Here is a 72,089-nt window from a genome sequence, read left to right as displayed (position 1 = left end):
CTTCTGCGGGATGTGGTATTGTCTTAGGCTTACTGGATAAACCCCAAGTTTCAGTTCAATTTTTATAGGTGGAATATTGCGGGCCAGTCCTGGTGGGTTGTTCTCTGCCCAAACTCCTGGTATGTTAAATAATGTCTCATCACTCCTAGGGTTTTGGCTAGTCAACACTGTATAAAGTCGCCACTCTTCTTCCTTTGGTACGGATAAAGTCATAATACCTGAAGGTCCATTAAACTTTAAGGATGTTGTTCCATTTGGTAGGAACGTAATCTGCGCTTGTAATTTTGATAGCATATCACGTCCCAGCAATTGGACTGGACATTCAGGCATATAAAGGAATTGGTGTTTTACTACGTGGCCTCCCAATGTACAGAGTCGACTTTTAAGAACCGGTTTTTCAGCACTTCTTCCAGTTGCTCCTATCACAGTAATAGTCCTTCCAGATGGAGGAGCAACTAGATTAGTCACCACTGAATGTTCAGCACCAGTGTCGATCATGAACGCACTCCTTTTTCCCCCTATTGATACATCGACCATAGGCTCCGCTCGACCAAGGGGGATGGAGCCCGGTCGGTATCAATAGTCCTCCATGACCGTGTCAGCCAATCCTACGAAGTCCCTACCTTCTCTATCGCGGGACCTTTGCGCTGCTGGAATATACCTGTCCTCCCTAACACTTCCTCTGTTCCCATTACTCCCTCTATAACCATTACTCCCTCCGGGGCCTCCTCTACCTCTCGCTCTGCCTCTAAAGTTTCCGTAGCCTGCCCTGGGTTGGTCTCTCTCGTACTGCTCTCTTTGCGGACATTCGTTCCTCCAATGCCCTTCTTCCTTGCAATACGCGCATTGATCCCTACTCAAAGGCTCCCTACTCCATCTATTATTGCCTCTATCTGGGCCCCGTTTATCTACGCCTGCGATCGCTACCGCTAGCATATCAGCCTTTTTACGCATCTTGCGCTCTTCCTCTTTCTTACTTTCTGTATCCCTGTTCATATAGACCTTATTTGCTACCTCCATTAGTTGGGTGATGGACATACCTGCAAACCCTTCTAACTTTTGTAGCTTGCGCTTAATATCTCCGTATGCTTGGCTGACAAAGGCGGAGTTAACCATTCGGGAATTGTCTGCGTCTTCCGGATTAAAGGGGGTATACAAGCGGTATGCCTCCAATAATCGGTCATAAAAGACACTGGGCGCTTCATCACTTTTCTGAATCACCTCAACTGTCTTCGACATGTTAATAGCTTTCTTCCCTCCGGCTTTCATGCCAGCAATTATAGCGTCTCTATAGGCTCTAAGTTGAACCATATCTGCGCCATTTACATTCCAGTCGGGATCGGTATTAGGGTAATGTGTTGCGGCCCATGCTGCTGGATTGGCTTGATTCAAAGCACGGGCTCTATCCTCTAGCGCTTTAATGGCCGCTTGATTAATCCTTGTCCTTTCCTCATTATTAAACAAAGTCATTAATAACTGCTGGCAATCAGCCCATGTCGGATTATGCGTCTGTACTATTGAGGTGAACAGATCAGTCATAGCTTGTGGTTTCTCAGTATACGAGGAATTATGGGTCTTCCAGTTTAAAAGATCGGTTGTGGTAAATGGGACATATACGAAGACTGGGTCAGCGTGTGCCATTTGACCTGCGGCATCGATATAAGCTGACCCGGGATTCAGACGAAGAGGCATCTGATAGTGCTTTAATTGTTGGGCACCAGTCAACTGTCGGGTTTGGATGGGGCTACGTAGAGAGGCGTCAGTCATGGGTTCCGGTCGGGGAGAGATAGGGTATGGGGATGTGGGAGGTTGGCTTTGGGAAAAGGTTGTAAATAAAACACTTCGAGCCGAGCTAGATGAAGCTTGACCGGAAGTCTGAAGTGGCGCCAAATCAGGATATTCGTTTCTAATGGGGGTGGGTTCTGGTTCCGGAAGGGGAGATTTAGTACGAGGGGGGGTGGATCCTGTACTGGAGGAGGAAGCGGAAGTGGATGGGGGTAATGAGGGGAGGGGTGCAGGGCTTCCTGCGTTTGCGTCACTTCTTCTTAACGGAAAGTAAGGGGGCGGCAAAGGGATCTCGGACTCAGGGGGCGTGTCCAAAATGGGCCTAACACCAGTTCTAGTGGACGAACAAGTCCTAGCTACCATGAGGCGACACTGCTCCTCGTGGCATGTCTGGAGCCATTTTGGCGAGTCATTTACGGCCTGTCTCCAACAGTCAATATAAGGAAACTGGCCGTAAAGTTCAGGCCTACCTGATACAGCCACGTGTAAGCGCTGTACCAGAGTTAGATCCAAACTGCCACGTGGCGGCCATGCCGCAACCAAAGTAGGCCACTCCCTAGTGCACAAAGTAACTAAACGCACAGGAGACATCTTAACCCCAAAATCACAAGTTTTGAATCCCTTTTTAAAATTCTTCACCATACAACCTAAGGGATCCGGAATCGTTGACTGCGACGCACCCATACTTAACAATGGAACGTCGTCGACAACGAATACTATACACACGTACTATTCACCAATCACACCCGTTTCCTCTGGCAACAGCACCACGTGGTACGGTTACCAAGTGAAACGTACACAATAACAATAAACACTCAGGGAATTCCCGTACACACACAGCTGTTACACCAGTCACTATATAATCAATATTATGCCCTTTGGCGTAACTATACAGTCACCCATGCTATAATTCTCTATATACGAATTACCCGTCTATAACACACCCCAGTAACATCGTCTTTTACAAATAGCGGTTACAGTACGGTTAGCATAGGTCAAAGCACAAGTTAAGGTCACAATACAATTATTAGTGGTTATGGTGTTAAACATGCAATGGACGACAATGATTAGTACTTATATACAGTGTCAGTAAATATACAGGGTTATGGTACCGTGCACTATAATACAGCAACACACTATTAACACTCTCGCTAGACGGCTGAGCTCGCGCTATCTAACAAGATATACACTTTACTAAAACAATCGTTAACACATTTACAATTCCCAACTAAACTATTGGCCAGTACCTTGAATGGACTACCTAAAACTATATACACCCGTTTTGGTTAGCCACACTGCCCAATCACCACATATATAGCGAGCTAGAGAACCGAATTTACACAGGCGCCTCTTAGTCGCACTATCAAAAGTCTAGTGGGTTCCAAATTTACACGCCTTCCCACTTAGCCCAGATAGGATGAGAACTAGCGAACCGAATTTACACAGGCGCCGCTTAGTCTCCCGGTCTCTCCGACCTAGCGAACAAAATGTACACCCTAGAACGCTAGTCTAGACAAGACACCGGTGTCCGGCTAGGGCTATTTACACCAGGACCCCGCCTGACTAACCAAATCAAACGGTCTGACTAAAGAGCGTTCGATCGAGCGGTGCGCCTTCGCTCCTTCCCTCCGACAGAGGGGGCAGATACACAGATTCAAAACCCCTTTGGGCCTACCGCACAATCGGTATACCCCTAGTGGGTCCTGCCGTCTAAAACAGCAGTTGTCTTACCTCCTCGTTCCTGAACCTGAGTTCACACTCATCGACGGGGACACCCCAGCACTTCTCACGTAGAGGCCGATGATCTCCTGGACAACGGCCCAGTGGCGCCGAGACGAAGGGAGGTCCACGCAGAAGTTCAGGGGTGCAGCCGTAGAGAACGTGGGCAAAGATAGACCGTCTCACGCCTCTGCCTCTCAGCTACCGTTGAACGATGAGCTTCCCGGCCAATGCACCAAATGATACCGGAGAAACTGACGGAAGCCAAGCACAGAGAGATGGACACAGGTTTCTTCAGGAAGGAAGAGATTCTTTATTGGATCACCGATCGGGACTCAGAGGGACTAATGTCACCAAAATACAGCAAGTTCTGAGCCCCGGACAATAGTGCAGGCTCCTTATATAGGCATATAACTCCTCCCATATTAAGCTCCACCCGCACATTCTCTTAACCAATCAACACAATAAGAATTAACTTCCTGTTTGACCGCATGGCTTGTCCAGCACAATGGAGGAGGGGGAATACTATATCCTGTATTCTTGCACATGCTCCGTACACTACTGATCGTATCTTGCCTCGTGCAACCAACTGATCGATACGTCAGCATATGCACGTACACATGCCACGTGGTAATCTCGGCCTACTAAATTTATTTTTACCGAGATTCCACCACATGAACAGTATCTGTTGCTATGCCTTTTCCTAGTTACGTTTGTGAAATTGGTTTTAACCCCTTAAGGACCAAACATCTGGAATAAAAGGGAATCATGACATGTCATACATGTCATGTGTCCTTAAGGGGTTAACTGTTGCCAGCAGTCCACCCTCCTACCTTTAGAAGTCATACTTTGGAATTCTAACTTCCTCATTTCCATCCTAATTTTTGCTGTGAGTATTACATGGTCACATTCGGTCACATGGCGCATTTAGTCAATTAGACTATATGGGCCAAAAATATTAAATCCACTTTCAATGTCTAACAATTAACACTTTGGTAACAAAACATAACTAACCATGAAATCTGCAAAATCTACCAAATTAAAGGGGCTGATTAAGCTCTAAAACCACTACTACACTGACCCTTAGATCTGTGTAAAGGCATTTTCGAACTGTCTGACAAAAATCAGCAGTCTTCCAAGCACCCGTGCTCTGCCCCTACCTTGCTGTATTGCTAACCTGGAGTTTACACTTTCAGTATTAGCAGGGTCAGTTTCCTCCATTTTTGGAAGGCAATGATATCTCTGTCGTATGCAGTACAGGTGGGAAATGGTTCTTGGCAAACCCCAGGCCTGACGTCAAACAGTTCTAAAACAGTTTGACAACTTACATTGGGGGGAGCTTTGACTTACTGTAGTGTTTATTTTGCTTGGAGTATTCCTTTAAAGACACACTATAGTGTTTGGAATACAAACCTGTATTCATAAAGCTATAGGACTGGAGTCCATATTTAGAGGGCCCCAAACTGCAATACATTTTTTAAAAAAGGATTATTTATCTTTTCTCCAGCGAGAGTGCCATGGTGCGAAGGTGGTCAAAAGGTAAATTCTCAATCATCGTGCAACTCCCACGATGCTTTGCCATTTAACATTTGCCCATCCTTGCAGTGTATTTGTGAGCAGTGTCTGTGTGTTTGCATGTAAGTGTGTTTATGTGTGTTTATATGAAGTACATGTGTGAATGTGGTGTGTACTTGTGTATAGTGTTGGCGCTTCAGTGCAGTTTGTGTTTGTGGACAGTTTTGGCGTTTGAATGCGAGGGTATATGTAGTGCTGGTGTTTAAATATAGGGGTGTGCTTGTGTGTATTGTTGCTGTTTGACTGCAGTGGTGTATTTTTGTGTTGTATTGGTGTTTGAATGCTCAGATGTATGCACATATACACATGCACTGCCACACACACATTTACTGACACACAGATACAAACACATATTGAGGAACACAGATACAGATGCACACTTACACACACACAAAGAAGTAAGTTTTTCAATATTTTTAGCCACCCTCCTGTTTCCATACGTTTGTGGGACTGCTGGCTAAGGCCTGTGCTCCATGTGATCCAGTGAGATTGCTGGCTGAGGCTAGTGCAGGGTTTTCTTCCTTCCCCCTCTTTGATACCTATCCCACACAGCTCTCGCTGTAAGCTGGGAATTCACTGAATTCTGAATTCACTTTCTCCCAGCACTGCCAATCTGACAGATTCCTGGTCACACTCTTATAAGGCTGCTGTGCATGATAGTGCCCCCTTATCAGAAATGTCTATTGTGTGGCCCCAAGTGTGAAGGCCACTGGACGGGCTCCCTTCAGATTGCAGGCCTAGGTGCTTCCATGCCGGCTGCACCAGTCGTAGTTCCACTTCTCGAAAGGACTAAATGCAATGCTTTCCTTTAAACTGCATTGGTCACATGAATGAGTTTCACACGGTTGTTGCAGAGGAAGCACCTCTAGTAGAGGCCCCAGGGAGAGTGCACAGCTTAGCGGACAGGGGCACATGTATGAGTGTGGGATGGATGATGCATGATTGGCTATATTCTACATGTATGAGTGTGGGATGGATGGTGCATGATTGGCTATGTGCTACGTGTGGGAGTGTGAGATGTGAGAAAGTGGGTGGTGACAAAGCAGACTGACCTCAGTGCAACTTAGGAGCCGGGCCAGCAACAAGTTTCCCGCCCACCCTCCCTTTGCTGCTTTGGGCCCTGGAGTTTGTCACAGCGAGGCGGGGCATGTCCTTGCCAAATAAGGGATGGTAGATTAGATGAAAAGGGGGATAATGGCTGGGTCTCATCCTCCCCCTGTCTCTTATGGTGAACCTGGAGGAGGTACCAGGTTGGACGTGTCCCCACTGGGTTGTAAGTCGACTGGTGGGGAGCATTATGGTTGGGCCCCACCGAGCAGAAAACCAGCCCTGAAAAGGAAGAGGTTTTATTATGCCGAGGGGGGAGGGTGAGAGCCTTGGGGAAGTTAGATTGGCAAGGTCGGTTTCTTGATTACTGTATGACTGTATAAAAAATGTTTATGGGGGGCGGGGCCTAGCCACTGAACAGAGAGGATGCAGAAAAGCATGGCTCCTGCTTTACGAGAAAATAATCGCTGCATACAAGCCACAAATGGCCCGCAAACGACACAAAAAAGTTCCCAATCGAGAGGCAAACCTGCAGGGCACATAATGATATTAAACATGATGCCATCCCTGCAACAATCAGTGGAACAACAACTGCGGCCTACAAATCTGCACGGCACTGGGGAGATGGCCGCTCCCCGGTTGACCTCAGAGGCAGACAGCTGGCGATCGGACCCCAGTTCCCCCCCCCTATGGACCGGCGGGGGTCATCCCGGTCCCTGACAGACCCCAACAGTCCCGGGGGAAGCACATAAAAGCGGCGATGAACAAACCTGAAATGGCGGCAAACGCCCCGGAGCCACTAGACAAGATACACTGGCCCGACATCCTCACACGGTTGGAGGCCACATTTACAGCCTTCTGGATGAAACTGGCAGAACGGCAGGCTGAGGCACTCGTTCTGGAAGAGCGCCCACCGACGGCACCCTCCTCACGCCCTCGGCCACAAGGCACACCTCGCAGACAGAAGAGAGCGCGAAAATGGCGCAGCCGAAAGCAAAACCTACAGCAAGAGCGCAGACCCACGCGGCTCCAGCCACAGTCCGCCACCTTCTCAAGCAGGGACAAGTCATCCACACTCGAACACGCCATCAAGCTTCAGCCCAACAAGAGAACCAAAGGCCCGATCAGAAGCTCCAGAGGAAGCGGTCCAGGGTTACACACCTTCTCGCAAGCCGAGGGCTGGAGGAATCCCTCGCCCTGCTGCGCCACAGTGGATCCAAGTGGGACACTCATTACAGACGGGACTCTGATAGCCAACACAGGCATTGGGTGAATAGCAGCCGGTCGAGGGGAGGGGGGGATATGCAGAAGCATTAGCTTAGCTAACTCTAATTGCTTACATCTCAATGTCCCCCATCTCCCGAATCCGACCATAGAGGTCCCACACACCCAGCAGAACCTGTCCCAAGTTAACCCCAGCATTTAAGTTAAACATGTATCCCCACACCACCAGTCACTATCTTACTCACGTCAGGGCATCCTATAAAACGCCAGGGGTCAGTCTACTAATTGTTATTACCAACGATGTTCCTTTTGATTTATACCAGAAAATAGTTACTAATTGCCTGTATATGCAACCAAAATCATTTATGTTCACTTGTTGGACACTGTTTTGATTAGTCTAGCATATTATAGGTAAAGCTGCGGTTAAAACCATGTATACAGAATATGACATCACTTCTGCCCTGGCCTTCACTAAACAGTGCGCGAGGGAACAGTGAGTAACTAGAAGATTACCAACCTTAATCCACACAGATCAGGTGGGATTCGTATCAGGCAGACAAGGGACAGATAATACAAGAAAAGTTTTAGATATCTACTCTATTCTAAAGTCATCAAAATTGGAAAGCATCATGTTAGCTCTAGACGCGGAGAAAGCTTTCGACCGCTTGAACTGGCTTTTTCTTCAAGAAACTCTGTCTGCTTACGGATTTCCACCAGCATTTCTTTTAGTGATTAAAGCCCTTTATAATAACCCTACAGCAAGGGTTCTGAATTTAGGTTTCGGCTCAGACTCTTTTAAGATTACGAACGGTAAACGACAAGGGTGTCCATTATCCCCATGTTATATGTTTTGGCCCTGGAGCCTTTAGCTTTAGCTATCCGACAAAGTAAAGACATACATGGAGTATGAGTGGGATTAGAAGAATATAAACTCAACATTTTTGCTGATGATATCCTGTTAACACTTACTCAACCACATATTACTCTACCCAGTCTGCATAAGGAAATACACAAATATAGCCAACTCTCCTTTTATAAACTTAATATTATCAAAACTCAAGCTATGTGCTTTAATATGTCTAAATTGTCAGAAGGAAAACTCAAACTAGATCATCATTTCGACTGGAGAGAAGATCATTTGGTGTATCTTGGTATTAGATTTACAAAAAACGAAAAAGAACTATTTTCAGCGAATTATATAAGACTACTCAAAGAGATTTAAAAACAACTGAAAACATGGGGAAATATCATATTATCATGGGTAGGGAAAATAGCGACAGTAAAGATGCAAATTCTGCCAAAAATACTCTATTTGTTTAGGTCTTTGCAGATTAAGATCCCACAAACATATATTTCTGCATTACAAGCGATTTTAATACGCTTTAGTTGGGGTGGGAAACACCCCCGAATTTCAAAAAGTTTAATTATGAAACAGATTAAAGATGGAGGAATGGGATTCCCGAACTTGAAAGCATATTATTACTCAGCAATCTTAAGTAATATAGTTAGCATAAATGCACAAATATATATTCCTCAATGGGTTGCTATAGAGAGTCACTGTTGTGGCACCTCTAGCCTATCCTCTATATTCTGGCTGCCCCATCAAAAACGGGTAATATCCCCAGATACTTTATTAATTACGAAACATGCGTTAAAAATTTGGGATAACAACCGGGAAAGATTATGCTCGGCCTACCCATGGGCACTGATAACCCCAATAAAAACCCTACATGTTTGTAATGACACTTTTCCTTACCAAGTTTGGAAACAAAAAGGAATAACTCATGCTTTTCAAGCTTAAAAGCTTTTTCAGATCTTCAAAAAGAATTCAATCTTCCTTCACAGTCTATATTTACATATCTACAGATCAAAGCACTTCTTTTAAATAATAGAATATCTATAAGACACGAAGACTTACGTACATCAGTTACGAAATTCGAACAACTATGTGCAGCTTTATGCCCACAAAAAAAAACAATATCTATTTGTTATGATTATATCATCAAGATAGAAGAACCGAAAGCATGGAAATTTATGTCAGATTGGCAAAGGGACATTCCGGAATCTATAACTCAAGAAGCATGGGAGAACATCTTCACAATACATAAAAGTTTATCATCATGTGCCCAACACTTTGAAACTTCACGAAAAATACTGTACAGGTGGTATATGGTACCGAGCCGTCTCCGAGCAATGTATCCAGATGCGGAGGACATATGCTGGAGATGCAATCAACATAAAGGCACTATGCTGCATATATGGTGGACATGCGATAAAGTAAACAAGTTATGGAAAGACACGGAGAGAATGATTGAAGAAGCAACAGAATGTAAATTAGAACATAATCCAAAGACAATACTTCTTAAAGTATTTCCAGACAATATTGCTAAATCTATAAAGAAACTGATGTTCTTAATTTTATCTACAGTATCAATATTACTAGCAAAGAACTGGAAATCCCCAGATCTACCTTCCTTACAAGAAATCAGGACCTTGATGTCTACAACAGTAGATTATGAACTTATTATGTGGAAACAAACAAGAATAGGGAGATTAAGTCCGAAAGTAGCTGATAGATGGTGCAATTACATATCAACTTTTATTTCATAGCTCTAAATCACAGACGTCGATAAACTGTGCTAATCCAGAACTTACATTCTGGGCTGGCCCTTTCCCCTTCCCTCCCCTCCCCCCCACCCCCCCCCTTGTGTTTTTTTTGTTTGTGTTTTTTTTGTTTGTTTGTTTTGTTTTTTTCTCCTGTGTTTTTGTTTTATCACTATCCACTAAGAGTGATACATTAATTACTAGTAGGCTCTATAATAAGAAGAACTCAAACTGTATCCCAACTTCCAATAGAGATTTCAGCTATAGAAATCACTTTTAACTAATAATGGTTTAATCTTGAGCGATATTTGTAATTAATAAAAAAAAACAAAAAAAACAAAAAACGTTAAAACATTATGTATTAAAAATTCAATGTGGATTGTAACCCCTATTTTTTTTATTTCCCTTTTTTTGGTTTTGTACCCTATGCTTTAAAATTAAAATGAAAACTCAATAAAGATTAATTTACAAAAAAAAAAAAAAGAAGATTACAGGAGCCACTGGACCCCAGGGAGAAGAAACCCACTAGACCCCAGGGATAGGACCCACACCAGCTCTCCCAAATGTAGGCTGGATGGGCGGAAAAAAATACTACCAGGAGAAATAAAATTAATATATAAGTGTGTGTGCAAGAATGTGTAAATGTGTGTGTGTGAGAGAGAGAGAGAGAGAAAGAGTGTGTGTGTGTATGTATGTTTCATATTAGTGAGAGTGTGTGTCTGTCATTGAGAGTGTGTCTGCCAATGTGTATCTGTGTGTGCATCTATGTGTGTTTCAGTGTGTATGTACGGGGCAGTGTATGTGCACCCAGCAATCAAACACCAATTGTATATAAAAAAAAAACGCCACTGCATTTAAATAGCAACAGCACATACAAACATGCAGCAGCATTCAATTGCCAACACTACACACAAATACATACATACATTTAAACACACAAAACATGCTTAAATTCATCATAAGTTGTTATTTTCTATTGCATTAAGAGGTGTTTATTTATAAAAATATCAATACACTTTATTAACCTATACTATAGTCTTTACATGTGTTGAATTAGCCTTACAACTAAAGAGACAGGGTGGATGGGGGAGTGGTATATGGAGGGGCACAACATTTTTGCTGGTGGTCTGGACGCAGTTAGTGGCCCTTTACTCACACAGCCTAGTAATTATTACATTGTTTGTGCACGTCATAATATATGTAATAGTAGCAGAAATCTGAAAACAGCAGAAATTCCAATATATCCTTGCTGAAGTGTCTTCTGTAAAAAGAGGTGGCATATTACCTGTCTCAGTGACAGCAAGCTTCTCATCAGAAAGTTATTTTACATTCATATTCATAGGCAAAAGCAGGGCTAGAAGTGCCGTGGCTGATTAGCTATTTAGTTATTAATTGCAAAATTATGTTCAGCTCAGAAATACCCTTGAGTTCAAGAGCTGATTTTGTTTTTATTATTTTTTTAAATATCATAAAAATGCAGTGCATTCCTGGTTTAGGTGAATTCAATCAAAATTATTTGACATAGCTACTTGGTGAAGGTTTGGAATGAAGGACTCTGATGTGTGACTTGTCAAAGTAAACAAACACACTGTTTTAAATTGCCTTTGAAATGAATGTTGTGGTTCCATAGCTGTGATCTGCCCAGTAATGTGTTACTTCCTGTAAGAAGAAAGTGGATCCACTGATAATGATCAGCTATAAACGCCAAAGGATCCAATTAACATATCAAAGTTTTCTGATACAGACATGACTGGGAGTGGATGTTTTAGTTATTTTATCAATGCTTTGAAAAAACATTGTTGTGATTTATTTACACTTAAGACTTGTCTCTGGTCTAAGGGTTTGTTAGGGCACCAAAGAAGGTGATGAAACTCAAGGAAAACTGGTCTATCAAAATACCATGACTAGTTGTACTTCGACTAGAGTACTGGGCAGGGGGTAGTGCAACCCAGTCTCATACACAGATGTTGTTATTATTACAAGGGGGGAGAGAGAGAAGAATCGGGTTACAAAGCTGTTTTGGAACTGGGAAAACAAACTTGAAGAGGAAAAAAAGAATCTAGACTGTCACAGAAGAACTGGGTTTGCAAGAAAAAGAAAGTTTTCAAATCACAAAGACTGTACAAGACTATTTTCTACAACTGAGACAAAAAGCAGAAGATACAACGTGAATTCTAGAAGCAAGCACGTGGCAGAGATTGGCAAGTTTCAGATCCGAGCCCAGAACTGCGCAGCTGTGTGGATGAAGCAACGAATAAACAGAAATAACTGATCTAATAAAGCGTGACAGATCCTTGTGGCAGTAAATTAGGAAAGCATTCCTTCAGACCAGTGGCGTACATACCAGGGTCGCAGGGGTCGTGGCTGCGACCGGGACCGGCCCACCAGGGGGCCCGGCCGCCCCTGCAACCCGGTATGTACGCACTGGGCCAGCCTCTTCTCCTGGGGGGCCCAGGAGCCGGCCACCTCCGGGCCCCCCGAGGCTGGCCCTGCTTACACCCGGCGGGCAGTCACAGTCAGGCTGGCGGGCGCGCGAGGGAGCACTCTCCCCTGAGTGCTTCCTCTTCAGCTCCCTCGCGCACCGCACTGATACCGGAGCCAGAAGATGACGTCATCTTCCGGTGCCGGTATCAATACGCGGCGCGCGAGGGAGCTGAAGAGGAAGCACTCAGGGGAGAGTGCTCCCTCGCGCGCCCGCCAGCCTGACTGTGATTACCCGCCTAGGAGCCCAGCAGCACCACTGGACCCCAGGGAATCCCCTCAGCACTCCAAAAGGTAGGGAGGCTGGGGGGATTAAATAAAAAAAAAACATGTGTTAGTGTGAGTGTTAGTGTGTGTGAGTGTTAGTGTGTGTGTGTGAGTGTTAGTGTGAGTGATGGTGTGTGAGAGTTAGTGTGTGTGAGTGTTAATGTGTGTGAGTGTTAGTGTGTGTGAGTGTTAATGTGTGTGAGTGTTAGTGTGTGTGTGTGTGAGTGTGAGTGTGTGTGAGTGTTAGTGTGTGTGAGTGTTAGTGTGAGTGTTAGTGTGTGAGAGTGAGTGTTAGTGTGTGTGAGTGTTAATGTGTGTGAGTGTTAGTGTGTGTGTTAGTGTGTGTGTGTTAGTGTGAGTGTTGGTGTTTGTGTTAGAGTGTGTGTGTCTGCTAGTGAGTGTCAGTGAGTGTGTTACTGTGTGTGTCTGTTACTGAGTGTCAGTGAGTGTGTTACTGTGTGTGTCTGTTACTGAGTGTGTTTGTGTGTGTTAGTGAGTCTGTTTGATGTCTGTTAGTGAGTGTGTGTTTGTCAGTGAGAGTGTATGTTTTGTAAGTGAATGTGTATGTATGTCTGCCGCTGAGTGTGTCTCTGTCAGTAAATGTGTGTGTCTGTTAGCTAGTGTGTATGCATTTGTTCGTGAGAGTGTGTGTGTCTTCAGCACTTACCTTTCTCCAGCGTCGGACTCCCATGGCGCTGGGGATCTCTCCGCCTCTCAGCTCCGAATGCGCATGCACGGCAAGAGCCGCGCACGCATTCAAACCGCCCATAGGAAAGCATTACTCAATGCTTTCCTATGGACGTTCAGTGTCTTAAAATGGCGGAAGCGCCTCTAGCGGCTGTCAGTGAGACAGCCACTAGAGGCTGGATTAACCCTCAGTGAAACATAACAGTTTCTCTGAAACTGCTATGCTTTCAGCTGCAGGGTTAAAACTAGAGGGACCTGACACCCAGACCACTTCATTGAGCTGATGTGATCTGGGTGTCTGTAGTGGTCCTTTAAGTGTGTGTGCATCTGCATGCAGTGGCGTACATACCGCGGTCGCAGCCCTGCAACCCCTGCGACCAGGTGCCCGCCGCCATGTGTTGCTGCCCCGGCCCGCGCAGAGTAAGCGCGAGGGGGGGGGGGCCCACGGATCAATTTTCGCACCGGGGCCCCATGGGTCATGTGTACGCCACTGCTTCAGACAACTGGACATCGGCTGTTGGAAATAGACTTTTCATCTGATCTGCAAACTGTGATGGAAGATTCTACAGAGTTCATTTGATACAGAAGATTAACAGACTTACAAAGAAATAAAAGATTGACACTAACATACATATATATTCCTAAATATTAACGGAAAAGAAAACAGACAAGGAAAAGTTATATAACAGTTATGAGTATTAATACCAAAAGAGAGTACTTATAAATGTATATGAAAGGATAGTATTATGAAGAGAACTATTACATTATTACCTATACATAGGATGAGAAGGATCAGAAGTAGATAAGATATGAAGTTGATTAAATAAGGATCATGTATACTTAATCCTACAGATTAAGATTGAGTTCAATAGTATTTCATAGATTAACTATAATGAGTAATTTGTTTATAATCGAGGTGAAGTAAAACAAACTATGGTAACATAAGGAAGAAAACTAAGGAAGGATAATTTATATTGATTAATATTAAGTAATGGAATACATTAAGAATGCCTTGGATATAAGAGTTCAGAGATCCAAGTGGAATTGAATTGAAGTTTTGTTATGAGTATAGTACACGATTATATTTGACCTAAGTCTATAAAGGTATGGACTAGGGAGAATAGGTTTCTGGATATGGTGATAGCCAATGAATGAATAAGTTATTTGATGATTAGTTTGTAAGACACAGACTAGGAATAAGAGTTTCTGGGCAGTATGACCCCAAGTTTATTTTATTTTATTTTAATTTAGTCAGTTGAAGTGTACTAAGGAATACGGATTGGTCAGAAGAAATGTTTGGGTAACATTAGGACAATCCTACTTTTAATTTAAGATGTGTTACATTAATAAGTCATCACAATTAAGGTCTAATGAAAAGAGTGATGATAATTAATTTAAATTATTCTTTCCAAGTTCTTTTAAAGTAAACTATGTTTCTGTTGAATGAAAAGTTTGTTACTGCAAGGTGGAATTTAGTGAAAATTATAATTATGTAAACAAAAACAAATCTACGATAGAAAGATTTATGGGTGGAGAATTTCTAGAACAATAAGTATTGTCAACACCATGAACATTATTTGAAGAATTTATTATAAAACGTCATGGTTGATAACAACACAACCTTTGAAGGTTTGCAAACTATTTTGAGTTTTATAAGTAGTGTTGATATATTTCAGGTAGTTAGAGCCTACTGAATATACAAATTAAATACTATGGTTGTAAAGTACTGATACAATCATCACTAGATGGTATTAATGGTATAGGAATGTAATTCATGAATACAAATGACCTAAAGATTTTAGGTTGCTAGAAACCATATGATTCATGAAAAAAATAATTGGACAGGATATAGTAATACATGTATTAGTATTTAAGTAATATCAGGTATTGAGAATGAAAATACTATGCTATATGTGTCTGTAGGAATATGATAGTGATACACAGTTATAATTTAGAAAGTTATCATATTGATTTTGTTATCTACAAAGACATGACTGTACCAGAGCAGGTAGATCTTTCTGATTGCTTTACATTGTTTATCGGATCAACATTTGTAAATATTTTATTTTATTCATTTATTATTTTTATATATATGTATATATTATGTGCAAGTAGTTATGATGTAACATGGATATGGATATCAATACATAGCTGAAACAGAGGGAGTTTGAAGTAAAGTAAGCAGTATAAGGGATAGAAACTCGACCTTCTAAGAACTCTCATATAATAGAAAGTTGTGACTACATCTTGTTCTATGTTCAAAGAATGTGCTACGAGTGATGTATGAATGGACAGGTTAGTGACATTGTGTTATGGTTTTAAGACAAACCATAAACAGAGGGAATGTAGAATGTTGCATATTCTATGTTTCTATTGATTATATATATGGATGTGTGGATTGACATAAGTAACAGATGGTATCAATAAGTCACAAGGCTTTCTTTGTCCGAGAGCTCTAGAATGTGCATTAGGGGGTCTTGTCCTTATATGGCAAGAGTTATGCTCTGACGTCAGTATGGGCACTTCTATATAGTAACAAAGGGACACGAGGTCGCTCTCTCTCTCTCGCTGGGTCTCTCTATTGGCTCTCGGTTCTCTCTGGCTCTCTCTCGATGTAAAGATGTAAGGCTGTAAAGAAGTCCAGCAATTACCATCTGCTGTTGAATGTCCATTATCCTGTAACATCATTTGTTGTTTTATTATGTATCCGTAACTAAGAACAAACCTGAAGAAACCGTAAGTCAGATTGCGTAATAGTACTTTTATTAATATAGACATATATTAATATGGTGAGCATTTGGCCCAAGACTATATATACAAAAGACGTATATATATCAATAAACTGAAGACAAGAAGAAATTAAGAAGATTTAACTGTGACGATTCCAAGCCAGTTTTTACATATGGTATCATGCAGTGCTCTCGGTCAGTGCTAGGTGTATGGCATCATGCAGTGCTCTTAGTCAGTGCTAGCTGTATGTATGGTATGCAGTGCTCTCAGTCAGTGCTAGGTGTATGTATGGTATCATGCAGTGCTCTCAGTCAGTGCTAGGTGTATGTATGGTATCACAGTGCTCTCACTCAGTGCTAGGTGTATGTAAGGTATCATGCAGTGCTCTCAGTCAGTGCTAGCTGTATGTATGGTATGCAGTGCTCTAAGTCAGTGATAGGTTATGGTATCATGCAGTGCTCTCAGTCAGTGCTAGGTGTATGTATGGTATAATGCAGTGCTCTCAGTCAGTGCTAGGTGTATATATGGTATCATGCAGTGCTCTCAGTCAGTGCTAGGTGTATGGTATCGTGCAGTGCTCTCAATCAGTGCTAGGTGTATGTATGGTATCATGCAGTGCTCTCACTCAGTGCTAGGTGTATGTATGGTATAATGCAGTGCTCTCAGTCAGTGCTAGGTGTATGGTATCATGCAGTGCTCTCAGTCAGTGCTAAGTGTATGTATGGTGTGCAGTGCTCTCAGTCAGTGCTAGGTGTATGTATGGTATCATGCAGTGCTCTCAGTCAGTGCTAGGTGTATGTATGGTATCATGCAGTGCTCTCAGTCAGTGCTAGGTGTATGTATGGTGTCATGCTGTGCTCTCAGACAGTGCTAGGTGTATGTATGGTGTCATGCAGTGCTCTCAGTCAGTGCTAGGTGTATGTATGGTGTCATGCAGTTCTCTCAGTCAGTGCTAGGTGTATGTATGGTATCATGCAGTGCTCTCAGTCAGTGCTAGGTGTATGTATGGTATGCAGTGCTCTCAGTCAGTGCTAGGTGTATGTATGGTGTCATGCAGTGCTCTCAGTCAGTGCTAGGTGTATGTATGGTACCATGCAGTGCTCTCAGTCAGTGCTAGGTGCATGTATGGTATCATGCAGTGCTCTCAATCAGTGCTAGGTGTATGTATGGTATCATGCAGTGCTCTCAGTCAGTGCTAGGTGTATGTATGGTATCATACAGTGCTCTCAGCCAGTGTTAGGTGTATGTATGGTATGCAGTGCTCTCAGTCAGTGCTAGGTGCACACATGCAGTGCTCTCAGTCAGTGCTACGTGTATGTATGGTATCATGCAGTGCTCTCAGTCAGTGCTAGGTGTATGTATGGTATCATGCAGTGCTCTCAGTCAGTGCTAGGTGTATGTATGGTATCATGCAGTGCTCTCAGTCAGTGCTAGGTGTATGTATGGTGTCATGCTGTGCTCTCAGACAGTGCTAGGTGTATGTATGGTGTCATGCAGTGCTCTCAGTCAGTGCTAGGTGTATGTATGGTGTCATGCAGTTCTCTCAGTCAGTGCTAGGTGTATGTATGGTATCATGCAGTGCTCTCAGTCAGTGCTAGGTGTATGTATGGTATGCAGTGCTCTCAGTCAGTGCTAGGTGTATGTATGGTGTCATGCAGTGCTCTCAGTCAGTGCTAGGTGTATGTATGGTACCATGCAGTGCTCTCAGTCAGTGCTAGGTGCATGTATGGTATCATGCAGTGCTCTCAATCAGTGCTAGGTGTATGTATGGTATCATGCAGTGCTCTCAGTCAGTGCTAGGTGTATGTATGGTATCATACAGTGCTCTCAGCCAGTGTTAGGTGTATGTATGGTATGCAGTGCTCTCAGTCAGTGCTAGGTGCACACATGCAGTGCTCTCAGTCAGTGCTACGTGTATGTATGGTATCATGCAGTGCTCTCAGTCAGTGCTAGGTGTATGTATGGTATCATGCAGTGCTCTCAGTCAGTGCTAGGTGTATGTATGGTATCATGCAGTGCTCTCAGCCAGTGCTAGGTGTATGTATGGTATGCAGTGCTCTCAGTCAGTGCTAGGTGTATGTATGGTATCACGCAGTGCTCTCAGCCAGTGCTAGGTGTATGTATGGTATGCAGTGCTCTCAGTCAGTTCTAGGTGTATGTATGGTATCATGCAGTGCTCTCAGTCAGTGCTAGGTGTATGTATGGTATGCAGTGCTCTCAGTCAGTTCTAGGTGTATGTATGGTATCATGCAGTGCTCTCAGTCAGTGCTATGTGTATGTATGGTATACAGTGCTCTCAGTCAGTGCTAGGTGTATGTATGGTGTCATGCAGTGCTCTCAGTCAGTGCTAGGTGTATGTATCGTATCATGCAGTGCTCTCAGTCAGTGCTAGGTGTATGTATGGTATCATGCAGTGCTCTCAGTCAGTGCTAGGTGCACACATGCAGTGCTCTCAGTCAGTGCTAGGTATATGTATTGTAAGCAGTGTTCTCAGACAGTGCTATGTGTATGTATGGTGTCATGCAGTGCTCTCAGTCAGTGCTAGGTGTATGTATGGTGTCATGCAGTGCTCTCAGTCAGTGCTAGGTGTATGGTATCATGCAGTGCTCTCAGTCAGTGCTAGGTGTTTGTATGGTGTCATGCAGTGCTCGCAGTCAGTGCTAGGTGTATGGTATCATGCAGTGCTCTCAGTCAGTGCTAGGTGCACACATGCAGTGCTCTCAGTCAGTGCTAGGTATATGTATGGTATGCAGTGCTCTCAGTCAGTGCTAGGTGTATGTATGGTGTCATGCAGTGCTCTCAGTCAGTGCTAGGTGTATGTATGGTGTCATGCAGTGCTCTCAGTCAGTGCTAGGTGTATGTATGGTGTCATGCAGTGCTCTCAGTCAGTGCTAGGTGTATGGTGTCATGCAGTGCTCTCAGTCAGTGCTAGGTGTATGGTATCATGCAGTGCACTCAGTCAGTGCTAGGTGTATGTATGGTGTCATGCAGTGCTCTCAGTCAGTGCTAGGTGTATGGTATCATGCAGTGCTCTCAGTCAGTGCTAGGTGCACACATGCAGTGCTCTCAGTCAGTGCTAGGTATATGTATGGTATGCAGTGCTCTCAGTCAGCAGTGCTAGGTGTATGTATGGTGTCATGCAGTGCTCTCAGTCAGTGCTATGTGTATGTATGGTGCCATGCAGTGCTCTCAGTCAGTGCTAGGTGTATGTATGGTGTCATGCAGTGCTCTCAGTCAGTGCTAGGTGTATGTATGGTGTCATGCAGTGCTCTCAGTCAGTGCTAGGTGTATGTATGGTGTCATGCAGTGCTCTCATTCAGTGCTAGGTGTATGTATGGTATCATGCAGTGCTCTCAGTCAGTGCTAGGTGTATGTATGGTATGCAGTGCTCTCAGTCAGTGCTAGGTGCACACATGCAGTGCTCTCAGTCAGTGCTACGTGTATGTATGGTGTCATGCAGTGCTCTCATTCAGTGCTAGGTGTATGTATGGTATCATGCAGTGCTCGCAGTCAGTGCTAGGTGTATGTATGGTATGCAGTGCTCTCAGTCAGTGCTTGGTGTATGTATGGTGTCATGCAGTGCTCTCAGTCAATGCTAGGTGTATGTATGGTATCATGCAGTGCTCTCAGTCAGTGCTAGGTGTATGTATGGTATCATGCAGTGCTCTCAGTCAGTGCTAGGTGTATGTATGGTATCATGCAGTGCTCTCAGTCAGTGCTAGGTGTATGTATGGTATCATGCAGTGCTCTCAGTCAGTGCTAGGTGTATGTATGGTATCATGCAGTGCTCTCAGTCAGTGCTAGGTGTATGTATGGTGTCATGCAGTGCTTTCAGTCAGTGCTAGGTGTATGTATGGTATCATGCAGTGCTCTCAGTCAGTGCTAGGTGTATGGTATCATGCAGTGCTCTCAGTCTGTGCTAGGTGTATGTATTGTGTCATGCAGTGCTCTCAGTCAGTGCTAGGTGTATGTATGGTATCATGCAGTGCTCTCAGTCAGTGCTTGGTGTATGTATGGTGTCATGCAGTGCTCTCAGTCAGTGCTAGGTGTATGTATGGTATCATGCAGTGCTCTCAGTCAGTGCTAGGTGTATGGTATCATGCAGTGCTCTCAGTCAGTGCTAGGTGTATGTATGGTGTTATGCAGTGCTCTCAGTCAGTGCTAGGTGTATGTATGCTATCATGCAGTGCTCTCAGTCAGTGCTAGGTGTATGGTATCATGCAGTTCTCTCTGTCAGTGCTAGGTGTATGTATGGTGTCATGCAGTGCTCTCAGTCAGTGCTAGGTGTATGTATGGTGTCATGCAGTGCTCTCAGTCAGTGCTAGGTGTATGTATGGTGTCATGCAGTGCTCTCAGTCAGTGCTAGGTGTATGTATGCTATCATGCAGTGCTCTCAGTCAGTGCTAGGTGTATGGTATCATGCAGTGCTCTCAGTCTGTGCTAGGTGTATGTATTGTGTCATGCAGTGCTCTCAGTCAGTGCTAGGTGTATGTATGGTATCATGCAGTGCTCTCAGTCAGTGCTTGGTGTATGTATGGTGTCATGCAGTGCTCTCAGTCAGTGCTAGGTGTATGTATGGTGTCATGCAGTGCTCTCAGTCAGTGCTAGGTGTATGTATGGTGTCATGCAGTGCTCTCAGTCAGTGCTAGGTGTATGTATGGTGTCATGCAGTGCTCTCAGTCAGTGCTAGGTGTATGTATGGTATCATGCAGTGCTCTCAGTCAGTGCTAGGTGTATGGTATCATGCAGTGCTCTCAGTCAGTGCTAGGTGTATGTATGGTGTCATGCAGTGCTCTCAGTCAGTGCTAGGTGTATGTATGGTGTCATGCAGTGCTCTCAGTCAGTGCTAGGTGTATGTATGGTGTCATGCAGTGCTCTCAGTCAGTGCTAGGTGTATGTATGGTGTCATGCAGTGCTCTCAGTCAGTGCTAGGTGTATGTATGGTGTCATGCAGTGCTCTCAGTCAGTGCTAGGTGTATGTATGGTGTCATGCAGTGCTCTCAGTCAGTGCTAGGTGTATGTATGGTGTCATGCAGTGCTCTCAGTCAGTGCTAGGTGTATGGTATCATGCAGTGCTCTCAGTCAGTGCTAGGTGTATGTATGGTGTGATGCAGTGCTCTCAGTCAGTGCTAGGTGTATGGTATCATGCAGTGCTCTCAGTCAGTACTAGGTGCACACTTGCTGTGCTCTGTGTGTAAATATGGTGCAGTGCAGTGCCTATTTCTGTCCAGGAGGGGGAGCTCCTGCAATCCAGACAAATCTTGTCTCTCCTCCCGGAAGTCCCCACCTGCCGGCTCCCAGACTGCACCCCGTTTCCGGCGCCCCGCCTCCTGTCTCTCCCCGTGTCCGCAGCCGCAGGGACGGTTTAATCATGGCCGCTTCCAAACCTGTGGAGCCACAAGGCGGGCCTGGGATCCCTCACTGGAAAGTGGCCCTGGCAGTGGGGGCCCCTCTGCTGCTGGGAGCCGGCGCTCTGTATCTGTGGAGCCGGCGCAGCAAGTCCAAGAGAGACGGTCAGAGGAGGACACCCGAGGGCAGGGCCAGCCCGGTGCCAAACAAGAGCAGCCCCAGCCAGGAGCCAGAGCCCCCGCAGGAGCTGGTGAGAGCGGGGACACGGACCGTGGGGTGGGAATGGGGACAGAGTGAGGGGCTGGGAACAGAGTGGGGGGCTGGAGAGGGATACAAAGTGGGGGGCTGTCACTGGGTGAACATGGCTGTCTGACCTCTGTCACCTAGTGATGGTCAGTCTGAGTGCCAGAGGTCAGCAGAGCTGGTCTGAAGGATGGAGAATCCGGATTGTCATGGTGAAGGCACCCAGGGCTGAGTGTTGGGGAGATCATTGCAGAGCCCTGGAGTGCTCAGTGCTGATTGAGCTTAGGCAGGTCGTAAAGGGTGTCTACTCCATCAGAATATCAACCTGATTATTTTTGTAGGATGCTAAATATTTAGGTTATGTCACACAAAAAAAAATTAAATCCAGATTTTTTTTTTTTCTAAGCTGGCTCTTTAGTCTAAAATGTGCAGTTCGCTACAATTCGATGTTTAGTAAATAACCTGCGCAGTGTGTGTTGGAGGAATTGAGTGTGTAGGAGGGTGGGGGGATCTAGATGCCCTGCAGCATTGGTGGCTGCTATCATGCAAATAATGTATAACAGGAGATGTGTTTAGCATTGGATTTGTTCATGAATGAGTACGCAGAGCAAAGGTCGGAGTGCTACCTGCCGTACAATGTGTAGCTGGCATTTGCTGATTGCTTGTGAATGATTAATTTTATCTCCACTAGACTACAGTGTAGAATAGAATACTGCATTTTGGGTAGAACGTTGGTGCAATGTGTTTATGGCAGATTGTTTACTAAGATTCTACTGTGAAAGATTGAAGGTTGTATAGTGGTCAGTACAGTAAATGGTGCATGGTACAACACGAATTGTTACCAAACAGCAAGTTATCTTTGATATTTATATTGTTTGTTTTATGTCGAGTCCCAGTTTTCAAAATTTACTTTACAGCAGGTGATCTTAAAGTACTGCAGGCTGCCCCATCCTTGGAGGTGGAATGTGTACAGTGAGTTATATGAATGAATGCTTTTGGCTCCTCAGTTGAAAATTAAGTCCTATTGTATTATATCTCCTGTCATTAGTCATAATCACATATCCTCATTTCGTGGTATATATTGGGAAGTGCCACTGGTCCCTGCCTCTCATAATCATATTCAGTTGTAGTGCTTTACATGAATACCAGCTGTTTCCCTATCTGTTTGGACTGTGCAATTCATTGCCAATCATAATGGCATTATGGCAACTGTGATAAGTAATCAGCTTGATCAGTTCCATCTAAATGGCAAATAAATAAAAATAAAAATCAGAATTTAAAAGAATTATCCAGCCTCCTTTTTATTTAAATCAAATCACGTTGTGATCCTACATGTGGCAATGTTCTGATCCTATTTCACAGACTTTGAGTTTTAAAGTGCTAATAAGTGGTAGTGAATGTGTCAGGGAAATAGTGGTGGCAAGTCCTGTCTAGTAAACTGTAGTTGCTTAGTAACACAAGATTTGTAAACACGTGTTTTTTACAATATAACGTAAACCTTAAGACATTGTAGTTTTGTTAGAAAGTTGTCACTTTTACTACTGTTTGTATTGCACAATCTGTGGTTTTATAAACATGCCTATGTTTGGGTAAAATGTTCTTGTGGGTGCAGTATTTTTATTTGGTCAGAGATGGATTTTATTATAAGACATTGATGCTCTTAATATGCCCGTATCTTTGTTTTACCTTCAATAACTATAAAACGTGTAATGTGCTATATCTTGTACGAGTAATCTAAAAGGGACACTATAGTCACCAGAAACACTAAAGCTAAATATCTAGTCCAGCACAATAGTAATAGGAATATATGCATGCATTACATCTCAATGCCAACTCTACATACACAAGTACACCACTGCATTCAAATAGCAACAGTACATACAAACCTACAACTGCATTCAAATGCCAACCGTACACACAAAACTTGCTTAAATTTGTCACCAGGTATTTTTGTTCTAATGCATTAAGTATTTATTCATTAAAAAAAAAATTACTATAAGGCAGGGCTTGACAAAATTGCTTTGAAACTAGATGCCAGGTAAAAAAAAAAAAAAGTCAGGAGACAGTTCTTTTTGTTTGGTTTTTTTCCAGTGACAAAAATACAATTTTCAAAGGAATACTATAGTCACAAGAGCCACTACAGCTTGATGGCTTTTCAATGTAAACACTGCCTCTTCAGAAAACAATCGGTGTGTTTACATTGATGCCTAGTAACACCTCTAGTGGTAGTCCTTTAAACTGCCACTAAAGTGTTTCATATCTTCATGGAGGTGCTGAATGTTCCTCAAAGACATGCATTGCTTTAATGCATCTCTCTGAAGGCGATGCTGATTAGTGCAGCATTTTGCCACGCATGCTCAAGAGCTCCTAATGCTTTCCTATAGGAAACCTTTGGATTGGCTGAGATCATCAAGATTGATAATCTCCGCTATGGAGGCTGGCCATCTGCCATAAGACAGGCACAGCGTGGGGGGGGGGGGGGGGGGAGGGAGGAGTGAGTAAAAACGCAATTTCCCATGTAATCAAAGTGGGGCCTGGTTACCTAAACATACACATTCACTAACAGACATCTGCACTGATACACATGCATACACACTTCTAGACAGACACAACAATCTCACTAAGTTCCCCTCACTTCCTCCCGGCACACGGGCAGACAGAGAGCTGCACGGGGATGGAGGAGGGAATGGACTAATCAATCCTAGACACAAAGATTAAATTCTTAGTCGACTTGTAGCCTGGGATATGTCGAGCCCTGCTATAAGGTAGGTAATTAATTATCTTGTTTTTTTAATACGGCCCTCGGATTACCTAAGGTAGGACAGCCCTGCTTTAAACTATATTGTGCAAATCATGTTTGTTTGTTTTTTGTTTTTTTTTTTAATCATGGTTGTTCACTAAATGGTGAAATGTCAGGAATTCACATTTTAGGGTAAAATATCCAAATATGAAATATTCTCCAACTTGCCTCCGTTTTCAGTTGAGCTGGTTTGGCCTAAATCTGAAATGTAAAATTCACTTTGTGTAACTAACGATGTTGTGATAACCATGAATGACTACATTTCCTAACAAAGAGATGCTGAATGGCCTGTCTCATTAGAAGTTAGATTATTTGCTATACATTTCCATTACAATGAATTTACCCTGGAAATTGAGTATTTTGTTTTAAATAATATAGATTCTTCATGGTTGTTGACATGGCTTACAGTTTATTTGAAGATTTGTAAATTAAATGTAGTTTAGACAAGAAATACACCCAGCTCAAGGACATTCCTGATAAACTATCATAACAAAAATGAAAGTCTGGTCTCACCTTTGAGTCTCACATCCAGTTTGTTGCCAAGTCCTGTAGGTTCCAACTCAAAAACATAGCCCGCATCCGCCCCTTTCTTACGCAAGATGCTACCAAGGAGCTTGTCCATGCTCTAGTAATTTCCCGCATGGATTACTGTAACCCTCTCCTGATTGGTCTCCCCAAAAGCCGTACTGCCCCGCTACAGTCTGTAATGAATGCTGCAGCTAGACTGATTTTCCTATCCAGTCGGTCCTCTCACACCTCGCCCCTCTGCCAGTCCTTACATTGGCTCCCTGTATCCTATAGGAGTCAATTCAAAGTGCTAACCCATACATTTAAAGCACTGAACAATTCCAGCCCCTCTTATATCTCTTCACTGATCCAGAGGTATGCCCCTCCTCGTACCCTCCGCTCTGCCCGCGACCACCTCCTGACCGCTGCTTGCACCCGTACGGCCAACTCACGCTTGCAGGACTTCTCACGGGCGGCTCCTCTCCTATGGAATAACTTGCCTACTGCCATCAGACTCTCCCCTAGTCTTCAATCATTTAAGAAGGGCCTTAAATCCCATCTCTTCAGGAAAGCGTATGGCCTCCCAGAGTAATCTCTCCCTTACATACCTGTCCCTATGGGATAGTGCTTTGCTCTCTCCTCCAGCTCTGCTTCACTCCTACTTGATATTTCCTATCCTAATGTTTCTAATACCCCACTTCCTATAGACTGTAAGCTCATTTGAGCAGGGTCCTCTTCAACCTATTATTCCTGTAAGTTTTCTTGTAATTGTCTTATTTATTGTTACATCCCCCCCCTCTCAAAATATTGTAAAGCGCTACGGAATCTGTTGGCGCTATATAAATGGCAATAATAATAATAATAATAATAATATTCAAAAGATATCCGTGCTTTCTGTGGTATTATTATTATTATATTCACCATTTATATAGCGCCAACAGATTCCGTAGTGCTTTACAGTATTATTAAGGGGGGGGGAATTTAACTGTAAATAGCACAATTACAAGAAAACTTACAGGAACGATAGGTTGAAGAGGACCCTGCTGAAACGAGCTTACATTCTATAGGAGGAGCCAATCAAAGCAACGCATGGAACTTAAAGTGAAAGCAACCCTGATGGTGCTTAACCCCTTAAGGACGCATGACGGAAATTTTCCGTCATGCTGGTCCTACCCTTAAGGACGCATGACGGAATATTTCCGTCATGCAGTATTTTTCCAGCAGGGTCTATTACCTTGCTGGTAACTATGAACCCCAGGTATCATTTGATTCCTGGGGCTCCCCTCTCTCACCTGGGGCCAGAATTAGTGTCCCCAGACTGACTGATGCTCTGTTTGCAGAGCTCAAAGTGAGCGCTGCAAACAAGCATTTAAATGGGGATTTAAATCCCCACTATTACAATTTGGTGTGATCAGGGTTAAATCCCTGCTAACACAAGGGAGTTCCAGGTATCAATGGAAACCTGGGGCTCCCCTCTATCAGCTGGGGACATTTTTAGTGACCCCAGCCTTTTTGATGAGTTACATGCAGTGCTGGAAGTCAGCGCGGCATGTATCTGCTTAAATAGGCTTTAAATGCCTATATCTAGATTGTGGTGTAAGCAGGGTTAAATCCCTGCTCACACCAGGAAACCCAGGTATCATTAGAAACCTGGGTCTCCCCTCTGTCAGTTGGGGTCATTTTTAATGTCCACAGACTGACAGCTGAGCTGCATGCAGAGCTCAAAGTGAGATCGGCATGCAGCTGTTTAAATGGGGATTTAAATCCCCATAGAGCACAATGCAGTGTGAGCAGGGTTAAATCCCTGCTCACACTAGGAAACCCAGGTATCATTAGAAACCTGGGTGTCCCCTCTGTCAGCTGGGGCCATTTTTAGTGGCCCCAGGTTTTTTGATGAGCTGCATGCAGAGCTCAAAGTGAGGTCGGCAAGCAGCTATTTTAATGGGGATTTAAATCCCCATAGACAGCAATGTAGTGTGAGCAGGGTTAAATCCCTGCTCACACTAGGAAACCCAGGTATCATTAGAAACCTGGGGGTCCCCTCTGTCAGCTGGGGCCATTTTTAGTGGCCCCAGGTATTTTGATGAGCTGCATGCAGAGCTCAAAGTGAGATCGGCAAGCAGCTCTTTAAATGGGGATTTAAATCCCCATAGAGCACAATGCAGTGTGACCAGGGTTAAATCCCTGCTCACACTAGGAAACCCAGGTATCATTAGAAACCTGGGTGTCCCCTCTGTCAGCTGGGGCCATTTTTAGTGGCCCCAGGTTTTTTGATGAGCTGCATGCAGAGCTCAAAGTGAGGTCGGCAATCAGCTATTTTAATGGGGGATTTAAATCCCCATAGACAGCAATGTAGTGTGAGCAGGGTTAAATCCCTGCTCACACTAGGAAACCCAGGTATCATTAGAAACCTGGGGGTCCCCTCTGTCAGCTGGGGCCATTTTTAGTGGCCCCAGGTTTTTTGATGAGCTGCATGCAGAGCTCAAAGTGAGGTCGGCAAGCAGCTCTTTAAATGGGGATTTAAATCCCCATAGACAGCAATGTAGTGTGAGCAGGGTTAAATCCCTGCTCACACTAGGAAACCCAGGTATCATTAGAAACCTGGGGGTCCCCTGTGTCAGTTGGGGCCATTTTTAGTGGCCCCAGACTTTTTGATGAGCTGCATGCAGTGCTGAAAGTTAGCACTGCATGTAGCCATTTAAATCCACAAAGAACACTGCAGCTGAGCGATCAAGCTCAGCTACAGTCATTCTCTCAAGTGATCTGGTGCTTGGGAGACCCCCAGGGTCTGAACAAACCCTGGAGGATCACCCTCTATGCCCAAATGCCATTCTGATCAGTGCTGGGCATTTTTAGTTGCCCAGCACAGATCGCATTGCATTGGGAATAATGTCTTCAATGTAAGAGATGGGAGACTGCAATACTGAAAATAGCCAGTAGATTGCAGCAACATACCACTGTGTTTTAGTTTAAAATCCCTTTACTAATATCAGCACTGATATTAGTAGAGGGAAACCTTTGGGATTAAGATTAAATTAAGGATTACAATTAAGGATTATTATTCGGTTTAGCATAAGTACTAGATTTATTATCAGTTTTATTACTGGGTTTATTATTAAGTTTATGTTTGAGATTAGGTTTATAATTAATTGTAGTATTGGTATTATGTTTCAGATTAGGATTCAGATTATGGTTCAGATTAGGATTAGGGTCAGCACGGGCATCCCTTGCTGAATATAGCAAGGGAATTCCTCGGCTGACACCAGCAGGGGGAATCATTTTAACACTATTGCTAAAGGTAGGATTGAGATTTGGATTAAGGTTATAATTAGGGTTACACATGGGATTACGTTATGGGTTAGGATTGTGGTAATGGTTTATTATTAGATTGAGGGTTAGATTTAGGATTAGGATTTGGTTAGGAATTAGGGCTTGGTTTGGGATTAGAGATTTAGATTAATATTAAGATCGCTACTTTCCAAAGATATGGGGTATGCATATGGGGTATGCATATGGGGTATATTTGTACTGAGAAGATGTTGCTGAGTACAGCTAAGATAATTTTATGACAGTGGGAAACAGGATATTTAAAAAATAATCATCAGAAATACTATGTGTATGTAAAAATGTTAAAATAAAAATGAATACCACAAACTTTGAAACAAAATGGTAACAAAATGTCACTTCAATAAAGCTTATAATATTTTATATGAGGGTCCCCATGTTGTCCACTTTTGTAAATGGTATGCATTGGTGGCGTTATTTAAATATATGAGCGACTAAAATGCCCCAAAATGAAACAATGACCATTCGTCAATTTGTCATTTAAAAAAAACTGTAATGGGCCGGGTATGATTTTAGCCCTGTATTTTTTCACAAAAACCTGGCTAAGGTGTACAAAGGGGGTAATTTTGTACTCAGGAAATATAGCTGAGAATAATTTTGTGATTTAATTTACAGTAACATATATCAAGTTTCCAAAATTAACTACTAAAATACAAGTGTGTATAAAAATGCAAAAATAAAACAATATGATAACATTTGAAAGTAATTGGTGCTAACATAACTGTATAATAAAGCTCAAAATATACCATATGACATAGCCCGTGGTGTCTACTTTCACAAATGGTATGCATTTATGGAGTAATTTTAACTGTCAAACTGCTACAATGCCCTAAAATGTGATATAGACACACCAAATCCATTTATCAAAATTCTAATTGTAAAAACTGTAATGGTCAGGACTCTAAGGCACTGTAGCTTCACAGGATAGTGTCAAAGACATACATTGGGGGTATTGTTTTATTCAGAAGAGTTTGCTGAGCATAATTATGGGGTTTTGATCACAGTGGCACATACCAGACTTGAAAAATGACCCCCAAAAATGTAATGTGTATGTAAAAAATGCAAAAAAAATATTTTACCACAAAGTTTGACATAAACTGGTGAAAAAATGGCATCACGCTAAGGCACAATATATACCATATGAGATACACTGTAGTGTCTACTTTCACCAATGGTAGGTCATTGAGGGATAAATTCAACAGTTAAACTGCTACAATGCCCCAAAATGAGACTTGCTCCATCAAATTCATCTATCAAAATTATCACTGTGAAAACTGAAATGGTCAGGTCTCTTTTATGGCACTATAACTTCACAGGATAGTGTCAAGGACATAGATTGGGGGTATCATTTTACTCTGTTGATATGGCTGAAAACAATATGGGGTTTTCTACAGCAGTAGTATATATCAACTTAATGAAATACACATTAAAAATCCTTGTTTTATGTGTGTATGTTAGAAATCTGAAAAAAAAACACAATTTTACTACACGATTTAGCAGAGATTGGCAGCGAAATGGCTACGTAAAAAGTGTCAGAATACCCTTTGGTAAATAGCCTGTGATGTGTGCTTTATATAAATATATACTTTTGTGCAGCAATTTTGCTTTCTGTGATGGCTATTAAGCTTACAAGACAAACATGCCAAATTCTAAAATTGCTCCACATTAAAAAAAGTTTTTACTCCTTGTATTTTGTGACCTGTAACTTTCAAAATAAGCTGAAATCCTAGACATATTATGTACTCTGAAAATCAGAACAACTAATTGAATATTTTTAAAATTACTTTCCTTAAGCTACACTTATTATACACACGTTATTATTGCCTAAACTGTGAAAAAAAACAATTTATTTCATTTTTTTTCATTTTTTTGATTTTTTTAATAATAAATAAGAATTTATATATGTATATGTCACATCAGATTAAAGCCCTTTTTGTCCTTTAAAAAACGATATATAACATGTGTTGGTGTAATAAATAAGAAAAATGCAAACATAGGTTGAACACAAACAGCAAAAAATGCTTGTGTCCTTAAGGGTAAGTCCAGTTTTTGAAGCTGCGTCCTTAAGGGGTTAATGGAGAATTATGACTTTATTATTTTGTTTACCTTTACATGCACCTTTAAATGTTGTGAAACAGTTTTACTGTATCTTTTTGTTTTGCCTCTTGCATTGACAGTTTACAAGATTTAGGACAGGAAGTGCATCGTAGGGTCTGCAATATTACAAAAAATTTGGAAGGTGCTCTGGCCAGTTAATAATAAAAAAATTATACTATTTACTTTACGGTTTAGAGGAAACTCTGGGGTTGTCTTTTTAACTGTAAAATAAATAACCACCATAGCAGGTTATAGTGGTTATGTTGCCAAAAGTCTGTCTGCGCTGTTTCTTAGTAATTTGTCAAACTGTTAGCAAATGGCCTGACACTGTGTCAGGAGAAGCCGGTCCGTCAGGTTTGAGTTGATCTGGTAGAGCGGAAGTACTTCCATATTATCATACACATACGAGCTATGTGCTAGGTTTAAACAGGTTTGATTGGCTTAATGTGCACAGCATTTGCATGGTAGCTTCTTTTTAATTAAAAAGTCTGTTTATATGTTTCTGCTGCAATGTTATAATCAATTTCCACCTTCTTATTTGCATAATGTCTGCAGAGATGCATCTGATTTCAACATGCCAACTTCAAAATAAAATTAGATAAACTTTTCTTTTTACTTTATTAGCAAATTGTAGACAAGCACTTTCAAGTAACAAAATAGACTTTGTTTTAAACCAAAGATATGTAGAGTCCTACTCGACTACAAAATACTTATTTTCATAATTATTAAATGTAAAATTAAAGGGACACTATAGTCACCCGAACACCTACAGCTTAATGTAGTTGTTCTGGTGAGTATAGTCAGCCCCTGCGGGCTTTTTGCTGTAAACATTGCCTTTTCAGCGAGAAGCATTCAAATTGAAATTGAATTTTTAAACAGTATGATGTACTTACATAGCGCTAGGAAATCAAATACATGTTTTTAACGCTATATTGTCCTAATCCAGTGCTCGACAAATCCCAGGTCGCCATGGTAACTAGAACTTTTGTCCTAGTGCCTGGGTGTTTGTCAGCCCTTCAGCAGAGGGGGCGGCCGAGGGAGCATGCAGCCAGCTGAAGGAAAATGGAGGTGGCGAAAGAGACGTAATATTCCTGCAGTCCTTGCTCTGCCCCCCCCCCCACACTCCCTCTGTGTTTTTATTTAACTTTTTCCAAACACTACGTCGGTCCCGTCTCCATGGCAGAGTTCAATCTTGATACTCTCAGCCAAGCCAATGCTTTCCCATAAGAAAGCATTAGGAGGATGTTGCGCATTTGTGTCAAAATGCCCTGCTGTTCCAATCAGCATATCCTCATAGAGATGCAATGAATCAGTGCATCTCAATGGGGAACATTCAGTGACTGTTACTAGGCAGGAATGTAAACACTGTCTTTTTACCGAAAAGCCTACAGGGATATAATTTAGACCCCAGTAAGCTGTAGTAGTTCGGGTGACTGTAGTGTCCATTGATTTGTATTTTTGTCTTGAAAACGAAAATTTGTCAGTTTAAAAAAAATTGGCTCCTAAATTTTTTTTTTTAGCTGGGTTTTTGATTCCGAGCAAATTTGTCAAGCCCTGTCCTAATCTGTATTTAGTTTCAGCCCCCTTGGAAATGGTTTTACTTTCTTTCCAACTCCAAGACACTCAATATTGCTGCCTGCCCTCATCCTGGAGACAGCAGTTCCATGATGATCATCCAATCCAATGCTCCTCATAGTGAAGCATTAGGTATGAGATGTACATGCACCCAATCATATTATGATATGCTTCTTGTTGGAAAGCACAGAATCTAATGTTTCCCTGTGATCTGTAGTTAATGATGTTTGAGCATCACATGAACAAGTGAAACTCAGTTGTTATAGAACAAGTACCTCTGAAGGCTTGTTTAACCGTTCAGTCAAAACATTGCCGTGTCTATGGACATTTTTAGTTTGTAGGTAACTGCACCCTATAATGTTAGGTATCCATAACTAGATTGCTAATGCTTTATCAAAATACCACATAAAGTTGAGGCTTTGACAGTTTAGGGCTCTTAACCTCTTAAGCCCAGCTTTTAGTAATACTTTAGATTGTATTACACTATTACAACATATGGCACAGCTTGTATTCTTTTGTTTACGAAGTCTATTGTTGCTTATCCTACATAGTGCTATGCAAATAATTTGCCTTTAAGGACTTATTAAAGGTGTTGATCATTACTGGGTCTTGTACGGTAAAGAAAAATGGGCACACCTTTTATTTAATTTTTCCTAAAAACGGAATACTGTTGAATTAAAATACAGCCACTGTCAATCTTCCTGTGGAGTTTGACTTATTTAGGAATCTCTGCACCAATTTGGCAAGCAGGGTAAGAGTCTCTAATTGTTTTCTGAAAAACATTTATACATTGAGCTATCTAAATTGCAAACTGATAAGTATTGGCTGAGATTTAAGCATACTTTTGGTTATTGGTTATTTTGTTCAAAGAGGACTATACTCCAAACACCAGCTGATAACTCTCAGCCAATGAGTTAAGCCCTGCTGAGGAACATCCGGCTCTCTGGAGATGGTAGTGAAGGCAGGCAGTGGTGCCTGGCATACATCATGTAACAAGTCCTAGTGTTAAACGGTTCTGGTAGGAAGAAAGTTCAAGAATTGTATTGCAAATTAGTAAGTGCATCTACCACTCCTAGATTCTGCACTCCATCTGGTTAGGCAATGCTATATAATTCTCTGCAGCACCTCTTCCTACGTTTAGAATTTACAGACTCAGTCCAGCAGATATGGAACTTCTTACAAAATTCTTAGGAATGATGTGATATAAACATTTCTTACTCATCAAGTATGCTCTGTTGTCTAATCAGTCCTCAAGTAATGAAATGAAAAATGTTAAACTGAGAAGGGAGCTTCTAGGCACCATAACAACTTTACGGAGATGAAGTTATGGTGCTTGGAGTGTTCCTTTCACTATGATTCCCAAGACCTTTACCTAGATTCTAGTGGTCCTTGCAGCTGCCCTTGGGCAACAAGGAGTAATGATAGTCCCTATCTATAAGACTCTCATTGAGATGTCTTCTAGGGAGCAACTGTTAAAGGATCTTCAATGCATAAACAACTTTCTCTATTTTCATCAGTGGTTTCTGAATCTGGAAATTTCCCAGCTTTGGGTTTAAGCAATAATGTTTTTGTTTTTTTGTTTATTTTAAACCACCTGGTTTTGTTTTTTCTCTTTGACTAAAATGCTGAATAATCCAGGTCCCCTGTTTTTGACCTTTAGATAATTATTTATTTGATATGGTTCAGGTTAAGAAAGTTTGTCCAACTTGATGCATAAAGGTCTCTGACTAAATAAAGAACATTATCTGTTTTGAAGGGATGTTCTGTTTCTTAGGAATTAGGGTAGCCTTAATTATGATCATAATGTGTAAGCAATGCTTGTACTCTCTAAAAGGGGAAATGACTGCCAAATGGCTTCTCTGATCGATCGCATCAACCATTTGTGTGTTCTTAAAACCAGCGCATCTGATTTTATTAATTATATATTTTCTCAGTTCAATCATTAATGGATTTAAGTGATACATGAAATTGCTGCGGAACTGTTTGTGTGCCTACCACTATCTGTGTCCTAAGATAAAACTAATTTAAATTCAGTAATCTAATGTAGAAGTGTAATTCAATTCCTAGTGCTAAATGAACACAGGACTAATTTTGGATAGAGCAAGCTATAATGGCAATATTGTGTATCTTCACTCTGGGGTTCCCTAAATAACCTATTCCAGTATGGCATAATGTGCTTATTCAGCAGTTGGCAATCTGTCCCTTAATCTCTAACTGAATTAGACATCTGGTTTTATGTATATATAATTTTAACAGTAATAGAACCTATTATATAATTCTTCTATTTGACAGGTTCTAGTAAATGTTTATAAAGGAACACTGCATGCATAATAACTAGTGCTTTTGTGTCATTTTACCTGTTAAAATGATTTTGAAGTTTTACTTAAATCAAATGTTGTCAAAGTGTAGACAGAAAAACTACACTGCAGGTGTCATGCCAAAGCATGAGTTGGCATTTGATATATGTTATGAGTTGTTTTTTTACATGTAGGGATAACAATCTATTGTAGGTTTTGATCTAACACCTGGCCTAAGCCATAAAACATCTAGATAACAATCACCATAGCTGGACATAGGATGTCATAAAAGGTATTGGTGCATATGGTACTTTGGGTTACTCAAAGGACAACATAATTTAAGGAAATATGGAGTGGGCAATAAATGGTCAGGCGAAACCCCTCTGATCCACCCAGGGTTTTGCCCACTTAGAAACAACTAGTTTTAAGGTGTGTATTGAGGATTGTTGGACTATCCTGGGAGAGATTTTCTTTTTAACAACTACTTGGAGAACTTTATCATTGAAATCTCCCACAAGAATTATATATAAGCCGTAAATATATTAAAGGATCTCTTGTGTTTTCTCCTATTTTATTTTGTGGACTGTTTTGCAATTTATCTCTGTTTTTGTATGTAATTTATTTCTGTATTTTTGTACCCAGCACTGAAAATCCTTTTTGTCAGGTTAAATGTTAATTTAAAGGACCACTATAGGCACCCAGACCACTTCAGCTCAATGAAGTGGTCTGGGTGCCAGGTCCCCCCTAGTTTTAATCCTGCAGCTGAAAACATAGTTTCAGATAAACTGCTGTTTACACTGTCTCCCTAGAGGCTGATATTGGAACAACCTTGCTATCTGAGTGGCTAGTGAGGGGCCGAGTTCTGTGCGCTGGGAGAACCCTGTTTTTTTTTTTTAAAATGATTTGTCAGTAAACTTATCTTGGCACACCGAATTCTTGCTCCATAACCGCTTCAGAAAGATTGTAAAGAACTACAGAATGTGTTGGTGTTTTATAAATGGTAAGCTCTATTGGTTGCGATGCTTGGGGTGTCGCTTATTTATAATTTGATATCGGAAGGTTTTAAATTAGTTCTGTGTTTCAACATGTGTGACTCGAGTTAATTTGCGTACAATGCCTTGTAGTGCATGAAAGAAAACACTCATCCCTAAAATGTAATATCAAAGCAGTAATACTAACAAAAACATAATTATATATTTTATATCTCCTTTAAAAGTATAGTTTGTAAAGGAGGGTTTGCTGAGTTTAAAGCCACATGCTACTTGTGTATGATTGCTTTTATTGTTAAAATACATAAAAGGTGTCATGACAGAACAAGGTTCCTTTCTCAGGATATTTAGCCATCTATCGGGCTCTTTTATTCCACCGTAAATGTTCTTGTTAATTTGATAACTTTCTTCTTAATATTTTTAGAGTCCCCTGGAAAGAGCACAAGCTGCAAAGAACAAGGGTAACAAATATTTTAAAGCGGGGAAATACGATCAAGCCATCCAGTGTTACACAGAGGCCATTAGCCTTTGCCCTTCTGAGAAGAAAGTGGATTTGTCGACTTTCTATCAGAACAGAGCAGCAGCTTATGAACAGCAAGTAAGTCTTTGCATTTCTGATCACTAGTCTGTTTTAGTCTCTTCTTCTGTCAAATGCCTTACAATAATGACAGTTAAAGTGCCACTGCCATGTAAAAATGATTGTCCTTTTTAAGAGAGAGAAATCCTATCTACACTCTTTGCTACCGAATGTACAGGTAAAACTGTATTCTGGCACGTTCTGTTTAAATCATCAAGGCCTTTACATACAAAGAATCAATTAAAATAAAAGGTTTGATTTCTGTGTTAAATATAGAGCTTTGTCAATAGTTTTTTATAATCACAGCTTAATGTGAAGCCACAGAAAATACAGACCGTGGCAGTCTTCATTAAAGTTTGTGTACTTCTCAAATATTAATACTCCTTAAAACAATATAATGACCTGTTCATGTAGTATTGCAGGTGTAATTATTTTCAATGTATTTATATGTATATCCTTTTTGTTCGACAATGTGTATCTGCAGCAAACATGGAAGGAAGTAGTACAAGATTGCACTAAAGCCGTGGAACTTAATCCCAGATATGTTAAAGCTCTTTTTCGACGAGCAAAAGCCCATGAAAGGCTTGACAACAAAAAAGAATGCTTGGAAGGTACGTACTTAGTCTCTAAATTACATTTTATTTCTCTAACATTACTTTAGAGAGTGATAGTGAGAATTGCTAGGAATTCAAGTAAGCTTAAAATGTTACACTAAAATAACCAACTTGGGAAATTCTCCCAATCAATTCTAGTTTCTAATTCTAATAGACAGCCACATAGGGCAGACTTAGAACTGCAATGTTAACATTACAGCACTAGGTGCAAAAGGGACACAGCACCCAGACCACTTCAATGAGCTGACGTGGTCTGGATGCCTACAGTGTACCTTTAAGTTTGAATTTCACTTTGCATCCCAAGCAGTCCACTCTCTTTAGTGAAAAATTCTGAGTAGCATAGCCACAGTTCTTCCTGCGGTTATTTATTACAACTGCAAGATTGCAAGATTTGATGTTCTTTAAAGGGACACTATAACAACTAGAGTTTGTTGTATTTGTTCTGGTGAGTATAATTATTCCCTTCAGGCTTTTTGCAGTAAACACTGTCTTTTCAGAGAAAATGCAGTGTTAATATTACAGCTTAGGAAGAACTACTGGCCACTGTGCAGCACTGACATTCAGTGTCTCCACCCTCTGCACAGGGATGCATTGATTCAATGCGTCTCTATGAGGAGATGCTGATTAGTCAGAGCTGTGTTTGACTTGTGCTGGCTCTGCCCCTGATCTGCCGCCTTGACAGTCTCAGCCAATCCTATGGGAAAGCATTGTGATTGGCTTTGACCACCACTTCTGATGTCAGCCGATCAGGGACAGAACCTGCAGCAGCAGACTGGAATAAAGTTAAAATGTTACTATATTTAGTGGGGAGGGAGGTCTAGATGGAGTTTTTAACACTATAGGGTCGGGAATACATGTTTGTGTTCCTGACGCTGTAATGTTCCTTTAATTAGAAAAACGCTATTTCCTTCTCCACATCCTTTCTTTATTCCAAGTTTCTTCATGTCAAGATGTTTCAAGATGCCAACCCCCAGGAACAGTTGGTTTAAAATATTGTGTGAAAAGCCTCCTAGCCAGTGATGTTATTTTACTGCTTTCAGACTGTATTATTGTATATATGCTCCAGTTATATTTGTTTTTCTTTTGTAATTCTAGATGTCACAGCTGTGTGCATTTTGGAGGGTTTCCAGAACCAGCACAGCATGCTCCTTGCAGATAAAGTTCTTAAGCTACTTGGAAAAGAAAAGGCCAAAGAGAAATACAAGGTATTGTCCAGCACTGAATGAAAACTTTGTTTGTAGTGTTACAATTTGTGTTACTTTTTAGACCAACATCTCCCATAAAGATTTCACATGGAAAGAAAATGTCCATTATGCAGAAGAAAATCAATATACATTTTACACACTGCATCTTTAATGATGCACTCATTGTACAGGATGCGAATTGCTACTGGCTTAAAGCAACACTATTAAGTCACTATAAAATGTAATGGGATTAGAATTTGCCTGTTGTGCATGTTAGTCTTAACAATTTAGACAAACTAATATTGGGTATCTGAGTCCTCTCTAGGATCTGACACAGCAGATGCAAACCAAAAGCAACCAGCATCTAGAAAGTTTAGTTTCTTGGTACATCACTGTTTAAAAATGAAATTGCATTTCTGACCCATAAGATTCTCTAATGAAAGTGTCTGCAGTAGCACTCTTAGTGTTGAGGAAGACCATGCATATATTCCCAAATGTGTCCATCCAGTTCTATGTACAAATACTATTTCCAGACAAAGAATCGCTTCTGCCAGCATTACTGTTGCATTTTGAAGGTTATTTAATACAGAGTGCAACTGTTAAAACCTTCTTAGATGATTTATACCCAGTTCTACTTCTGTGTATTTACTTCTCAAAATAAAACTCAAATGTGTCTGCAATTGTGCCTTCCAGGCTTATAAATTAATACCAACATAATGCATGTTACTCTGCTTTCTTAGAACAGGGAGCCCCTGATGCCTTCGCCTCAGTTCATCAAATCCTATTTCAGCTCCTTCACCGATGACATAATCTCTCAACCCCTGCAGAAAGGAGAAAAGTCTGATGAAGATAAGGACAAGGAGGGAGAGGCATCTGTGGTCAAAGAGAAGTCAGTAAAGGCCCTTTTCCCTCTCCTTATTAACCCTATTATTGCCATTCATCAAACCCATGCTTTGTGTCAGGCAGATTTAATGTGCTTTTTTAAAATTTATTTTTTAATCAAGTTATGGAAAGTCAATGGAATTTTTTTTTTTTTTTACTTTTAATTTCTTTTTTTTTTTTTTTTGTAATTCTTTATTTTTACGAATGGTACAGTCAATGAATACAAGAGTTTGTAATATAGACATTTTGCAGGCTCATGCAAGAGCCGTGTCTCAAGTGTTATAACAGTAGAGTATACACAATAGCTGAGTTTTAACAATGTCTAGTTCCAGGCACAGGTCGTGTTACCATTCTATTCAGTTTTTATATAACTATATAACTTTGTAGGTTAATCCAACAGGGTAGATTAAAACTTTGGGTGTTGTAGAAGAACGATATCAAGGTCTGGGGTTTGCGTAACCTGTCCCCTTCCGTGTTCGTGGAGCTGAGGTGCTTAGTAGGGGAGGTCCATTTGTCATGGCTTACAGTGGGTGGGTCATAGTCCCATCAGTCCTAGGTGCTAACGGGTATAGTCTTAGGATGGGGAGCGGGTCAGGGTAAGTAGGGATGTCTCTACGGTTTATCAGTCCAAGTAGTTTGCTTTTGGGGGGGGGGGTTCCTGGGATCAGGATGGTTAGACAGGGGGAACAGGGGGGTGGGGGTGTCCGGCCTTTGACCCCTCGGCCCGCGCGCCCATGCCAACAGCGCCCTTCAACAGCAGTCTACTCGTAGGCCGTTGGTGCCCACGTCTCGGGTGTCTCACCCTTGTGTGACCTCGAATGGCGGCTTATGCCGTCCTATTTGATAGATATGATTTCCATGGGAACCACCTAAGAGCACACTTGTCGGAGCGCCCCTGCAGGGAGGCGGTCATGATCTCCATGTCATAGATGGTTTCGACTCTATCCACCCATTGTTGGAATGTGGGGACCGTTGTGCTTTTCCAGTGTAGTGGTATAAGGGCTTTCGCTGCTGTAAGTAAGTGAATGGTGAGGGAATTTTTGTATGTGCGTATTGGTATGGGTGTGTGGTGTAGGAGCATCTGTAGGGGTTGTAGGGGGATGTCTGAGCCTGTAATCTCCCTGATCTTTGAGTGGATCATCTGCCAGTACGGTTTGATGTGCCGGCACGTCCACCATATGTGTATGTGGGTACCCCGTTCGGTCCCACATCTCCAGCATTCCCCTGTGTCTGTGACTCGCATGCGTCTGAGGTCTTCCGGTGTTTGGTACCATCGGGTCAATACCTTGTAGTTTGTTTCCTGGAACTTCGAACTTATGGAGCATTTGTGTGTGAGTTGGTATATTTTCACCCACTCCTGCTCCGTAAGTTGGGTTTCGGTCTCTTCTTCCCACTTGTTAACATAGGCTGGCCTGCCCTTGTCCTCCGACTCCTGAAGTATACTGTACATCCGGGAGATCCCGTGTTCGATGTGTGTCCTGTCTGTGCACATTCGTTCGAATTCAGTGAGTTGCCTGTGGAGTTGGGTTTTACCGGGCATTAATGTATAGTATCTCTTCACCTGGTGGTAGTGAAACGCGTCCAGTAGTGTGGGGGGTCGTCCTTCCATCAGGTCCATCAGTGGCCGGAGTGCATTTCCCGTGCACCATTGCCTCGTGTAGATCCAGTTTGACCTTTGGATGTTTTTAAAGGTTGCGGGGGGGAGGCCCCCTGCCAGGTCGGGGTTATAGGTGATTGGGGTGAGGGGGTTTGGGGTGGTCGTCAATTGACGGGTGTATCTAAGTGAGCACCAAGTTTTGAGTGTGGCATCAATGATGGGGTTGCCCGTCTGTAATTCGGTGTAGGTTAGTCTCCCCAGCCAGAGTCTGGACGGGATGGTACCTGGGTACTGTGTCGTCTCCATCTGTACCCATCGTCTGGGGCTAGGATGGGCGTGCCAGTCTACTATTCTATGTAGGTGGGTTGCTTGATGGTAGGCGAGGAGGGAGGGCAACCCCACCCCCCCGGCAGCTTTGGGGCGTTCTAGTGTGGTCTTGCGGAGTCGGGTCGGTCTCTGATTCCATACGAATCTTCGGATGGCCGTCTCCGCCGACCGGAAAAAGGCTCCAGGGATCCTTGTTGGCAGGGTTGCGAATAAATAGAGCAGCCGAGGCAGGATATTCATCTTAACCGCATTAATGCGGCCGAACCACGATATGTAGTGACCCGTCCAGCGCGCCAGGTCTTGTTGTATGGATGCCAGGATGGGGAGGAAGTTCAGTGGGTATAGTTGTGATAGGTCTTTCGGCAGCCAGGTGCCCAGGTAGCGAAGTTTGGATGTGCACCAAGAGAACGTGAATTGGGAGCTGAGTCGGGTTTCGAGGCCCTCATCTCTCGATATTGTCATGGCTTCGGATTTGTCGATGTTTAGCTTCAGATCGGAGAGTCGTCCGTAGGTCTCAAATGCCCGCAGTAGGTTGGGGACAGATATTAGTGGCTGTTCTAGAAAGAAGAGCATATCGTCGGCGTATGCCGCCACCCGATGTTCTTCTCCGCCCACCTGGACCCCCGCTATTCCCCCGTCCCGTCTGACCGCCTCCAGGAACGGTTCCAGGGTGAGGGCAAACAGGAGAGGGGACAGGGGGCATCCCTGTCGTGTGCCGTTACTGATGGGGAATGCCTTTGTCAAGGCTCCATTGATTCTGATCCTCGCAGTCGGGGTGGTATAAAGCGCGGAGACCCAAGAGCGCATGTGTGGTCCAAGGCCCATATGTCGTAACGTTTCGGCCATAAACCTCCAGTTCACCCTATCGAATGCCTTTTCGGCGTCTGTTGATATGAGTACCGTCGCTCTGTTGGATTTCCTGGCGACATGAATGACATTAAGGGCTCGTATGGTGTCATCCCTGGCTTCTCTTCCCGGGATAAAGCCCACCTGGTCCGGGTGGACCAGGTCAGGCATTATTCGTGCCAGCCTCAGGGAAAGGGCCTTGGTGAATAATTTCAGGTCGGCATTCAATAACGAGATAGGCCTGTAGTTAGCACAGATGGTGGGGTCCTTGCCCTCCTTGGGAATGACCGTGACTGTCGCCGCCAGGGAGTCCGTGGGAAAGCTCCCACCATCTCTTATGGAGTTAAGGCCCGCGAGGAGTCTTGGTAGGAGGATGTCCTGGAATGAACGCAAGTATGTGAGCGGGAGACCGTCTGGGCCCGGAGCCCGGTGCGTTTTTGAGCGTTTTAGTGCCAGGGTCAATTCCTCCAGTGTCAGGGGGCTGTCCAGGTCTTCTGCGATTTCGGGAGTTATCTTGCGGGTGATGTGTTTCGATAGGTAGTTTGTTATATTCTGGAGTTGGGTCCGACTCGGGGCGTCCTGTGAGGGTGGATTGAGGTTGTAAAGGTCTGTATAGTAGGATCTGAAGGCTTCCATGATCCCTTTGGGCATGCTGGTGTGGGTGCCCGCCCGTGTCTGGAGCTTGTGTATGTGTTGTGCCCTCCTCTTGGTTCGGAGCATTTGTGCCAGGAGTCTCCCGCTCTTATTGGAAAACTCGTAGAAGAACCTGGATGATTTCCTCAGTATGTGTAGGTGTTCCTGAGCAAGGAGGTCTCTAAGCTCCCTTCGGGTCTCTGTTAGCTGGAGATAGGTGGTATCGTCTAAAGTCTGTTTGTGGGCGCATTCCAGGTCTGCGATCCGTTTTGACAGGTCTGCGGTGCGGCGTGTCTTTTCCCTCTTGCGGTGGGTGCATTTGGATATAAAGTGCCCCCGGACTACACATTTATGTGCTTCCCACAGAGTCAGCGGGGGCATGTCAGGGGTCTCGTTAAGTTCAAAGTATTGAGTGATGGTCTGGTGTGCCTCGGTACGGATCACCAGGTCCGCCAGAATGGACTCGTTGAGTTTCCATTGGCGTTCCGTTGGTTTAAAAAGGGGGGAGTTGATTTGCATCATTGTAGGGGCATGATCAGACTGGCAGGCTATCCCTATGTGCGCTTCCCGGAGGAGCGACAGGTGTTCCTGCGATATGAAGATGTAATCTATTCGGCTGTACAATTTGTGCACAGCCGAATAACAGGTATAATCCTTACCATCTGGGTGGGCTGTCCTCCAGCTGTCAGCCAACCCCGCCTTGTGCAGGGATCTCCTAGCTGCCTGTAGGCAGTGTGGTGGTATGGCACTAACACCTCTCGAGGTGTCTTGGCGTGGGTTCAGGGGAAGGTTCAGATCTCCCGCTAGTATGAGGAGGCCCTCTCTAAAGCGGTCCAGTTTAGCTAGTGTCTTGGCTAGGAATGTGTGTTGTGTTCGGTTTGGACTGTAGATGCATGCCAGTGTGTATGTGTGTTCAGCTATTGTGCCCTTGATGAATATATACCTCCCATTCGGGTCAGCGAGTGTTTCCCTGTGTTGATACGGGACCGTGTGTGCAATCAGTATCGCGACCCCTGTTTTTTTGGCATCTGGGTGGCTAGCGTAAAACCCTTGGGGGAATCTGTTGTTCTCGAGTTTGGGCTGGGATCTGCTCATGAAGTGCGTCTCCTGCAGGAATGCTACCGACACTCTCTCGGCCCACAGGTGGCGAAGTAATTGGGATCGCTTCTCCGGGACATTCAAGCCTCGGGTGTTGTTTGACCATATTTTCAATTGTGCTGGGCGAGTGCCCGACATGGTCTCGCGGGCCGGGGGTCTCCCTCTGGTGTCCTGTGCGTGCGGCCGGGGTAGCGGGATGGGTCCGGGGTGAGGGGGGGTTAAGGGGTTGTATAACCAGGTGGGGGGGGGGGAAGTTTGGGGGGGTGGTCAGGTCAGGTGGGTGCAACGTCGAACCTCGGTCGGAGGCTATCTTCGGCGGAGGCCAACCTGTGGCTCCGCCGAATTCCGACCGGTATGTACAAGTCTGGTCAGTTGCGTGAGGTGCGGGGAGGGCAGCCAACGGTGTCAGTCACTCAGTTGTCTGAAGTTTGTCCGTGTCTGTCTCCCAGGTCTCCCAACCCGCTGGGGGTGATTGTCCATTTTCGTAGTCGTCTGTCGAGTGGGGTGTCTCTTTGTTTTGGTAGTGGTATCGTATGAGAGAGGGGGCGTCTTAGTCAGGGTCTACTGGGGATCAGGCTTTGGAGGGGCCACCTGCCGCGTTCAGTCTCATTGTCATTGTCTCGGCTCTCAGGCCACCGGGATTCCAGTGGTCTGACCATCGCTCAGGGGGCCTCTGTCAGGCCTAGGGTCAAGGGCTCGCTGGTTGGGGTATTTCAGTATTTCCGTCTAGTCTGTTACAGCATTGGGTCAGTACTATCTGGGCATGTTAAGGCCGGTCTAGGGCAACATTTAACAGAAACAAGAAAACCATAAAGTATCAGACAATAAACATTTACATTACTTCACACCTTGCGTGACCCCTTTCTCAGGTTATCTAAATGCCGCGGCCGCCGGACCCCGCGATCGGGCCCCAAGCCTGCTATTAACTGTGGTAGCGGCGGGAGGCCCTCCAGGCCACAGGGGTGCGGTGGGTGCGTTTCCCTACATTGCTTATTCGTAGTGTACTGCGTCCCGGGCCTTCACGTACCCCCTGTTCCCCCGCCCCATGTGTCAATGCCCAACCATAATACATGATCACAGGGTTTCATAGTCGTACTTAGGCTCATCTGTTCTAATCCAGGCCTGTTTAATGCGTATCGTCTGGGTTTTTGTGTCTGGGTGACCCATTCTTAACTAATCTTGGCTATGGATCAGTCTAGCCATTAAGGCTGACGTGAGCTGCGCGCCTTAGGGCCTAGTACCCGCGGGTCGCCTTGTATAAGGTTGAACGGCTGCAAGCGCCGAGCGTCTCGTGTTAGGTCCATTGGGGGGAGAGTTCAGGGTCTGACTAGATCATCGAGCAGTTCTGGACTCAACGGCCCTGTCGGGTTTGGGCAGCAATGTCCCCTTTGCTTGGTGACCATCAATAACCCCTGGTGGAATCCCCATCCCCCTCCATGGGCCCTTCCCCCCCAACCTATGCTGGTTCCCCCTTATCAATGCTATTACTGTGAGGGGGTAGTCTCCATCTCGGTGCCGCCGTGAACTCCCTTCTTCGCATACCCTCTCCCCTCCCAAGTGGGCATAAATCCCGGGCCTGTGTATGAATGGCGGGGATGGAGTGTATTTGTAGTACATACCAGTTCGGGTGGAGTCTGCTTCACATGGTGTAACTGGGCTTTTACGGCAAGGGGGGCAGGTGTTTGGCAGGTTCATCTCCGCTTATGGTGCAGGGATCCGGCGGCTTGTGGTGTAGTAGCAGCCCGGGGTCAGTGCAAAGTGGTTTCTCGTCTATTCCTCCGGAACTACAGGGCCGCCCCGTCTCGGGCGCGGGCCCGTGTGGTCATCAAAAAGATTCTCCGCCGGGATGGTGGGTCCAGTGGGGCGAGTCGGCGGGTAGTCCAATATCCAGTTTGGAATTGTCATGGGTGGTAGGCCAACGGCCCGTAGAAATCGGGGAGTGTCGTTAGGCCATCTCATAATATGCCATTGCCCGTCCACTCTAGCTTGTAGGCTAAATGGGAACCCCCATTTGTATGGGATCCTCTTTTCCCGCAGGAGGCTGGTTACTGTTTTCAGTGCTCGTCGGGCATCCAAAGTGAGCGTGGATAGGTCCTGGTATAGGGATATTTGGGCTTCTCTGTATCTGATGGTGCGTTGCGATCTGGCAGCCCTCATGATGGTTTCTTTCAGTTGAAAGGACTGCAAGCAGCAGATTAGGTCCCTGGGCAAGCCGTCTCTGCGCGGGGCCCTCAATGCTCTGTGGGCTCTTTCCAGGCCGAAGTCTGCTGGGGCCTCTTCTCCTAGGATATGGGAGAACAGGCCTGTCAGGAGCTCATGGGGTGTCTCCCCCTCGGATTCCGGTAGGCCGCGCACCCGGATGTTATTGCGGCGCCCACGGTTATCAAGGTCCTCCGTTTGTCGTCTGAGGTCTAGGAGCATGTTACCTTGCCTTGACGTTGCTAGATCAGCTGCCTGCGAGTGATTGGTGGTGTGCAAGCGGTATTCCTCCAGGGCGTCCACCCTCGTCTCCAGGGCCGCAAGATCCCTCCGAACTGCCGTGATTTCCTCTCGGATCGCGGTGCGGAGCTCCGCAACAAGGTCTGCTTTGTCTTTGCGTGTGAGCATATTCGCTGATATGGCTGCGAGGTCAGCGGACAACTGGGAAAGGGCATCTCCCCTTGGGGAGCTCCTTGTGGAGTCTGCCGGACTGCTAGGTCCCGGTGATGAGGGCGCCATCTTGCCTTCGTCGCGTGGTCTCCCCAGGGTGAGCGGGGTAGAGAGTCATCCATCGGGCCCGGTGTGTGGGTCCCGTGTGTGTGCGGAGGTTTGGGGGTGGCCCCTCGTTTGGTTCTCCCCATAAAGTCTGCAATTTTCGCTGCGTTTTATCGGGTTTTTGCGGGTTGGGGCCTAGGAGCTCTGGTCACCTGCGTCCTATTCCATCGGCAGCCAAGCCACGCCCCGATCTACTTTTAATTTCTAATGACACTGAGTAACGCATAATTTTATGACTATTAGCATTTTACACTTTGGCATCAAATATCTTCGATTACTGGCACCCTCTGGTTACGAAGCAGGCCCAGAGTAGTTCCCTTGGACTTGTCTCTGTAACCAGAAACTGCCAGTAATTGTAGATCTTTAATGCCAAAGTGGAGAAAGAAAGCCAGAGGTTTGTGAAAGATTATGGAACCTGTAGAGTGTAGATTTTCTAGACAACAGGGAGACGTAGACCGGTTCTGAATGGCATAAATGGGAGAATAAAAAATAAGTTGATTTAGCTTAGAATTATAGACTGTGAACTGGACTGTGTGACAGTTCAGTTCACAGTCTATAATGAGCTGCATTGGGAAGTCTGTAATATGACAGTCACATAAAGTGTTTGCTGGGGAAGATGGTTTGCATAGGCTGCAGACAAGGTTGTTTCCAGATCTACCCTCAATGAAGAAAAAAAATACATAATCAAATGCAATGCATGTTTACATTGAGGGCATATGTATTAAACAATTATTTAAAATTGTTTGTATTTGGACAGTAAAGTGTGTCCCTTTAAAACATTTTACTTTGTGACCTATGAACCAATTTGTGTAAACTTAGTCCCTAGTCCAGGGATAGGCAACCTTTGGCACTCCAGATGTTTTGGACTACATCCCCCAAAATGCTCTTACACCCATAATGCATCACGGGAGGTGTAGTCCAAAACATCTGCAGTGCCGAAGGTTGCCTATGTCTTCCCTAGTCTTTAAATTATTAGTTTACCTTTTCTTGGTTTTTTAATCATGCCTTGTTGTTGTATGTTGTTCATTTTTTATTTCATTTTTTTTTTTGCTTAAAGATCTGGTTATTTAAAAGCAAAACAATACATGGAAGAAGAGAACTATGACAAAATCATTAGTGAATGCACCAAAGAGGTGGAGGCAAGAGGGAAATACATTGCTGAAGCTTTACTACTGAGAGCCACTTTCTACTTGCTTATCGGGAACGCATCGGCTGCTAAACCAGATTTAGATCAGGTTGTCAGCATGGAAGAGTGCAACGTTAAGGTACCAGAAGTTGTTACTTCCACTTAATATGATTCTACAGTATGTATTCTTCCCTTGTCATCTTGTCAAACTGAATCGCCATACTTGGTGGGTGTATGTATGTATGTATCTATATGTGTGTTAGTTAAAGCAAGTTGTTAAAGAAAAAGGCAAATAAGACTTTTGTATAGTGCACATGTGGATATATATACTCTGTTTCCCTGAAAATAAGCCCTAGTTGCTGGGAAGATTCCCCAAACATAGATTCGCTGGGATTCCATGCTCTTGTGAGCTTATCTATTTTGAATTCCCCCAAACGTAGACCTGCTTTCTAGCACATCTTTGCTGCTCTTTTTCCCCAGAATAAGACCTCCCCCAAAAATAAGCCCTGGTGCATTTTCGGGGGGAAATTAATATAAGACCCGGTTGTATTTTCGGGGAAAGAATGTAGCAAAGATAAAGAACAAACAGTGTGCACCAGGTATGTATGCAATAAGGTGATCTCTTGTAACATAGAATGCCCACATACAATATTTAGGTTAGACAATCCCATAATGCTGCCCGAAAAACACACACGCAAAACAGCAAAATATGTGCAAATGGAAAATAACAAATCTTGCAGCCACATGCTATGGAATGAAACTCACTTTGTGTATGGATAGCAATTGTGATACTAGTATATGACATTGTAACGTATGTGTTCTGTTTTTAGCTTCGTGCAAATGCCCTTATCAAACGAGGCAGCATGTACATGCAGCAACAACAACCTATGTTGTCCACTCAAGATTTCAACATGGCAGCGGACATCGACCCACAGAATGCAGATGTTTATCATCACAGAGGGCAGGTGTGGAGTAATAATGATATGTTTCAATTGCATGATGATAAAAAAAATTGCTTATTTTAAGTGTGAGAGATGGTCATGTTTTACATTTATTTTTTTTGCCTCCTGTAATATCAGAGGGCTAGTAAAAGTGGGTTTATTAAAGGAACCCTCCATGCACCATAAGCACTACATCTTGCTGTAGTTGTTTTGAACGATTTGGGGTCCACTGGACGCTGCTCCTGCCTCTAACCAGCCAGATGCTCTTAAGTAAAGTTAGCACATTGGCTGAGTGTGTCAACTGATTGTTTTACGCCAGCGAGCTAAGTCGTGCAAAACCACTACCACGCACTGTAGTGATTATGGTGCTTGAAGTATTCCTTTAAGTATTGGTGAGTGTACTCCCATCAATTTCAAAGTTCAACCCAAATTATATACACACAGTAGCGATAATCATTCCGGTTGCTCCATTTGTTATAAATCAACCCTTCTTTTAAATCTGTGTAGAGATTAACCATCACCGAGAAGTAATAAGTATTCAAAAGAAGTCCATTGTCAAACATCAAAGTAATGACTTGCTGCTGTTGAAGAAAATATTATACAAAACCCATTACCCATTGGATGTTTATACAGCAAAAGTCCTATACAGATTTTGCAGTGTTTTAACATTGTCCTACCAGCTGATACCTAGAACCTGTTGCCTAAATCTCTCTGGTCCATCTAGGAAGATGGACATGGTTAGAAAGTTGAATCTTGGTAAATCATAGCCTGTTGGCACATTAATAAAACTTTAACATCAATGATGCAATAATCTGCTTTAAAAATTAGAAATGTACCTCATTTAAATGTCAAACATAGGTAGTTATTTTTATTTTTTTAGTGATCCTTTCAGTCTATAGGGCTCACATGATTGCCCAGGAACTAAATGATTTACCTCTGCCATTCCTTGCCTCTCCTCAGTTATGACTTGTGTGCAAAGATACACATTTGTTGCAAGTAATATGTACATGTTCAAAACCAATCTCATTTGCGATCATTATTTGAATGCATGTAGTCACTATTTTAATGTATGATATGTCTATTTGCATACACATAGTTACCCGTCACTGTTAGGTGTTTTTTTGGAGCCAAAGAATTGGCATTTCAGTAAAACGTACAACTTTTTTATATTGCTATGTAAATCAATGCATTGACTGACATAATGGCAGAGTTAAGCTGAAAGTTATCATAAGTGGTATAAGAGTTCTGGATGGGTTTTTAAAAGATGCTCTTACAAATGGTGTCTGTTACCATAATCTCCTGAGCCCACGTAGTTTAAAATTAGTCTTGTTTGTTTTATTAGTAGCAAAAATGTTAAACTGTTAAAATGATGTTCACAATGAGCAACATTTCTGGAAGAAAACAAATGTATAATTCCTGTTGGGTAGGTTTGAGTTTCAGTCTTTAACACTTGCCATCTTTTGCCTCTAGCTGAAAATCCTTTTAGACCAGGTGGAAGAAGCAGTTTCAGACTTCGATGAATGCATTAGACTTCGACCGGATTCTGCCCTAGCTCAAGCACAGAAATGCTTTGCATTAGTAAGTAATTGTTTGATTGATTGTTTGTTTTTTTTGTTTGTGTTTTTTTGTCAAATGCATTCATTTACATTAGTCCAACGTTCAAATAAGATTTAGTCATTATTACATTTTGTTTAAAAACTACATAGTGCTTATATAAAGTCTTTAAATTATTTTAGCAGCATTTGATGAAAATTGCATTCTATATTGAATATTCTATATTACACTAGAGTTAATCATCCTTTGGCACTCCAGTTGTTGTGTACTATATATCCCCTGATGCTTTGCCAGCATTATTGCAGTAAGCGTATTAAAAGGGGGATGTAGTCCTCAACATCTGGAATGCTGAAGGTTTTAAGGCAGTGTTAAGCAGACAGGGATATGTAGAAATATCTCAAAAGATATCAACATCAGCAAAAGGTATAAGCATTGTTTGAAATGTCCAGTGCCTAGCACTCGTTCATGTTTTTTATTTACTATAAAAAAAATGTAAATAAAGAAAAAACTATTTAACGATAGACGAGATTAAGTACATGGAAGCCACTCAGACAGGGTAGACCTCAACCACATAAGCTTCGGCTTTCCCACCATGACTCTAGAATCTCTGTTTTGAATTCTTAGTCTCTGCACCAGCGGGTGTTCGTCGAGTTAGGCACAATATTAGTTATGATTTCTGCTATTATTTGCAGGAATACTTCTCACATGTGACGAGTTGACATGGCAGCCAGGCCCTGCCCCCCTGGAGTCTTGAAGGTTGCCTACTCTTGCTCTAGACCAGGGGTGCCCAGAAGATAGATCCCCAGATGTTTTAAAATTACAGCTTCTTTGATGCTTTGTCATTCTAAAGGCATGCAAAGAATCATGGGAGTTGTAGCGCTACAACAAGTGGGGATCTACCTTTTCAGCACCTCTGCTCTATACATAGTTCTAAATATATGCTCATCCCAAGATATTCACGACTCCCTCACAAAAAGTGCACAGCAAACAGTCTTAGACTGTGTGATCCGTGAACAATGGGCATCTAAGTTGCCCTGGGTGCATGATTTCAAAGACTTATTGAGCTGCATTATTAAATCTGGAGATAGACAAAGAGGAAAATGGGGCAGCGCTAAATAACATAAAAAGGGGCAGGACACCAGAGATTTGGGGGGTGGTTTCCCTGTAAAAACAAGAAACAAAGTGCGCCAAGGACAAAATGTTGGATCCAGAATTTTGGAACATGCAATCAAATGTAATACAATACTTAATAAATAAATGAGTAAAATAGGTACCTTGAGAAAAATCGCAGTCGTCCCAAAATATTTCTTTCATTGTTCAATCTGTGATTGGACTGTCACAGAAAGTGAAAGGAGAGGGCAAGATAAGGCTTCAGGCAAGAGATCTGCAGTTTTTGCAAGCAGTTTTTTCAGACATGCCACCAATGATCTGAAATGCATGCATTTTTTTATTGGGGGTATATCTCTCAAACAGTGATTTTTTTTTTTTTTTTATTATTTTTTTGTATTTGGGCAGTAGTGTCCCTTTAACTAATGCACACACCATTAAAAGAATCTCTAAACCTTCCTCCTAATGGGCATATCCCATTAAAAAGGCACTTTATAAAAGTGTAGGTTTTTATAACAAATCGGCCCTTTTTTAAATAATTAAACCCCTCCCTGGCTGTCAATCAAACAGCAAGGCGGTTTACTTCTTGCTTCTATTAGCTCCCCTACTTGAGACTTACGATCAGACAACGTTCTTTGTGAATTCTATGAAGTTGTGTACTCACATGTCCACAGGGGAAACACTTCTGACGCTTCTCAACTGAAAGTCTCTTCTGGGGGGAAAATGAAAGGGCTTGCAAAGGCTGTAGGTAGTAAGAACTGCAGCTTTTGCATGCTCTTTTTAGACTTGCGCTCAATGAATGAATGCATGTGTTTGGGGGCGGGGGGGGGGGGGGGGGGGGATCTCCTAAATAGTATATCTACTATTCTATAGCAAAACTCCACATTCCTTGTAGATGGTGCTGCCCTTTATTTTTCAGTGAAGACCCCTGCTCTATACCTACATTTCAGGGAAGCTGTTAATGTATTTGTAATTATACGAACTGGGTTCCATAGTAAAGGAACCTTAGACTGTCAGAGCTTATAGATAAACGAATCATTATTAAATGAAGATAATTGCATACATTCTAACAATATACCAGTCATTCTCATCCCTTTTGATAAACCGTAGTAGTACATACTGTCATGGCTCCAATTCTGATTATAAGTAAATCAACTTTGTTCTTGTTACAAAGACTGGATTTTCTGTAGGTTGTTTGTTTTTTTAACCTCGTCCTCATCTAGTATTGTGTTTATAAGTGAATACCTTTTCTTTCTTTCAGTATCGTAAAGCATACACTGGTAGTAACCCCATACAGATTAAAGCAGCAATGAAAGGCTTTGAAGACGTAATTAAGCTGTTTCCAAAGTGTGCTGAAGGCTATGCCCTCTATGCTCAGGTATTTGAAACAAACTTTAATATAAACAATGAAAAAAAGTCTTCCTTTTCTCAAATGGTTATAGTCTTATTCCCAATGCTATGATCCTACTTCAGTAACACCTGAAGTTGTCCTCTCTAAATAAGAAAAAATTACTCTCCCATGATCCCCCTGTAAAGCATAGGCTTTGAAATGTGTACAAATGCAACTTTATTGCGCCATTGCATTGTAAGAGATTTCTTACATCTAAAATCTTTATTAGCACACCTAACAATGTTTTCAGGAACAGCTGTTCTATTCCAGCCTTTGGATATAATAATGAGTAAACCTCCCAGAATAAATGTAGCCTCTCAATAGCAGCCTTGTATTATTTGTGATGCAAATTGATACAAAGGTTGGTTTGTTTACAGTATTACACAGATATTCATTCTAGCGTTTAAAGGAACACTCCATGTACCCTAGCACCATAGTTAACTGAAGTGGTTATGGAGCCATGGGGTTCTTGGTTCTCCTCATTGACAGTATCCAAACCATTTTAGCATTTTTGGACTTCGTATCTGGAGTCCGTCTGGTGCCACATCACGCATGCACTATAGCTATATGAGAACCGGAAGCTCCTGCTTAGTAGTTCCCATTAGCTCTCCCAAGCTAACCCCTGCAGTGCTGGGCCAGCTCATTGGCTGAGAGTGACTGCTGATCACTCTCAGCCAACCAGCTAAGCACTGTATCTCTGTGCTTAGTATAGGCAGAGAGCCTCTGACTATGTGGTAGGCAAGGGTCCGTGCCTGGCAGATCCCAGGTAAGAAGTGACTCTGTTCTCAATGGTATGACTACATACATGGCAGTGCACTGTAGTGGTTATGGTGCTTGAAGTGTTCTTTAAAATGAAAGACCCTTAACTTATTGAAAATCCTATTTTTGCAGGCCCTAACAGATCAACAGCAGTTTGGAAAAGCTGATGAAATGTATGATAAGTGCATTGACCTTGAGCCTGACAATGCTACAACATATGTTCATAAAGGGTAAGTGTTTTTGTGATGATTTTTTTGTTTTTTGTGAGTAATCTCTTCTCTAAAACTATGTCTAATGTGCAGTATAATTTGCTTGTTGCTAGAGAATCACTCTAGTGTTTTAAGCACATAATAGATGTAGGATTCCCCTAAAAAAAAAAAAAGCATGTTAAATTAGTATAGCAACTACATGCAGCTTGCTGTGCAAGTCTACACTGGGTGTTTCTTTAACTTTGCATTCATCTGCTGTCCTGTAATGAAGTATGGCCTAGTTAATTTTAGTAATTTGGATCCAAATTGGTGGACATTAAAAGCTTGATAAGTGCCAGTGGTTACAAAGCTGTTGCTGAATCACCACATACAGTTTTTGTGAATGCTTAGTAACCATTTGTCTACATAATGGATTTACATACTATAGCATTTTAACCAGTCGAGGTGTACCTTACGCCGACATGAAATGTACCTGTTCTTTTATCAGGGCACATTATATATGCTGATGCTATAGAAGCAAGACATTCTATATTGAACTTGGATTTGTGTGAACCTGGTTGTCATGGTTGCATGGAATGTAATTTCCACCTCATTCTTAACCTTTCCTATACATTTAATTAATGGATCTCATGATTCTGTAAGCATGTTCTTAATATATGCTATTGTGTCCCTGACAAATACTGTTCTTTGCCTTTTAATAGTTTACTTCAACTCCAATGGAAGCAAGATCTGGATAAAGGATTAGAGCTCATCAGTAAAGCCATTGAAATAGACAACAAATGTGATTTTGCCTATGAAACAATGGGAACAATTGAAGTTCAGCGGTAATTTCCCTTCCTTTTTCTTAAACGAACACTGTTCTCTCTCTCTTTCTCTCTCATATATTTTCTGTACAGAGAATATACTGTAAATTGTTTACTAAGATTTCAAAGTGAATTGTCAATTTTAACGCCAGATTACGGAGCTGGAAGCATAGTTGACTTAAAGAATTATTCCAGTTCGATTCCTTTTTTATTTATTTTTTTTTTTAACTTTAAATTTGAAATTTACTTTGAATTCTCATTTTAGTAAATAACCCTGTGTTTATAAAGAGAAACATGTCATATTGTATCTGGGTGTCATTATTATATGTATATCTATCACCAATAAATTCTGTACATTCTGTACCTGTACCTTAAATAGATTTACAAACAAGTAGTTCCTACAAGAGACTTTGGATGTACAGGAACAAAAGGCCCTGCTCAGGCGAGCTCGCATTGTAAGGGCATGGTGTAAAATGACACCAAGTAGGTTGCTAGCAGAGTTTTCAATTAAGGCTTAGTTTTATCGATGACGCAGTCACAGACGCGAGATGAGGGGAGGGAAAGCTGTTAACAGTTTCATTGATATGCCTTCTTGAAGAAATGCATTTTTCAGTGATTTACTGACAGAATATAGATTAGGTGAGAATCTAATGGAGCAGGGATTGAAGTTACAAAGGAATCATGCATCCTTCGAGTAGTCTTGGAAGGAAAGAGTCAGAGGTGTGAGTACAAACATAGTATAGTCGCATGCCTTCAGCAGAGCGTAGGGGCCTGATATGAAACATAGTTGTGTATTAGTGAGGATAGATACAGGAGCAATGTTATTAAAGAGTCAGGACTAGAACTTTAAATTGAGCACTATATAATGACAGAGGGGGGGATGCATGGCAGGTGCGGGAGGACAGAAAGATGTCCTTGCCACAGCATTTATTTTGTCTTGTAGCGGGGTAAGCTGGGAGTGCATAAGGCCAGTTAGTAGCATATTGCAGTAGTCAATGCGGGAGATGATAGTGGCATGGACGAGCACATGCATCCCGTGTAAGGTTGGGGTGGGTGCGAGCTTTGTGTTTGAGATTACTTTAGCGATTGATTGGATGTGAGAAGGGGTTGGAATTAAACAGAACACCAAGGCAGCATTGTGTTTGGGATTGTTGTCTGTCTCGTTATTTTAACTTTTGCTTGAATCAGTACTGATTGTTTTCATTTTCCAACCATTCTATTATCTATCTGGTATTTATATTAATTTTTACAACTAATCCCTTAACAGTAAAATTATTCTCACTCATACTTTTTCATGTTCTTGAGCATATATCCTAACATAATCTGTTATCTGTTTAAACACTTTCAATGTTGTCCTGATGACTTTCACAAAGATACAAATTAAGTTTTAAGGAACTTCCGCTTATATTAAGGTTTCTTCTTTTGCTTTAGGGGAAATCTGGACAAAGCAATTGACATGTTTAACAAAGCCATTAATCTGGCCAAGTCTGAAATGGAAATGGCCCATCTTTACTCACTATGTGATGCTGCTTACGCTCAAACAGAAGTTGCAAACAAATACGGATTGAAGCCTCCGACACTGTAAATGGACTATCGTCAGAAAAGCAATAAGGAAGCAGAAACTTGTGGCCCCTCTGAGGACCATGCATTTACATCATGGAGAGCAATGCATCCTGGGAATCTAATGATGGAACATTGTTTTTCTGCTTGTAGTGTTGTCATTCATTCCTTCTGTTAGATGTATGTGATATTGTGGGAGTAGGTATAAGGAATGCTCTACCATGTTTCCCATTTGCAGCTGATGTTGGCAAATATAAGGGATAATAAAAGCTATTCTTGTGAGAACAGAAGGGCCAGGTTGGCCAAGCAAATAAAACTGCTGAATTTGTTTATTTCTGTTTCTTTTGGAGGGTTGAGGGAGGGGGGATTTTTCTGCAGGGTTTTTTTTTTTTCTGTCATTGGGAAATGAATGATTACTGTGTGAGACATTTTATTTGTAAGATGCTCGTACTTTTGACAGCTTACATTCAAAGTTGAGTTGTCCTAATTATCCTGTATATAAGTGATCACAAATGGCTTTTTTTTTTATTATTAGTAGTGAATAGAAAACTTTTTTTTTTCTCTTTTTTTTTTTTATTTTTTACTTTCCATCTTCCAGAATAAATGTTCTGCATGCACAGCCTTTATTTCCCCTTCTGATTTCTGAACAAAAAAATCGTATTGTTTGTAATTTAATTAGCGGAGCTTCGATGCCTGCGCTAATCCTTGCCTGTTCTTCCTCAAACTGTGCTTTAAATACAAACCTGGACTTTACTTGTATGTGTCAGAATGTATTGCTGTAAAATGTTGTGACAATGGTCCTGTAAGACAAAGAAACTGGCTGCAATTTACTAAAATAGCAACACTGCCGATCTTTTAAACCATTTTCTTCCACCCGCAATTTTTTATTTTCTTTTTAAATAAGTGTGTGGTTTTTTTGTTATTTATAAAGCGCAAAGAAATTCATCAGTGCTGTACAATAGGTGGACTAACAGACAAGTATTTGTAAGAGGAACAGAGGGTGTAGAGGGCCCTGCTCAAACAGGCTTACATTCTAGAGGGACACAAGAAGTAAGAGTTGAATAGGTAAAATTAAAATTACATACAAGGTGGGCAAACTACAATGAAACGATAATGTGCAAGGTAAAGTCTTGATATGGTCCTTTTGCTTATCGCAGGGAATCAGCTGTGGGAGCTCTGAGTACTGTTATTATTAACCGTGATTGTCCTTTTATTTTCAACACAATTATAATAATTAGTACATGAAAAGTGCATGCACCCTACTTCAACCCTCTCTGGGAACCAACAAATGGTCTAAATGTTAATCTTTTTCTAAATTATTGAAACGATAAATATATGGTTCACTGTTTCGCTGCGAGAATTCCTTGCAGTAAAATGGTTTAAGGATAGAAAATGTTTAATCTAGAGCGCAAAGCTATACTAGGTGAAACAACTTAAGGGATATATTGTTTACCAAAGGAAAGTCTTTAATATTTTAAAGGTTTTCGAAAAGTACGCTTCCACACCCTCTTTTTGGGGCTATGTATTGAAGATGTATAGATAGTGTTGCATGTGTTTTGTTTTTTTATATCTATATCATGCTTGAGTGACATAACATGGCTGGAAGGTTTATTATCACACAAGGTCGCCTGCAATGTGGGTAAGAAGAAATTGTTCCGGTTATGTTTAAAAATAAATAATGTAGTTATTAATCAAATGAAGTATAGCAATCAATTACTAATTTTTTTTAATTTCTTCTATCCTTGTTGGTGTGTTTTGTCCCTGTGTTTCTTATATGTAACTTGTTAAGTATGCTTACTTACAGGGTAATGTAGTAAACTACACATCCTAGCAATTCTGTGCTAAAATAATTTAATCTAGAAAAAATTCTCCAATTCACAGCTTGGCTCTCTTAGCCAGCGACTGGGTTTTTGGCTCTTTTAGCCAGCGAATGGGTTTACATGTTAAATATGGATATATTCATCAGTGGCTCACAACGAAGCACAAATACTTCGTAAATCCTGAACGTCTTAAATTCAGTATGTGAATTCACTGGGTGTCTTTTGTAGTTTTATTGGTGCTTGCTTATTACCGGTCATTTTGTGTATTGGAGTTACTGGTACTTACGTTTTGCACAGAGGAAAGTGGGCCAAAGTATGGAGAATTTTTATTTGTTTTGAATATGTTTATTAGAGTCGCAGAAAAACGTTGGCAGACATTTTACGAATTGGTAAATTTTAACATATGGTTGCCTGTGCAGGAGCGTATAAGTCAGAGTAAACATGCAGTAAAGTAAATCTGATGCACCTAGCCTTGGCGAGATTCAATAATACATGGGCATTCGACAGGTATATTAACGCTCCATATAGGCTTTTTAGTCATCCGAGCAATACCTATGTCTAACTACGCGCGCGATAACGCTTTCAGCATGGGTAGCCTTATACGTATTCATATAAACTTGCAATTGAGATTAAAATCTCATTAAAAAAAATAAACTAGGAAAAAAATTAAATAAAGGTAAGCCTTAATTTGCATCCGAAAGTTATTGTATAGCGAGTATCAACCATATGCTCTTTATATAAGTTCAGATAACCACTTAAATGTGTAATACAGTAATCGTATATAACAGAAGCATATTAGTCTGGTATCTTGAGGTATCAATGAATCCAATTTATTAACATTTTTGCAGCAGCTAGGTAATGACAATGTAGGCATGCCATGAAATGAGTGTGCAATCATTTATGATGTTACGGAAGCAGTGTATATGCTTAACCCCTTAAGGACACATGACGTGTGTGACACGTCATGATTCCCTTTTATTCCAGAAGCGTGGTCCTTAAGGGGTTAAAGGACCACTCTAGTGCCAGGAAAACACTCGTTTTCCTGGCACTAGAGTGCCCTGAGGGTGCCCCCACCCTCAGGGACCCCCTCCCGCCCGGCTCTGAAAAGGGGTAAAACTTACCCTTTTCTAGCGCTGGGCGGGGCGCTCTCCTCCTCCTCTCCGCCCTGTCAGCTGAATACGCACGCGCAGCAAGAGCTGCGCGCGCATTCAGCCGGTCGCATAGGAAAGCATTTACAATGCTTTCCTATGGACGCTTGCGTGCTCTCACTGTGATTTTCATAGTGAGAATCACGGAAGCGCCTCTAGCGGCTGTCAATGAGACAGCCACTAGAGGATTAGGGGGAAGGCTTAACCAATTTATAAACATAGCAGTTTCTCTGAAACTGCTATGTTTATTTAAAAAAAATGGGTTAACCCTAGCTGGACCTGGCCCCCAGACCACTTAATTAAGCTGAAGTGGTCTGGGTGCCTAGAGTGGTCCTTTAACTGGGCCATCTAACTTTCCTGAATTCTTGAAGGACCTGCATATTTATGCTAACTGCGTAAAAAGTAAATGCAAGCGTGGAAATAATAAAATAAAGAAAAATAAAAAATGTGAACTATAGAACGGCAGGGTGGCCTTGCCAGACCGTTATGCTGCCTGGGGGGAGTCTCCCATGGCACTGCCGCCACACTGTCCCTGGGTCGCCAGGCCTCCCTTCTTCCCCATGCCGGTCTCCGCTCACCGGTCGGACTTCCGCAGTGCTGTGGGCACTTGGGAGCATGAGCCATCCGTTGAACCCCACCACAAAAGTCCTCGGGTCGTCCGCTCCCTGCACCTCCCCAGCTCCACGTGGGTCTCCTGAAGTGTGCACTAGCCCGGCGTCGGCCACATGTTTGGAGCCAGTGCCCCACGACCACCGGTCCGTCGAGGGTTTAGCAGTCCCGCCCCACTGGGCTCACGGCATCGGGGACAGGGCTCTCCGGGGACCTCCCAGATGCCCGGGTGCCCACTTCTCCGGCGGTCAAGGACACAGCACGAGGGGTCCTCCCAGCGCTTGGTTCTGCCAGGGCTCGTGTGGGCGGCCCATGTCAGTCCCCCTCGGTGCCTCCCCATCTAAAATAAATCGTCAGATGGGCTCCATTCTGGGGCTTTTAGGAGAGGCCCTGTCGGCAGTAGGGTGCAGACACATCAGGTCTCCAACCTTCTTCGCCACTGTGATGGCTTGTGTCGTCTCGGTCCCTGCCAGGTTGCTTTCACATGAAAGTGTACCTTCTCCTCTGTGTTAAGGTCTGTTTCTGCTGGCCTGCCGTCCATTACACAGCTATCGCCAGTTTAGGCCGCTGACACAGGGCTCACGATGAATGCCAGGTTGGCTGTGTGAGCAAGGAGTGTCTTCCGATTTCGGGTGTCATTTCCAGGCGGGCCACATCCAGGCAGCCTGTGCCTGTACAGGAGAGCAGCGTTGTCTCCGGGCGGCTCTTCCCGCCTCGAGTATGGCGCCTCCATGGGACTGGGTTCACCCCCCACCGGCCGGAGTGGAGCAGGGCCGCATCTCTCGCAAATATGGTCCTCCATCGGGACCCGTGGAGCTGGTGTGCTTGTGTATCTGGTCGGGTGATCAGTTGCCGGTTCATACTTAGCAGCTGTCCGTGCCTGTAGATGGTGTGTAGGCCAGGCTTAACAGCTCCGGTGCTCCCGGTATGTTTCTGGCCCCGGTCTGGTACCGAATAGAAGCTCGGGAAATTCCCAGTGTTAATGCGGTGAGTGATCCGATTTTGGAGTAGTCTGCAAGTGCATTTGTCGCCTTTTTCCAGGGCTCGAGCGAGGAGCCCTGGTGCTTTGCTTCCATGCGGCTTGGCGGCCCGGCCCCGCCCCCAGAATTTTTATTTGTATCCATGGAAATTGGTCCAACATTCTATTGGAAAAACTTTGTCACCATGTTAATTTATTTTTTTGTTAAAACAGAAATGCATTTAAATACAGCTTTGCCAAATGAAAAGATCAATAGGGTAACATTGACTATCAGTTGGGTTTCATAGCAGGAGTTTGGTCAGGAAATTGCACTCAGATAAGATGGGGAGCATGGGAAGTGTAAGCTGATTTGCATTAAATATTCTTGATGGGTAAGTACTGCAGTAAAGTTGGCGTGCAGTTATAAACGTTAAAATATATATATATATATGTATATAAAATGGGAAGTTGTATGGTAATAAAAGAGCAATAACTAATTATTTATAAGGGAGTCGTCACTTTTCCTTTGGGGATTGTGGGGGGTGGAAATTTCACAATATATAACTTTCATTGGGTGCTCTACTTTCTAACAGTGCTGTAAAGATTTAGCAATTATCACAAATCATTTCAGTCCAGTCGCAAATCAATGGTACAAATTGCCTTGGAGTAGGAAATACCACAACAATGGAAAAGGTTTAGCAAAGTGTTCTGTTCGAAAAAGTGATGCAGCCATACTTGCTTGTTGGCGCCTTCACTTTTGTACCATATTTAAGATCTGATAAATCTTCCCTGTGTCTCCACATATTATATTCAGGAAAGAAACAATGATTGACATGAAGATGGATTCTACGTTCAAAACTATAAAACTGACTTTTTAATCAGTTAGAATAAAAAAAAAAACTATTAAGAAACATTTCCATTTTATTTTATAAACCTTGCTGCAATTACTTGACCACAAAAAGGTGCAGTTTGGGGAGGGGGGGGGGCCTGACAGCCAAGATGGCTGGACGTGTTTGTTAACAGCTCCTGCACATCTGAGCCTAAACTACAGAATATCATAACCTAAACAACTAAAACTCAGAGATGAGCAGATAGCGAATGGAAAGCACAGCGTGTGGGCACCCGCGGGTGTCCCTTTTAAGTCTCAGCACCGCAGCAATCCACCTGCTGTGATCATGGGCAAATCTGTTGCCCTGCAACCCCCCCCTCTGGACCGGTGGGGGTCATCCCGGTCCCGCCGGACCCAACCGGTGAACTCACCCGCCAAAGAAGCAACCCACGAGGCTCTCCTGGCAGAGGAGGCCAAGATGGCGGACGACTTCTCCATGCGGAGGGGCGAACTGCACGGATCGGAGCCGGCACACCTATACTCGCCGCAACACCGCATAGACAGAGCGTTCAGGCGGTTCTGGCGAAGGCTGTCGGGTTGGATGCAGGCGTTGCAGGTCCAACACCAAACGAGCAAAAGCGATGCAGCGACCCGCAAAAGGCCTAGACCACCTCGGAGCCGACCAACCTTACAGGCTACCGGGAACCTTAAGCCCCGCCTGACAAGTCGGAAGCCCGCAGCAAATACAAAGGTATCTCCTCGTTGGCGGAGAACCTGTAACCATAAAAGGCGGCCACATGACAGACGGCCCACGGGGCCTCACTCACCTGCAAACACGTGTGGGAGCCGAGGTGACGGACACCTGACACGGAGCTCGGAGGCAGCTAACTACCAGCGACAGAAAGCACAACGACTCCACCGGGCGAGCGCAGCAAACGACCGCACATCACGGACCCGCGCACACACACCAGGCAGGGGAGCCCATCATGAGGACCGGCACCGGGTGCAGAACAGCCAGAGGATGAACGGAGACACCTCACAGACTATCTCCTGAAGCACATCCATGGCGTCGGATGAAAATACAGCTGATCTGGTTTTGTTCCAATGGAGCTTTTTTATATCCTTCTCCAAGAAAGAAAAAGGACAAAATTTATTTTAAAATTCCAGCTTGCTCAATTTACTTTTTTTTTTTTTTTTTTTTTTTTGAGTTGGCTGACCGCAGACAACCCTTGCCTGGACTGTTTATGCTGCTTTGCCGATTCAGTTAAATACCCATGTAGTCCTGTTGGTACCTAGTAGCTCTGAGCCAAGACACATGATCACTATTAATGTCTGGTGCAAACCTTTCATATCATTAACCCATCACAACACTGTAGGTGAGATCTATGCCACAACTGTCAAGCTGTTAGCCCTGACTGATAGGCACTATGCTGCCCTAGCCTACACTAATCCACTATGAGCTCACACAGGACATACCCCTTTCATCACTAGGGCTAAGCTAAGTGTACTGACCAACATGCATATAAATTGCATTGCATGTCCTATTAATGTGTTAGTGTGTTAGTCACTCAGTGTCCGACTATAACACATAACTACATCAATCCTCATGCGTTTTCAGCTACGGCCACACACACCATGAATCAACCTGTAGTTTACTTATTTTACTTAAACAATGTGCACAGTATGACTAGTCTCAAACCTGGGTAGCTTAAAAAACAAAACATGCGCGCATAGTGCAGCTCCAATAGCCTCCAAATAACTTACTGAGCATCATAGCACTCTGTGAACCTAACCTGCTTAAATATACGCCTGTTTGAATTATTCTATTATTCTACCAACCTTTTAATTCAGTAATTTTCAAGCATTTTTAGTAAAATTCCTGCCTACAAACATGTTATACATAGATCGCTTCGACAGGACCGCTAAATCTGTTTATGTTACAAAAATTTGTGCTGATCTTTCCTCATGCTGACCAACTGTTAACGAACGTCTGATTATATACTTGTCACTGCTGTTGGGGCATGACGAGCCCTCTTGTTATACCTTCATGCACTTCAAAAATAAAGAATAAATAAAAAATAAAAAAAAGGTGCAGTTTGCTTCTTCGGTGCCAGCTGCCTAAACATGGAACAAGTGAAGCTCAATTTTAATTATATTTATTCTACATATTTACTTTGATTTAAAGAAATTGCAGTCTAGCATTACACACTATACACAGAGTCCACCAAAGACATGGCTATATTCAATATTAGCAGTGGGAAAACCACGTTTGCGACCCTTAGATGATGGAAGGGGGATGTAAAATTGATATATCTGTACATGTAAACCAGAGAAAACATTCAGCATAGGCTGTTTAACCCCTTAAGGACACATGACATGTGTGACATGTCATGATTCCCTTTTATTCCAGAAGTTTGGTCCTTAAGGGGTTAAAGTGTATAAATGTTACCAAGTCACAAGTTTGGAGAAAGGCAATCCATGTGGACCAGGAATGCAGGAGATTGAGCAAAAGGAATCTAGGTGTTTCAGATCGCTCCAATAACCTAGGTGGGAGCTGTGGCTAGTTCAAAAGGAAAACTAGTAGTGCAGTTCTTATAAGATGAACCGGTTCTTTTAATGGATTAGGATATTAAGGCATGCATTCCTTTAAAATCCACAGTTGTCATAAAATGACCCTTTCCCTCCAAAGCCAGGACAGACTACGGTCTGCACCTTGAATTGAGGCCTAAGATTGCCAGAACATACCTGGTCAGTGTTCATGAACACCTTTATTATAAATCCCAGACCCTTGGGGGAGCCCAGACTGAACCAGGGTCCAATTTTGAGAAGTTGTCATTTGCAAAGCTAGTCTGTAAATGCGTGCCCTCCTTCACAGAAGGGTGCAAGACAGGATGAAAAAGCACATCCCCATTACCCATCAGAATTTTGCCCCCAGCATTTTAGTTCAGGAGGCATAGACCATTTTGAGTTCATCTAGCCTTTAGTGAAGTCTTGCAAGATGCAAACATCTACCTGTAGAGGCAAATCTCAAGTTCCATTTCCTTGGAGTTAAAGCTTGTTGAGCTCTTACATTTTGCTAGGATTTCTAGATCAAGTGCCGTCTTCAAGCTGATTACAAAGAAGTCAACGGTAAGAGAAGATTATATAATACAATGCCCAGGCTCTCATTGCACTATCACAAACTTAATTGGAATAAAGTTAAGCCGGAGTGTCCTTGTAAGAGCCTATTGCTGACAATTATGATGTCCTTATTACAGAATTAGACAGAAAGCACTAAAACAACCATACTTCAAGTGTCTTGTGTTTGGACACTTACGTGAGGAGGCACACATACACTATATGAATCTCCCATCTCAACCCAGTCTACCTGGGTTGAACAACCCTCCCTGCAAGAGGATAAAATGTATCCTTTTGACTAGACATTAGCACTTAATAATTTAGCATGGGCAACAAGAAATTCACCCCTGGTGGGTATGCCATGGATGCCTACAGGCTTGGTTTGGTGATTAATGTAAGATTGAAATCTACTCTACGTCAGGGCTTTAAGCTGTTCTCTCACTAACCATAAACTGAATTCTCAACTCCGAACACACTTGGCCACTCCATTTCTTCCATGAATACTAGCAGGTAGGTGCTACTGTCATGGAGCATGGGACAGAGAAAGGAAGTGGATGCAGTGATTTTAGCATAAGAGGGGATATGCCACATATGAGTATGATGGGCTTGCTTGACTTGCTGATGCCCTTGTGGCTTTAATCTCTATGTTAAAGTTGTAAATTTTACAACTAGCCCGCCGCCCCTCTGCACATTTTAGAGCATGCTAATGTGTAAAATAAATTGGATTGATGCACATTTTGACAAGTGAGTTTTTTTGTATCACTCCAGTGGTTATTAAAATGTAATTTCACCTGCCACTTTCAGCTAAATAAAAAAATAAAAATAGTTACATTTCTAATGAGCAGTGTATCCTTCTAAACCCCCTACTAGGGAACACAGGAGGTGGGCAGTAGTATGGTAATGTGGCTGTTTACTACAAAAGCCAATGCAAACATACAGGTCTTGAAGTGGCAGGTGAGCCTACACTTTAATGGTCATTTAAGGGATACTAAAAACCTCCAGTTATTTAAATGTGCCAAGAGGTTTTGGATAATGCACAAGTAACTTGTTTTTCCTGTAGCAGACATTGATGGGAATAAATTAGAGACTGGGGTAGGCAGACTGGTGGGGGTGGGAGACTAGCAGTGTCATAAAGAGGGTCAGGTTAGCCGCTCTTGCCAACCTTATACCCAGTGCACATGTACAATGATGCCCTTTCTGAACAAAAATAAATAAATGGGGCCCCTAACATAACCACTGGGTATTTGGTAGTTATGACTCAGACTGCCATTACATTCTAGAGCCCCAAAGAAGTACATTTAGAGAGCAATGCCTAAATCTCTTGCTTACAGATAAGACAGGATTGGCCACGATTGTGTGTCATCTCATGGCTCTCTATTGACATTTTCCTGAGCTTTTAACAGTTTGTTCAGGAATCTGTTATTCCAGCCACAGATGCCTCTCCATACCAGTTGGCCCAAACAAACACGGTTAAAGGTTAATAAATAAGTTTAATTGTAAACATTTTAAAAACAAACATTTCATAAATAGTTTATAACAATACAAGCTCATTTGATGGGGAGGAGGGGAGAGATTTGAGAATTCCAGATAGTATACAAGACTAGAATTCTTGAGACTCTGCTACTTTACTTGACTCTTGTGACCCTGGAACTCTACTAGTTTTCTTTGGTAGAAGCACAGCATGGATGTTAGGCAAGACACCACCATCAGCAATTGTGATGCCATCAAACAGCTTGGAGAGTTCATCATCATTTCTAACTGCCAGCTGGATGTGTCTGGGTAAGATCCTCGATTTCTTGTTGTCTCTGGCCGCGTTTCCTGACAGCTCCAAGACCTCCGCACACAGGTACTCCAGAGAGGCTGCCAGGTAAACAGCAGCTGCCGCACCAATCCTCTCCGCATAGTTTCCTTTCTTCAAGAGTCTGTGGATACGTCCAACTGGGAACTGCAGGCCAGCCTTGGATGATTTAGAGGCCTTTCCAGCTGCAGCTTTCTGAACCTTCTTTCCACGACCAGACATCCTGAAGATCTAAAACCAGAGGAAGGGAAAGTTTGTTATCTGCATAGGTACGGTCGTAGGTTTATCCATTAGTCATACATGTTCACATAAAATTTGGTATATTTTACCATTGGCAGGAGGGAGGTTTAAACTGCCTTATACCAAGATCAAAGTCATATTGACCCCCATAGAATGAAGAGTGCATGTGGGGGATTGTAGGAAGTGGCGGAGAGCACAGCTGCATCTATTTACATATTACAAGAAGGGATCTGTGAGACGGTAACTCCCTCTTTGTGATAAGCTATACGATCAAACCGAATTGCAATTCTTATAGTGTTTTGGACTTTCTATTCATTCATCTGTCTTTCTGCCAAATAGACAAAATTCAATATGCCTGGGACATGGATCTGGAGGATATAAAAAAAAAATTGTTAGAGACATAAGGGCATTTGGGGGTCAATAAAATTGAGAGGAGTTGGGGGTGGTTGGGAGGAGAAGGATGTGACCACAACGGTGCCACTTTAAGAGTCGATTGTCCAAATTCTGAAACTAAACAACCTACAAATTCAATGTGTTTGAAAAGCGCCCATTTTTTTAATATACATTTATTTATTTATTTTTCCTAGAGAGCAGCCACATACACACCACAATATTATCTATGAATAAGTTAATATATCAAAAATAAAACACTACAAAACTTACCTGGAATAACTACCCAAATATAGCCATTTAGCAGTCAAAGTCCACTATAGTCACCCAGACCACTTTAGCTCATTTAAGTGGTCTGGGCACAGTGTCCTTGCCCCACTAAGTCCTGCGATGTACATCATTGTAGTTTGATAAATTACAGTTTGATTTCCTTGCAGAACTAAGACGGCCTCCTGATAGACCGCCACTAAAGGCGCTTCTGGGATTCTAAGGGACTCTGTCCCTTGAATGATGTTCACGCTCTGCATCATCATTGATAACCAATAAGAAAGCATTTGGGTAGAGAAGGGTGGCAGCAGTGGGCTCTGTAGTGTTAGAAATACAGATTCCCAACACCATGCAATCCCTTTAGGAGCCCAAAACTCTTCTAGGAACTCTGTATTGTGATGTATGAGTAAATAACAGAGCTCGGGGGGGCGGAGCCAACAGCCGAACTGACTGGTCGCATCTCCAGAGAGCTCAGAGATATACAGCCGCAAATTGAGCAAAATTCGACTAATTTACCCCACAAAACAGCTACAAACGTTAACCCGCTGCAGCAGAAGACCCACCAATGGGCAGGAAAAACAAAAAGCCGAAACCCGACCTGCCCCGGACGGACGCCAGCATAGGGGATCTGTGGCAGCGAGCACGTGGCGCGCCACGGCCCGATTTGGACGCCTACATGGACGACGGACTCTGAGCACGAGGAGGCATGCCCGCCTGCAATGCATGTCCCGACACAGCCTCAAGCGAAACCGGACGATGCCCCGGTCACTAAGGCCGAAATGAGGGAGCTGTTAGCGGAGCTCCGCAGAAACATCCAGGTGGATATGGCTGAAATGAAAAGAGACATTCAGGGCCTAACACACCGCATGAGCACCGTGGAGCAGGACTGCCGCACCCACTTGAGGCAAGTGTCCACGCTCCAACAGGAGGTGAAAACGCTACACCTAACGCACCTGAGTCTGGAACGGACTCTGGCGACGCTAGAAGACTCACGCCAAGCCCAAAACATAAAGGTTAGAGGTATAGCGGAGACTGTCCCAGAGTCCGAACTCCCCCACTTTCTACGGCGTCTGATTAGCAAGCTACTCCCGCCGAAGCAGGCCAAGGGGGTTGTACTGGACGGCATGTTCAGGATCCCGAAACCACCCACAGCACCTCAGGTGGCACCCAGGGGCTTAATTGTAAAATTTCAAAAGCGACAGGACAAGATGGCGGTAATGACCGCTGCCAGAGGTAACACGCCCTTAGCCTTCGAAGACATGGCCCTCTCGCTCTATGCAGATCTCTCGAGAGGGACTGCGGCCTGGCGCGCAACTCTAAGGCCTTTCACCACCTTGCTCCGCGCACATACCGTGAAATACCAATGGCGCTCCACGCACAAGCTTCAGGTGACCCAGGTCGGACATACCCACCTTACTGCGGACCTACAGGAGGCGAAGTCACATCTCGTCGCCTTGGGCCTCCCACCGGACTCGCTGCAACAACCCCGCACCACACCCAGATCCCACGAGTGGAACCCGGCTACCGCAGAGACCTTTGTTCCAAGAGACACGGCCCGCGCTACACGGACAGTAGCCCCTACCTGAGCGTTCCTGTAGGGAGCACCTATAAAACATACCTCTGTCTTACTACCGTTCCACAGTTTTGTTATAGTTTGCACATACATATGGACGGGCCAAGTTGGCCACTACACAATTACCTGCCTACCATACTCCGGTCCACTGACCCGCAGGCCTAAACAGGACTACCAACTCACCTTTCCCGCCTAATGGCCGACCGCTGCGCACTATGGCGGGAAGACCTGACCAGCACGCCACGGCACGGAGTGATGATCCCTCGAGACATTGCCTGAAGGATACACATAACGGGACTCTATGGGACTCCTATGGGACTCCCTGCAGGGTGACCCCCACACTCACAAAGGGCAATGCAGTTGCACACTTACCACAAGATAGTGGACACTATACGACCGGAGTGCATTGACTGGGTTACGTTACTTTATTGTTTGAATGTTTTAGTATTAACGGGGTAAACCAAGATGCAGAACCGTTCCTACCCGCAGATCCCACTTACCAACCCCCCATACTTAACTAAACAATTTCAATATTGTGTTCCAAGTATCCTGCTCATAGATAAGGCGCTGTCCACACGTACAGAATTAGCCATAGGCAACACCTTAGGGGGAGAGGCTATTAACCCACGGTTGATTGACCCCGAGTTGCTTAGCAGCGCAGCTCTACAAATATTACTATTAATACGTAACTACACATAATCTACAATTGTACTGCCTCTGCTTATGTCCCGCTACGCTTATTGTGATTGTTACTACGCTGATTGAGCATACTATTGTGGCTGAACACGCCTGTTAAACTCTGCACACACACGTAACTTTCTATCTCGGCCTCACACTCTTCCCTCAGTAGCCATTGTGACGAACCCAAACTATGATGTACTTTATACGATTGTGTAGGCGCATGCTGTCTTAACACTTCTTACAAGATCGAAATGTTTATCGCACAGAAAACTGGAGAATTTACCAGGGCCCCACTGAGACATAGCTACCACCTGTTTTGTACCTATAGGATATTAAGCAAGAGGCCTCACGCCACAACTTTAGCGAGTTATAATATTGTGCAGATTGTCATACGCACATCTTAACTATGACACATAACCTTACAAGTAGCATCTAGTCATGAATGTTTAGCAGATGAAGCATACTCTCTTCTTATTCCCTTAAAAACCTGTGCTGAAATTTCAAATGTCACACCATGTACTGAATGTTGGAACTCCATATACCAAGCTTTCACTGTTGTGACGTGTTGCAACTATTTGTTAAATTGTGCACAACAAAAAAAAAAAAAAAAAAAAAAAAAAAAGAGCTCCACAGCAGTGAAACTCACAACTGTGTAGCTTTAAGGTACAACAACAAAATGAATGTTTTAGTTGCATAAATTAGCATGAAAAAAAAATTAAAATCTCAGAGTAGCCACACCCCTTGAATTTAAGTGCCCTTTTTGTCCACCTGAATTATTAAGAGGTTTCATTTTGACAAACTTCCCACCTTACAGTTAAAGGGACACTATAGGCACACCATAACCAGACCTCCAGGGGCCATAGGTGGCCCCTGGAGTTTAAAGGACCACTCTAGTGCCAGGATAGCACTCGTTTTCCTGGCACTAGAGTGCCCTGAGGGTGCCCCCACCCTCAGGGACCCCCTCCCGCCCGGCTCTGGAAAGGGGAAAGGGGTAAAAACTTACCTTTTTCCAGCGGTGGGCGGGGAGCTCTCCTCCTCCCCCGTCGGCTGAATGCGCACGCGCGGCAAGAGCTGCGCGCGCATTCAGCCGGTCACATAGGAAAGCATTCATAATGCTTTCCTACGGACGCTGGTGTGCTCTCACTGTGAAAATCACAGTGAGAAGCACGCAAGCGCCTCTAGCGGCTGTCAATGAGACAGCCACTAGAGGACATAGGGGGAAGGCTTAACCCATTCATAAACATAGCAGTTTCTCTGAAACTGCTATGTTTATGAAAAAATGGGTTAACCCTAGAAGGACCTGGCACCCAGACCACCTCATTAAGCTGAAGTGGTCTGGGTGCCTAGAGTGGTCCTTTAACATATGCACCCTCTAGAGAAAATAGAGAGCAGATCAAAATGCAGAGTTAGTGAAGCATGCAGACCCACATTCTGGGGGAGATTTATCAAGGTGTTCAGAATTAGTCACCATGGAAACCAGCAGGCACATTCCATTGTTGACATTTCCACTTTAGAATTCACACACACACACACACACAACACTGATACATTTCCCCATTGTATCCAGCACACACCAAATACAATAAATTCCAATATACATAGTAAGAGCTGGCCTCCAAGTACACCTCAGAAGTACTTTCAGTAATTATTCCCCAGATTTTAGCTTAGGGACTGCATTGGGCAGTGAGTAGAACTCACAGTGCACAATATATATACTGCTCAATCCGGACAGTATCTCTAATATTAGCCGGGAAATCACAAACAAACCTACTAACCAGTAGAACCAGCAGTATGAACTCAGATAACAAGTCTCCCAAAGCAGTCTGAGGAATCTCCTGACCTGGGTGGTTTATATCTGTTAATAGGAGCTGCAGGTGTAAGCTGTTCAGATTAGTAATTAATTACTAGTCAATTAGCAGCAATACTATTCCAAATACCTACAGGCATTTGGATCCCATGGTGGGAGATGCTATTGATGAGGTTAACCCCTTAAGGACCAAACTTCTGGAATAAAAGGGGAATCATGACATGTCACACATGTCATGTGTCCTTAAGGGGTTAAATATTAAAAGATAGTAAAATATACAGGATTTGTCTGATATCCAGGAATCGGTTAATACTTTTTTGTCTAGAAATGATCAAAAATAGTATATTAGATATGAGAAATACGTCTATAGTGTATATATATATCCTGTATTGTTATCTCCTGCTGTATGTGAATATTGCTAACTGCAGGGGAGCACTTTTCCTGCAGACTCCGACCCGTTCATATTGTGCAAGAATGAAATCAATGCACCAACAAGGTGTGAAATACTTCAAATTTACAATATATGGGTTGGTACAGAAAGATATATATAATTAAAGAGCTTATATTACAAGTTGGTCCTTTTTCTGCTGCTTCTTTATACATTGCACATTGACAGCATTTTAAATAGTGTTTTACTGTCGCTATGTTCTGTATATTGAAAATATTTATTTTGTTTGTTTTAATTTTGAAACGTGTTGTTACTTAAAGGAACACTGTGGTGTTTGGAATTTAAACATGTATTCCTAATGCTGTAGTCCCCCCTCCCCCTTTATACAAATTAATAAAATAATTGCTTTATTTACCATTTCCAGCAGTGAGGCTCTTTCTTCTGCCTCTTGCAGAATCATAGAGCAGGTATGGCCAATTCCACGATGGTCCAATGGGACATAATGCACATACATTTATCGTCCCCCTGGTTCCCCTCTTCTCTTCCTTGACCACTTTGCTGCCTGGCTACCCTATTTCCTCTCTTCTAACATTCCATCCCTAATTCTCGGGGACTTCAATATTCCTATAAACCCACCTTTGACCTCTGCAGCCACTAAACTACTTTCAATGACTTCCTCCCTCGGGCTATCGCAGTGGGCAAATTCTCCCACCCATGTAGCTGGCAATACCCTTGACCTAATCTTCACTTATGCATGTACAGTAACTAATATCTGCAACACTCCATATCCACTCTCTGATCACCACCTCTTATCATTTGCTCTTGCGTACCCCCTCACCCAACAACCTCAGCCTAACCCCCCTCAACTCAGGAGGGACCTTAATTCTCTTGATCTCCAACAGTTGTCAGCTGACATTGATTCACAACTGCTGTCCATCCCTTCCCTCTCCTGTCCTTCACTGGCTATCTCCACATATAACTACTCTTACATCTGCCTTGAACACTGCAGCGCCACTACAAACAAGCACCTCGAGGAGGACCCGCCCCCAACCATGGCATACTAAATTAACGCGCTACCTGCAAAAGATGCTCCCGTTGTGCTGAACGCTCCTGGAGGAAGTCTCGTACCCAATCAGACTTTCTCCATTATAGATTCATATTGTGTTCATACAGTGCAGCCCT

The 72,089-nt window shown here is 43.0% G+C and overlaps 2 protein-coding genes across 2 annotated transcripts; one reads left to right on the top strand and one right to left on the bottom strand.

Annotated features, from left to right (window-relative positions):
• The first annotated feature begins 21,429 nt into the window (after positions 1-21,429).
• TOMM70 (translocase of outer mitochondrial membrane 70) lies at positions 21,430-55,610 on the top strand. The gene is made up of 12 exons (XM_063448943.1): positions 21,430-21,718; positions 35,746-35,919; positions 36,383-36,509; positions 37,608-37,717; positions 38,437-38,585; positions 46,891-47,098; positions 47,790-47,924; positions 49,371-49,478; positions 51,823-51,939; positions 52,843-52,940; positions 53,621-53,743; positions 55,154-55,610. Exons 1-12 carry the CDS (start codon positions 21,491-21,493, stop codon positions 55,305-55,307), a joined length of 1,731 nt encoding a protein of 576 aa, XP_063305013.1. The 5' UTR covers positions 21,430-21,490; the 3' UTR covers positions 55,308-55,610.
• Positions 55,611-65,293: 9,683 nt separating this feature from the next.
• On the bottom strand, positions 65,294-70,535 carry LOC134587216 (histone H2A-like). Its single transcript, XM_063443449.1, has 2 exons — positions 70,488-70,535; positions 65,294-65,792 (listed from the first exon to the last, which is right to left on the bottom strand). The coding sequence occupies exon 2, from the start codon at positions 65,781-65,783 to the stop codon at positions 65,364-65,366; it is 420 nt and encodes a 139-aa protein (XP_063299519.1). The 5' UTR covers positions 65,784-65,792; positions 70,488-70,535; the 3' UTR covers positions 65,294-65,363.
• Between the last annotated feature and the right edge of the window lie 1,554 nt (positions 70,536-72,089).

The sequence above is a fragment of the Pelobates fuscus genome, chromosome 1, assembly GCF_036172605.1.
Source record: "Pelobates fuscus isolate aPelFus1 chromosome 1, aPelFus1.pri, whole genome shotgun sequence".
Classification (NCBI taxonomy): Eukaryota; Metazoa; Chordata; class Amphibia; order Anura; family Pelobatidae; genus Pelobates; species Pelobates fuscus.
The sequence above is the reverse complement of the archived record's forward strand: the minus strand, read 5'-3'. Positions and strand labels throughout refer to the sequence as shown.

What these genes read in the sequence shown, in the direction of transcription:
- TOMM70 (XM_063448943.1), top strand. Translation starts at nt 21,491, where the DNA reads ATGGCCGCTTCCAAACCTGTGGAGCCACAAGGCGGGCCTGGGATCCCT. An exon ending in CAGAGCCCCCGCAGGAGCTG is followed by an intron (nt 21,719 to 35,745) that starts GTGAGAGCGGGG and finishes TAATATTTTTAG; the next exon opens with AGTCCCCTGGAAAGAGCACA. An exon ending in CAGCAGCTTATGAACAGCAA is followed by an intron (nt 35,920 to 36,382) that starts GTAAGTCTTTGC and finishes GTGTATCTGCAG; the next exon opens with CAAACATGGAAGGAAGTAGT.
- LOC134587216 (XM_063443449.1), bottom strand. Translation starts at nt 65,783, where the DNA reads ATGTCTGGTCGTGGAAAGAAGGTTCAGAAAGCTGCAGCTGGAAAGGCC.